The sequence below is a fragment of the Oncorhynchus nerka genome, linkage group LG10 (assembly GCF_034236695.1).
Source record: "Oncorhynchus nerka isolate Pitt River linkage group LG10, Oner_Uvic_2.0, whole genome shotgun sequence".
Lineage (NCBI taxonomy): Eukaryota > Metazoa > Chordata > Actinopteri > Salmoniformes > Salmonidae > Oncorhynchus > Oncorhynchus nerka.
Genome location: NC_088405.1, coordinates 53665849 through 53737937, shown reverse-complemented (window position 1 = coordinate 53737937; position 72089 = coordinate 53665849). Strand labels below are relative to the sequence as shown.

Genomic DNA, 72089 nt, shown 5'->3' with positions numbered 1-72089 from the left:
TGGCCTTACTGTGACATCGGGTGGTGTAGGTGTCCTGGAGGGCAGGTAGTTTGCCCCGGTGATGCGTTGTGCAGACCTCACTACCCTCTGGAGAGCCTTACGGTTGTGGCCGGAGCAGTTGCCGTACCAGGCGATGATACAGCCTGACAGGATGCTCTCGATTGTGCATCTGTAAAAGTTTGTGTGTTTTTGGTGACAAGCCAAATTTCTTCAACCTCCTTCAATTCCTCTTGTCCAGATGGGTTAGGGCAGGAATCTGCACTACATGGAAAGTGACCTCACTTTTCTCACAGTGCTGCCCAGAGCTCTCAGTCCAACAGGGGCCATGGACTGGGCTGTTGATATCTTTGGCTGGGGATTACAATGTGTTTACCACCAATAAACCAGTCTGACCTGAGGCTCTGGACTGAGCTGAAACCACAATGAAATACCAGCCTATCTGCCTCAGAACCTTTCCCAAGCAACAGGCATACATAGATCTGAACAACATCCCTCTTTTATAGGTCATACATACAGGCTCACTCAACCCATGCACATTATTGGGAAAAATACTAAAAGAAAGAGTGAGAGCACAAGAGAGACAGCATAGAAAGCAGGCGAGAAGCTGCCTGTCAGGAAGGCAGAATGCTTTCTGATCCTTGTGAAGTTGTCTCCCCCCTGTGTTCATTTAGGCAAACAACCCGTGTGTTGTCCCCATGGTTGCAGACTTATTAACAACATTACCGTGGTCAAGTTGGCTTCAAGTTCGATATTCGTTTGACATTCGCGTCTAATAATGTTCATAATAAACAAACTCCTGGATGTGAAATGATCATGTCATCTATTTGGAGCACGACATTTTGTGAATTTATTTGTTACATATATTCATTTTTTTGTGAAAATCCAAAAGTATGTATTTGGCTATAAAAACACATGTTATTTACATAAATCAACACAAAAAACGAATGAAACCACACAAATCTAAAATTGGACTATCTTCTGAATTTTGTAAATAAAGGAATTAGTAGAGATTGTTTGCATTGTAAAGATGCCTATTTACAAAACTGTATGACGGGAAACACTATGCTTTGTAAGCCAAGTTCTCTTATCTTAATGCAAAGAAAATCTAAGGTAGAAGTGGGATGGCACTACAGAAGGAGGTTTCTGGGTTCAAATCCCATTTGGACTAGCCCTTAATTAAATTAGCTACACTGGTGTCACAGGTGGGATGACACTACTGTGATACCATCAAAGGCATGCCAGGGCAAATGAAGGATTTGAGATGAGGTGTGGGGGCGCTACTGGACTCACAGTTACAGATTTGTGGGTACGGAAACCAATTTGGGCTACCCCGTGAATTCACTACATTCAGGCACGTGCACAGATGGGGTTCTACCAGTGACGAGCACATGCCCCTTTTCCCTCCCACTCGCCAAGTGCCATTTTGGGTGGTTGTATAAACAAAATTCTATACAGTTTTTGGAGTTGTTGTCCTGAACCCACTGGCCAAAAGTCGGCGTGACATCGTCAACTTCATCACCCGCCACCCCGTCCTTTGGTTGCGCCTGTTGGTCTGCCATGTACGGAGCTCACGCCTGTTTCCCAGTCTGACCTGTACAGAGATTGCACATGCCCGGTATCCAAACACACATGGTTTGAGATGCGGTCACCAGTCGAGTATGTGCAGCCTGCTTCCTATTTTAAACATCAACAGTACTGCCACAGCAGAATAACATTTGAATAACACTTGATAACACTTGATTTACATCGTCATCAGCATTCGGTCTGGTTGGCTGAAAGCTTATGCGCATCAGAAAGACACAGTAGAGAAGAGAGGCTGCATCTACGACCCTCCGACCCAACTCCATCCCTTCCTCAGTCGGGAGTTACACGTGTGTGTCAGGGCAGCAGCAACACAGGTAGTTTGGACTCTTCCTAACCACCATATACTAAAATATCCACACAAGCCACTAGCCAGCCGTATATTGGGAGTTAGAAGATTATGACTTTTATATAACTAAGTCATTCTCTAAGAATTTAAGAGCATTGAAGATAAATCAAAATCAGTAAGAACAGAAAATCAAGCTAGCCTATTAGCAGATTTACATCGATCAACATCAGTGATCACCTGATAGCCCACCCTCTTTTCCAGATGTCAATCATGTCTTTAGGAGGCACAGAGTTTGCTGTTGCAGAAATAAGTAGGCCTAGAAAATGTACATTTTCCCCTTTTTATTTTGAGCACATGCCCTCTGAAAAGTCTGTTCACCACCGCAACTACACTGATGTCACAAGTAGGATTTCTGTCTGTCTGGCTGCTCTGAATAGACTCTAAATATATCATAGAAGCTCTTACAGACTCCAAAACAATCTCTATACAATGTTTACACCTTAAGGAAGCCGTATCAAGACAATTTAGCATTGTGAATGCAATTACATTTTGTGTGATCATTTATTATTCATCGATAGGCTTCTCAGAGTAGGCTGTAGATATACCATACCAGCTCTCACAGACTACAAAGCCACTTCCACACAATGGACACAACTCTAAATGAAAGACAATTTAGAGTTGTGAATGTAATGGTATTTAAAAACAACATACATTTTTCTTATATCTAGGTTGCATACAACCTCTCACAGACTTCTAGCTTATGTCTGTTTAAAATGTAGGCTACACATTTTAGAAGCCTAAATCAAGTCAGTTTAGAGTTGTGAATTCAATTGTATTTTTTTGTTCAAATGTAATATTTCTCTCTAAAACATTTTCCTGTCTGGGTACTGTGATTATGTTGTATATAACCTTTTATAAACTGGGTGGTTCGAGCCCTGAATGCTGATTGGCTGACAGCCACGGTATATTAGACCGTATACCACTGGTATGACAAAACATGTATTTTTACTGCTCTAATTACGTTGGTAATACGTTTCTAATAGCAATAAGGCACCTCGGGGGTTTGTGGTATATGGTCAATATACCACGGCTAAGGGCTGTATCCAGACACTCTGCATTTCGTCATACGTGGAACAATTAATGAAATGGCCACCCCCACTATTTGCATTGACACCCCCCTTTGTTTTTACACAGACTATTTACTTAAGCAAATAAGGCCGGAGGGGGTGTGGTATATGGCCAATGTACCACGGCTACGGTCTGTATCCAGGCACTCTGCGTTGCGTTGTGGTAAGAACAGCTCTTAGCCGTGGTATATTGCCCATATACCACACCCCCTCGGGCCTTATTGCCTCAGTATATCTGTTGTATATAACCAATCTTAGGCCTAGCTAGGCATAGCCAACAACACAGAAAACCAGACAATGGTCCCTGCGGTGAAGCTAATATAAAACTGTTAGTCTGTTACATGAATAATCAGCCGCAGTCTCTTGATATGACTTGTATTCACACTGTTCTTCAATCACAATAATTATATTCCCAGGTCGAGTGCACAAGCTAACAGCTAGCCAGAAGGATACCTACAACACTTGAACTTGTAATTACAACACTTGAACTTGTAACTTGAACTTGTTTTCTACTATACATTTCCTGTCTTAACCCATTAGCTATCTCTTTCCACTAGGTGGCAGTATTTACTCTTACAGATCATTCCCCTCTCCCATGAAGACGTTTACTAATTTCAACATACCTTAAAGGTGCACAATCGCAATGCCGAAGTGGCTCCGCCATTTCCTGGTTGCTAAAATTCTAATAGTTCGCCTAATTTCAGTTTATGTGACAAAACAAGCAAGTATAGTGTGGAGCATCATTGTGACATCTAAACGGCAGTGAAATATATTTTCCATAACCAAAAATATAGAATTTTCAGCTGTTTGAAGCTGGCGTCAAATCAAATCAAATTGTATTTGTCACATGCGCCGAATACAACAGGTGTAGTAGACCTTACCTTGAAATGCTTATTTACAAACCCTTAACCCACAACGCAGTTCAAGAAATAGAGTTAAGAATAGATTTACTTAATAAATTAAAGTAAAAAAATGTAATAAAAAGTAACACAATAAAATAACGAGGCTATATATGTACTGGTACCGAGTCAATGTGTGGTGGGTACAGGTTAGTCGAGGTAATTTGTACATGTAGGTAGGGGTCTTATGGCTTGGGGGTAGAAGCTAAGGAGCCTTTTGTGCTCCGGTACCAAGTGTACAAAACCGAAAGTAAAATATGCAAAAATGTAACTTAATAACGGGAAGCATATAAATAGCAAACATAGAACAGGTCTACCACTTCTTAGACTTGCTTTCAATGCAAATTACAGATCTATAACCCACATATTTCTATGTGAATTTGGTGGTTGCCAAAAAAAGTTCCATATTGCAGCTTTAACTAAAACAGGTGAATTTCCCCAAACATCAAACGGGCGTAACAGACACCCAGAATTTTAACTTCAGTTGATCTTCTTCAAAACTTAACACCACATTTACATTTACATTTATGTCATTTAGCAGACGCTCTTATCCAGAGCGACTTACAAATTGGTGCATTCACCTTATGACATCCAGTGGAACAGTAGTGGGAGGGATTACTTTATCCTATCCTAGGTATTCCTTAAAGAGGTTGACCACTCCAGTTATTACTCCTTTTAATGGCGCCCTGCTTGTCCCCAAAATCGTGTGTTAGAGCGCACACTCCCTCTGGATGGCAGAAACGCAAAGAAATCAACACCATTCAACTTCGAGTCACTTTCACCGACCCAACATTCCCCAACCTCTTCTCCACCCAATCTGACACCACATATGGATCTGCCCGAAGGCAAGGATGAATTCTCTCCAACAATCTCACTCCCACTGGGCCAGAATCATCTTTGTCATCATAAGGACAAGGCTAAAACTCGGTGGTCTTCACCGCACCTCCCACCGCAGTTAATTCATCCTCACTCTCATCAGGTTTAATTTCCTTCTGCAGCTCTTCCAAAAGTGCTGTGTGATCCACCACTCCATATTCACTCAAAACATGTTCCACTTTTCTCCATTTTCCCTGTCCACCATCTTTTCCTTCATCAGATGTTACAGAAGGCTTGTGCATTCCCCCATTCCATATTTGATTATAATATGTTCCACTTTTCTCCTTTTTTCCCCTTCTTCCTGTCAGCCATCTTTACCCCCACCTAATGGCCACTAGACATTGCCATTGAGGGCATGCACCATTTTAAAATATTTGACTTGCTGGGGATTCCTATGAGTTAAGAGCAATCAGCCAATGAAGAAGAAAATTAGGTGGTGGGCCGAAGCCGAAAAGAGTGAAGTTGATCGATCCCAGTCGAGGGAGGAACTGATTTTTTAAAATATGAAAGTAAAACATTTTTATGATGACTATTCATTTTGTTGACACCTTCAACTCATGCACATTTTCTTATAAAAAAGTATATTTAAACACTTGTCTGCTCAGGCAAATTTGCCCCTACTGATAAACATGGACAATCAGTACTTCTGTACATACCCATCGTGATGAAGGCAGCCAATGGCCTGCTTCTATCTACGATGTGTAAGGAAGTGTTATTTCTTATGCAAATGACCAGCTTACTGCTATCACATTGCTATAACTGAGACAACGTATTTTCACAGTAAAACATGTTAGGTCCCATACAGGATAGCTCCCACACCCACACACACAGCACACACACTAACTGCCGAGGACACACAGATAAGACATACACCCACACATTGGGAGGAAGAGACACAGCCTTGACTTGCAGACACAAGCACACACACACAATCTCCTTCCTAGCCGAACATTGTGTGACTGAGAACGACACGACGAGACCCGGAGGAACGATGGACGGCTCAACAGGACCAATCCAAGAAGACAACACCTCAACTGTGGCCAACCAAAAGACCGGGACTTCCAGACTCAACCTACTTTCTTTGCTGTACATAACATGCTTGCAATCTGTTATCGGGGCTTCTTTCTGCTGGTTCCTTGTGAGCCAAATGAATGGGCCCGTATACGTTGTACCAGATATCTTTACTCTGAATAAACTGTCGCTTGTCATACAATTTACCACCTTGTCTGAATCGATCCTTGACCGACTCACCCTATCTACATATCCCATTATCAACAGATGTAAACACAGCCTCTTGTGAAAACGTGAGCTGCTGTCTGATGAAGAGGAACAGATATAGCTAGCTAGCTCCGAAAGACTGAAATAAGATAAATATCTGTTTTTTAGTGCACTTAAAATATGTAGCATGCTAATATATTAATATACAACAATACGAATTGTCTTGATCATATGAAGCATTAACGCCACTGACTATTTAGCCAATTTATTGACAGCGAGGCCAATATTCCAGTTTGACTAGCCTAGCCAGCTACTGCGTAAATGTCAATTGTCTTTCATTAGCTAGCTATCTCTCATCGTCTGTGAATTCCATTTTTTATAGTTTTATGGCATATATCTCTCATTTCAGGTAACAAGCTGCAGGCTTAATAAAGAAACATTAAATCATATACTATGCACAGAAACCCAAATAAAAGCAAGCATATAGATGTATGTGTGTGTGTGTGTGTGTGTGTGTGTGTGTGTGTGTGTGTGTGTTTGTCATGGGAGGAAAATTACCAACCTATAAGCATTCTTCCAGTCCTATCAAAGGTAGCTGAAAGATGAGTGGCTGATCACCTGCCCCTGAACAAGGCAGTTAACCCACTGTTCCTAGGCCATCATTGAAAATAAGAATTTGTTCTTAACTGACTTGCCGAGTTAAATAAAGGTCAAATAAATAAAATGTTTTAAAAATCTAATTGACCTCATTCATGGCAACTCTATACACCAAATGCAATTTGGATTCAAAACTAACCATTCTACCGAAACAGACAATTGCTATTTTCTGGAGTGCATTAAATTTACATTTACATTTAAGTCATTTAGCAGACGCTCTTATCCAGAGCGACTTACAAATTGGTGCGTTCACCTTAAGACATCCAGTGGAACAGCCACTTTACAATAGTGCATCTAAATCTTTTAAGGGGGGTGAGAAGGATTACTTTATCCTATCCTAGGTATTCCTGAAAGAGGTGGGGTTTCAGGTGTCTCCGGAAGGTGGTGATTGACTCCGCTGTCCTGGCGTCGTGAGGGAGTTTGTTCCACCATTGGGGGGCCAGAGCAGCGAACAGTTTTGACTGGGCTGCGCGGGAACTGTACTTCCTCAGTGGTAGGGAGGCGAGCAGGCCAGAGGTGGATGAACGCAGTGCCCTTGTTTGGGTGTAGGGCCTGATCAGAGCCTGGAGGTACTGAGGTGCCGTTCCCCTCACAGCTCCGTAGGCAAGCACCATGGTCTTGTAGCGGATGCGAGCTTCAACTGGAAGCCAGTGGAGAGAGCGGAGGAGCGGGGTGACGATTAAATCTAAACTGGACATAGGTGGTGATGTCGGCACAGTCTTTTTGGATCATGAGGTCCTCCTATCTAAACTATCCTTCCTTAATGTGTCCACTGAAGTCATTAGTTGGATGTACAGTATATCACAAACGTGAGTACACCTCTCACATTTTTGTAAATATTTGAGTATATATTTTCATGTGATAACACTGAAGAAATGACACTTTGCTACAATGTAAAGTAGTGAGTGTACAGCTTGTATACCAGTGTACATTTGCTGTCCCCTCAAAATAACTCAACACACAGCCATTAATGTCTAAACCGCTGGCAACAAAAGTGAGTACACCCCTAAGTGAAAATGTCCAAATTGGGCCCAAAGTGTCAATATTTTGTGTGGCCACCATCATTTTCCAGCACTGCCTTAACCCTCTTGGGCATGGAGTTCACCAGAGCTTCACAGGTTGCCACTGGAGTCCTCTTCCACTCCTCCATGACCACATCACGGAGCTGGTGGATGTTAGAGATCTTGCACTCATCCACCTTCCGTTTGAGGATGCCCCACAGATGCTCAATAGGGTTTAGTTCTGGAGACATGCTTGGCCAGTCCATCACCTTTACCCTCAGCTTCTTTAGCAAGACAGTGGTCGTCTTGGAGGTGCATTTGGGGTCGTAATCATGTTGGAATACTGCCCTGCGGCCCAGTCTCCGAAGGGAGGGGATCATGCTCTGCTTCAGTATGTCACAGTACATGTTGGCATTCATGGTTCCCTCTATGAACTGTAGCTCCCCAGTGCCAGCAGCACTCATGCAGCCCCAGACCATGACACTCCCACCACCATGCTTGACTGCAGGCAAGACACACTTGTCTTTGTACTCCTCACCTTGTTGCCGCCACACACGCTTGACACCATCTTAACCAAATAAGTTTATCTTGGTCTCATCAGACCACAGGACATGGTTCCAGTAATCCATGTCCTTAGTCTGCTTGTCTTCAGCAAACTGTTTGCGGGCTTTCTTGTGCATCATCTTTAGAAGAGGCTTCCTTCTGGGACGATAGCCATGCAGACCAATTTGATGAGGTGTACGGCGTATGGTCTGAGCACTGACAGGCTGACCCCCCACCCCTTCAACCTCTGCAGCAATGCTGGCAGCACTCATACTTCTATTTCCCAAAGACAACCTCTGGATATGACGCTGAGCACGTGCACTCAACTTCTTTGGTTGACCATGGCGAGGCCTGTTCTGAGTGGAACCTGTCCAGTTAAACCGCTGTATGGTCTTGGCCACCGTGCTGCAGCTCAGTTTCAGGGTCTTGGCAATCTTCTTATAGCCCAGGCCATCTTTATGTAGAGCAACAATTCGTTTTTTCAGATCCTCAAATAATGATTTGCCATGAGGTGCCATGTTGAACTTCCAGTGACCAATCAGTATGAGGGTGTGTGAGAGAGATGACACCAAATTTAACACACCTGCTCCCCATTCACACCTTAGACCTTGTAACACTAATGAGTCACATGACACCGGGGACCGGAAAATGGCTAATTGGGCCCAATTTGGACATTTTCACTTAGGGGTGTACACACTTTTGTTGCCAGCGGTTTAGACATTAATGGCTGTGTGTTGAGTTATTTTGAGGGGACAGCAAATGTACACTGTTATACAAGCTGTACACTCACTACTTTACATTGTAGCAAAGTGTCATTTCTTCAGTGTTGTCACATGAAAAGATATACTCAAATATTTACAAAAATGTGAGGGGTGTACTCACTTTTGTGATATACTGTATTCCTATCTGACAAACAGAAGTCAAAGTGTTTGTTTGGGGGACACTCAGTCGTACTCTCTTTACTATAACACTGGGGTCCCATAAGGGTCAATATTAGGCCCCCTTCTGTTTACCATCTATATAAATGATCTCCCACTTGCTTGACCACAAGTTAACATGCGGATGTATGCAGACAATACAGTTCTGTATGTGCACTCCAAAAATAGCCAATTAGTTGTTAACAAGTTAACTGAAGCTATGGTACATGTTTCTAAATGGATGAGTAATTATTGCCTGCATTTAAATATTGACAAAACTGTTTTTCTGTACTTCTCTAGAAATCCATTGATTCTTCCCAACCAGCTGTTCTTGTTAATTGGGAGAATCTGAAAGGTGTGTCTAACTTGAGGTATCTTGGCGTCATTTTGGACTCCAACTCGACATTTAAGAAACATGTGAAGAAGGTGGTTAACACGGTCAAGTTTGGATTATCCAATTTTAGGTTTATAAGACCTTTCCTTCCTCCGGAGGCCGCCAAACTATATATGCATGCTATGATCTTCTCACAGCTGAGATATTGCCTCACATGCTGGCCACAAGCAGGAGCTACTCTACAAACAAACACTTAAGATGTTTTTAAACAAACCTAACAGTTACCACCATTGTCATATAATTTACAAACATAATTGCTTTAAGCAGTATGTAGATGCAAGCTTTGTCTTTAGGATCCTGCATGGTCTTGCCCCTCCACCCTTATGCCGGCGTATCATGCTTAAGGAAAGTACCTCCAGGATAGCAAGGGCAGTAACTAGAGGGGATTGAGTTGTTCCTTTTCGACACAGTCAAATCGATCAATTGGCCTTCTCTGCTAGAGCTACAATACGCTGGAATGCAATGCCCATGGACTTTTGAGGCTGCACATGTAGCCGATGTGAAATGGCTAGCTAGTTAGCGGTGGTGCACGCTAGTGGCATTTCAATCAGTGACATCACTTGCTCTGAGACCTTGAAGTAGTGGTTCCCCTTGCTCTGCAAGGGCCGCGGCTTTTGAGGAGCGATGGGTAACGATGCTTCGAGGGTGACTGTTGACGTGTGCAGAGCATCCCTGGTTCGCGCCCAGGTCAGGGCGAGGGGACGGACGTAAAGTCTATACTGTTACACACAGATTATTCTATATATTTTTTTAAAATTGAAAGCATGGCTCAAATCTATCCAAACCTGTACACAATAGTTATCTGTGGTTCCTCATATGTAAGACGACAGTTGATGATAGTGTTGTTGACATATTATTGGATGTAATGTATTTGTATTTTGTATTGCTCCCGAGTGGCACAGCAGTCTAAGCCACTGCATCTCAGTGATAGAGGTGTCACTACAGACCCTGGTTCAATTCCATGATGTATCACAACCGGCCGTGATTGGAAGTCCCATAGGGTGGCGCACAATTGTCCCAGTGTCGTCCGGGTTAGGCCGTCATTGTAAATGAGAATTTGTTTTTAACTGATTTGCCTAGTTAAATCAAATGTGTGAGTATTTGTACTGTGGCTGTGTAAACTTACCTGCCCAGGGGCTACATATGCAAATTAGTTTTTGGCTAACCCTGGCACATTTACATGGATGTTGTATTATTGTAATACTGATGTTGATTAATGTGCATTGTCCCCTATAAATAAATAAAGAATGGAGGTTTAAAAACGGCAGCTGCGTATGCATATTAGCCAGTACATGTAGCATAGCCTACACATATAGAATACCTTGCAATACAAACTTCCCTGAAAACAGTTGTACAATGTGCTCTGCAGTAAGATAACCGGTTTGATTTCTAAACCAGATGAGTTCTCAAATAGCAGCTGCCCAATACAGTGGACGGCATGCATAATGTTGGACGCACTGGAAGAGAAGGTATGGAGAATGATAAAGAGCCTGTAGGATTATTGGAAAAAGCAGTTGGGAAATGAATGTTTGGGTTTAAAACACTACATTTTGGTGGTTTACATGATTAACTTTCCAAATAACCTTCTAAAAGTTGACCGTGCCAACATTTTGCAAATCCATTCATCGTTCTACTAACTATGACTGAGTGCGAGACATTTTTCAATAATGTACGTTTAATGCATGTACAGTTGAAGTCAGAAGTTTACATACACCTTAGCCAACTACATTTAAACTCCGTTTTTCACAATTCCTGACATTTAATCCTAGTAAAAATTCCCTGCCTTAGGTCAGTTAGGATCACCACAAAAATAGAAGAGAGAATGATTTATTTCAGCTTTTATTTCTTTCATCACATTCCCAGGGGGTTTTGTTGTCCTTAAGCCATTTTGCCACAACTTTAGAAGTATGCTTGGGGTCATTGTCCATTTGGAGACACATTTACGACCAAGCTTCAACTTTCTGACTGATGTCTTGAGATGTTGCTTCAATATATCCTCATAATTTTCCTACCACATGATGCCATCTATTTTGTAAAGTGCACCAGTCCCTTCTGCAGCAAAGCACCCCCACAACATGATGCTGCCACCCCTGTGCTTCACGGTTGGGATGGTGTTCTTCGGCTTGCAAGCCTCCCCTTTTTCCTCCAAACATAACAATGGTCATTATGGTACAAACAGTTCTATTTTTGTTTATTCAGACCAGAGGACATTTCTCCAAAAAGTACGATCTTTGTCCCCCTGTGCAGTTGCAAATCGTAGTCTGGCTTTTTTATGGTGGTTTTGGAGCAGTGGCTTCTTCCTTGCTGAGCGGCCTTTCAGGTTATGTCGATACGGGATTAGATTTACTGTGAAAATAGATACTTTTGAACCTGTTTCCTCCAGCATCTTCAGGTCCTTTGCTGTTGTTCTGGGATTGATTTGCACTTTTCGCACCAAAGTACGTTCATTTCTAGGAGACAGACCGCGTCTCCTTCATGAGAGGTATGACAGCTTGTGGTCCCATGGTGTTTAAGCTTGTGTACTATTGTTTGTACAGATGAACGCGGTACCTTCAGATGTTTGTAAATAGCACCCAAGGATGAACCTGACTTGTGGAGGTCTACAATCGTTTTTCTTAGGTCTTGGCTGATTTCTTTTGATTTTCCCATGATGTCAAGCAAAGAGGCACTGCATTTGAAGGTAGGCCTTGAAATACATCCACAGGTACACCTCCAATTGAATCAAATGATGTCAATTAGCCTATCAGAAGCTTCTAAAGCCATGACATCATTTTCTGGCATTTTCCAAGCTGTTTAAAATGCACAGTCAACTTAGTGTATGTAAACTTCTGACCCACTGGAATTGTGACACAGTGAATTATAAGTGAAATAATCTGTCTGTAAACAATTGTTGGAAAAGGACTTGTGTCATGCACAAAGTAGATGTCCTAACCCACTTTCCAAAACTATTTGTGAGTGGTTGAAAAACAAGTTTTAATGACTCCAACCTAAGTGTATGTAAACTTCCGACTTCAACTGTACATTCGAACAAACAACAGCATCATAAATAGTGTTTCAGCATTTATAGAGTACAGAGACAGTTAGCAAAGTTGTCTCAGGTAGTATGTTACGTATACTAGATGTTAAGTATACTAGATGTTAAGTATCAAATCAAATGTATTTATATAGCCCTTCTTAGATCAGCTGACATCTCAAAGTGCTGTACAGAAACCCAGCCTAAAACCCCAAACAGCAAGCAATGCAGGTGTAGAAGCACGGTGGCTAGGAAAAACTCCCTAGAAAGGCCAAAACCTAGGAAGAAACATAGAGAGAAACCAGGCTATGAGGGGTGGGCAGTCCTCTCCTGGCTGTGTCAGGTGGAGATTATAACAGAACATGGCCAAGATGTTCAAATGTTCATAAATGACCAGCATGGTCAAATAATAATAATCACAGTAGTTGTCGAGGGTGCAACAGGTCAGCACCTCAGGAGTAAATGTCAGTTGGCTTTTCATAGCCTATCATTGAGAGTATCTCTACCGCTCCTGCTGTCTCTAGAGAGTTGAAAACAGCAGGTCTGGGACAGGTCTCACGTCCGGTGAACAGGTCAGGGTTCCATAGCCGCAGGCAGAACAGTTGAAACTGGAGCAGCAGCACGGCCAGGTGGACTGGAGACAGCAAGGAGTCATCATGCCAGGTAGTCCTGAGGCATGGTCCTAGGGCTCAGGTCCTCCGAGTGAGAGACAGAAAGAGAGAATTAGAGAGAACATACTTAGATTCACACAGGACACTGGATAAGACAGGAGAAATACTCCAGATATAACAGACAGACCCTAGCCCCCGACACATAAAATACTGCAGCATAAATACTGGGGGCTGTGACAGGAGGATTCAGGAGACACTGTGGCCCCATCCGATGATACCCCCTGACAGGGCCAAACAGGCAGGATATAATTATAACACCACCCACTTTGCCAAAGCACAGCCCCACACCACTAGAGGGATATCTTCAACCACCAACTTACCATCCTGAGACAAGACCGAGTATAGCCCACAAAGATCTCCGCCATGGCACAACCCAAGGGGGGGGTGCCAACCCAGTATCTAAATATGGTCTAACCTACTGTGAAGAGGACAATCTTACAATCCAGAAATCTTACAGTCCAGAAAGGCCTGTTTCTCCGATGGAGACTGTAGAACTGCCATCAAAGCATGCTTCAGTATTCCCCTTTCTCTCTAGAAGCACTGATCACCAATGTAGCTGACTGATGTAGAAGGAGACAAGGGCCTTAGCAGAATGCAATCTAATGCTTGTGTGGTCCAGAGATGAGAACTCAAAAGCTATGGCTCCTGACGGGGACAATAGAACTCTACCATCTACGGCAAAAGCTATGGCTCCTGACTGGGACAATAGAACTCTACTATCTACGACAAAAGCTCCTGACGGGGACAATAGAACTCTCCCCACTACATGTTACAATAGTAAAACGATCTGTATGTAACCCAATGAACTGATTCTACATTGAATTTAGTCTTTGAGATGCTGAAACAAGCACGTGTATCTGTAGTTGGTGCTCTTCAACTCTAAAATACATTACACTACACACACCCACAAAGAAAAGACAACAGGCAAATGCATGTCTAAATATTGACGGCAGGGCTAGTTCAAACTGCATTAGGATGGTTCTCCTCACAGGTGAGTGAATCAACCCATGCATGGTGACTTGCACTTGGTTGATCTCTGATTATATAAATAAATAATCACAGCAAAGATATGTAGTTTATTCATCCTGACAGTCTGAGCTGCTCTGCAATCATCCTCCAACAGTGATAATGTGACGTTTCTTATTTGTCAGTATGAATGAAATTAGTTAGTCCTGCCTTGATTACTGTATTAGATTTACACAACTTAGGGGCATCTGCTCCTGGTAGCTAGCAACAGATCTTGTTGTAACTACCTAGCTACATTGCTAAGGTTGCTGTGTTCAGCTAACTAAATGGTTAGATTACAAAAAACATGTATATTTTTTTTCTTTTGGAAAAGTTTTATTGTCACATTTCCTTTAAAACAGCTCATATATATTTTTGTACATCATTTTATACACATAAAAACGTAATGAAAGCATAAAAACAGCATTTGGTATTACCTTTGAATTTGTTCAAAAGTACACATTGTTAAAAACAATGGAAACAACCAAGAATAAAAGTACTTTTCATTGTAAAAACATAAAAATCTGTAAAAGCTATTTCAAATATATACAAATGATTTAACAAAAGTAAAACATTTTAAGACATGAAAACATGTATTTAAAAAAAGTCACTTTGTTAAAAAGCTGTCTTTGGTCCTTTGTACAGGAGCAGGGTGAGTCCTTATCAAACTCGCCTCCTCCTGCTCTTCCGAATCAATCACCGGCCTGTTCTTCGGGTCCCAGAGGAGATCCCTCCCCTAGGTGCATCGCCCACTGTCAGGCCGTGGCCGCCGGGACCTTTAGCGTTGTGGGGGACCCTTCGCTTTGGGTAGAGGCACCCTTTCTTCTGTACCATGCCAGGGCTTCCGTGGCTACCATGACCACTGCCAGGGGGGTGGTCTCTACTCGTTTCGCTACCAGCAAGTTGTGGGAGGACCACAGTGCTTCCTTCAAACCCGTGAGGGTGGGCCAGAGCTTGGTGAAGGCCTTCGGGTATCCCATACAGCACGAGCTGGGGCGTTAGGTCCTCCCCTGCTGGCAGACACGCGGAGATCAGGGGGCCTGCTTCCTTCCACATGTTCCTGGCAGCTCTGCACTCCCAGAGCAAGTGCCTCACCGACTCCTCTTGGCAGCAGCCTGGTCGGGGGCACGCGGATATCCTCGCCATTCCCCGAGACTGCATAACAGCCTTGACCAAGAGGATCTCGTAGGTGACTATCCAGGACAGGTCCCTGGGGGCCGATTCAGAAGAGGATGGGCCACGTTACACCAAACCGTTATGGGCTCACCTATAGCAAGCCAGCGCACTGGACACACTGGTTCCCTCTCCTGCACAAGAGAGAGAAGAGAGCTGTGCCCTGTCAAAACCGTGACTGCTTCCCTTTCCAGTTTAAAATGTCTTAAAAACGTCTGGAGCTGCGCGTAGTGTGTGGGGAGCAGGAAAGAGACTGGGGTTCGCAGGTCGACCGGGATCTGCCTCAGGGTTCTGATGTAAGATCCCAGCCAGAACCGTGCAAGGGCCTGGGTCTTGTTGTTGACCGGGGAGGTGGCAAGAGTGAGATGTAACGCTGTATAGCGACTGCCCAGGAACAAGTAGAGGTCAGGCAAGCCTTTCCCCCCATTGGACCTGGGCCTCTTGACCACCTCTGTCCTCAGCCTCTCCCACTTGCTTCCCCACAGGAAGTAAAACAGCATCCGTTCCAGAGCTAAAAGAGTTGTTTGTGGGGGGATAAAAACAGAACTGATTAATAAAAGCACAGGTAAAATCACAGCTTTAATGATTAAAACCTTGCCCTCAAAAGTCAGCTGTCGAGTCCCCAAAAACCCGATCTCTGTCGTTCTGTTCAGGGGCAGAACGACAGATTTGTACCTTGTCAGCTCTAACCACTAGGCTACCCTGCCGCATTATTGTGTGATAGGAGCGTCTGCTAAATTCATTAAATGTAAATGCATATGTAAAAATGAAAAATTGCAAAGCAAGCTGAGTATTACTCAAACGAGCTCTGCCCCAAAACAAGGCCAATAAAAATACCCAGTGTGCTTTGCAGTTGTTCATTTTCACATATACAGTACATTTACATGTTGGTCATTTAGCAGACACCCTTGTCCAGAGTGACAGTGCATTCAAAACTAAGGTATATAAACAACAGCATATCAGAGTCATAGCAAGTAAGACGTTTCTGTAACTGTTACTGAGAATGTTGTTGCTCTTCAGCCGGCTACTTGCAAATGTATTTTTCTATTTTAAAATACAATACTTTGCAAAAGTACATTATATTTTATTTTAAAACATTCATTTTAGGGCATTATGTAGTTATATTTTGTCATTTATGTCCACCCCTGCCCACGTGGGCCAGCCCACTAGCAATTTGAGTTCCAGCTAATGAGATTCAGCACCACCACATCTGAGTAACAGCTAGCAAGAATTACACACAGTAGAGTGAGAGAGCAATGACATGGGGCACATATCTGCACTTATGCGATGTAGAAAGCAACTCTCCGGGGCCAATTTTGGCTCGTGGCCACTACCTACAGAGATTTTGTATTTATGTGAATAAAGGAGAATTTAATACATTCATAACGAACCACCAGCAACAAGTATACAAAGGTACCGGAGACCCCTTAACTTGGCAATACTATCTTCCTTCTCAATTCAAGGTTGGTCGTAAATACCATAAAGCTCAGTGTATCAAAAATAAACTACAAAATACATGCATTTTCTATTTTATAACACATAAATACATTTGCAAGTATTCAGCCCAATCAGAAACAGAAACATTTTACTTGCTATAACTGTAATAGGTTTGTTTTTTTATTCTACAATTGAAGTTTACAGTTGAGGTTTACATACACGTAGGTTGGAGCCATTAAAAGTTGTTTTTCAACCACTCCACAAATTTCTATAGTTTTGGCAAGTCGGTTAGGACATCTACTTTGTTCATAACACAAGTAATTTTTACCACAATTGTTTACAGATTATTTATCTTATAATTCACTGTATTACAATTTCAGTGGGTCAGAAATTTACAAACACTAAGTTGACTGTGCCTTTAAACGGCTTGGAAAATTCCAGAAAATGTCATGGCTTTAGAAGCTTCTGATAGGCTAATTGACATCATTTGAGTCAATTGGAGGTGTACCTGTGGATGTATTTCAAGGCCTACCTTGAAACTCAGTGCCTCTTTGCTTGACATCATGGGAAAATCAAAAGAAATCAGCCAAAACCTAAGAAAAAAAAAAATTGTAGACCTCCACAAGTCTGGTTCATCCTTGGGAACTATTTTCAAACGCCTGAATGTACCACATTCATCTGTACAAACAACAGTACGCAAGTTTAAACACCATGGGACCACACTGCCATCATACCGCTCAGGAAGGAGACACATTCTGTCTCCTAGAGATGAACGTACTTTGCTGCGAAAATAAATGCACTGACTAAATATGCTCTTATCACACCATAGTGCCATCAGACTTCTGATACCAATGCAGGGTGAAAGGGGGCCACAAAATGGTGAACCAGTATAAAAATTTAAAAAATGGTATAGAAAAGTATTTTGTAAATACAAAGAGTTCTCGATTTGATCTGGTTACAAAATACATTGAAGTCTTGTTCAGCCCCATGTAATACAAAACTCAGAAGTAATTGAAATACATTTTTCAAATACATGTAACAGAAATACTGCCCATCTCGTACTACAAGTTATACATAGTACATGTTGTAATCATCTAATCAAATGTATTTATAAAGACCTTTTTACATCAGCAGATGTAGTGATGGCAAAGTCGAAGTAATTGTGCAATAATTACAGATATATTCTGCTATGCGGTATAGCTACAATACGGTCAGATCACTGCAAATCTATGGAGTCCATGAGTTCAGTGTTCACAACACTACATAAATGAATGACTCCGTAGCAGTCTCAGCAGCAACGGATGTGGCAGTTGTTTACAGTTCAATATCCTGTGGTAGATCAGAGCCACGGCCTCCACACAGACTGGCTGGCTGAGAGGTTCTGAGATTGGGCTTCTTTGGCAGCGTGTCTGTGGTGCTGCTGGGGAGCGTTGCTCCATGTCGGAGCGGAGCTCTGTGAGGATGATTTATCCTGACTGCACAAAGCTGCTGTCTGTATCGGGATTCCTGTATCTTCATGATGGGTAAGGACTGGTGGCGTGTTGTGCCGGGCAGCGAGTTGAGCTTAAGCCGCGACCTCGATGCTCCTCACCTTTAGCTTTCTTCCTGACCCCAATGCCAGCATTCCGGAGAAAGAGAACACTGTGTTCCAGGATCTCAGCTTTCTCCACCCAACGCTGAGTCATAGATAGATAGATAGAGAGAGAGCAGGTTAATGCACAGTCATGCTACACTTCAGAGGAGCTGACACCTGTACACTGTAAGCCCCAATGTGATGTTACTACTCAAAACTTGAGGAAACCTGATGTACTTAATATATTTGAGTACAGTTACTTAAAGTGATTTTGTAGTCATGACTCTAATTATTGACTCTTGCCTTACAGGGTCAAAGTGACTAACTCATTCCACGGAGGGCCGAGTGTCTGCGGGTTTTCGCTCCTCCCTTGTACTGGTTGATGAATTAAGGTCATTAATAAGTAAGGAACTCCACTCACCTGGTTGTGTACTTGAAAGGAAACAACAAAAACCAGCAAACACTAGGCCCTGGAATAAATGGAATAAGTTTGACACCCCTGCAGATTTGAGTTGTATCAGCTTGAACACTGAGTAACACCCCCTTAGTGAGCCAGGGCTCCAATGTAATTTCCCAGTGTGCCTTGCCTTTGAGTGAATTGTAGAGTTACCATCCATGACTGCATTTGTTAGTGACAGAGACATGGTTGTTAATTTTTTTTTTTTTTTATTCAGTCCTGTGTCATTTATCGAGTGAGTTCCTAGATGAATATGATCATTTATAATAAAACTATTTGAGAATACATTACAAAAGGTCTTATTTTGAAGCCTAGCGTTGCCCTAATACAGTGGCCCGAAACACATGGTTTTACAGGCCACATCAGGCCTGCAAGTAGGGTAGCAAAATTCCCAGTTGAAAAACAAAACTCTGGTTGGAGAATTTCCAGAAATATTCCAATCGGGATTTCTGGGAAACCTGGGAAATTTACCAGGATTTTGCAACCCGCAAATCACATTATAGTTGCAAAGTGATTCCTATTGGAATCCAGCCAGAGTTAGGATATTCAACAGTTGGAATTTTATTCACCAGCAATCTGCATTCAAAATGGAGATAATTGGTGGAAGGACAGACCATGTTAGACCGGTGGGAGGTCAGACCATTGCCTCTAGTAAACCAGGGTTAGGAACAGTGTGGGGAGACTACCTATCCCAATTAAACTGGAACTACCATTTCAGTAACCGGTGCAAAAAAATTTAGCTAAAGGATTAGAAAAATGTATGTTATTTATCTTTGTGTAGTATATCAAATCACTCATTGTACATGCAAAAACACAGATATTAAAACACGTTTTTATCTACCTGCAGTAGAGCATGCTGAGTAAAGTGCATTTGTTATCATAACTTCACAAAAAAATTGAGTCTCATTTAGTTTGTCAGTACCACAAAAGTAATCATTACTATTCAGTGACTGAGTTCAACTTACTATAAGTATTGGAGTTAAAAATGCCTTGAGTTTACAGTGATATAAGTTGCATTTAGAGCAGTCAAGTGAACTTCATACCTGATGTTGTGGCCACTGCAGCAGCATTGTTCTCAGCCTCTCCAGACTGGTCCATTCTCTCTCTCTCTCTCTCTATCTCTCCACTTGAGGCTTCAGGAGTTACAAGTGAAAGATGAAAGGGAATCATGAGTGAGAGTTCAGATCAATGTCTCTGGGAAACCACGCAGCATAGAACAGCTCTTAATAACCCCTTTCGTCATATGTATCGTCATTATATATTTTTTTATAAATTATTTCATCATATTTCAATTGAATTCAACAAGTGAAGAATTTTGTAAACATCAAATGAATTTAGACTGACGTGAAATGTATGGTTAAATTAAGGCCGTTCATCAAATGAAATTATATCTCGCAGGCACGGAATACAATCACTTGAAAGTGGTACATTCATTTGGTATTACCTTCTCGACAATTTTCACGTTCTCTGTTCCCCCAACTAGTTTAGTATTTGTATTAATCCACGCGTTTCTGCTGTGCGTAAAAAGCCTACACGGAGGAAACTCAGAGATTATCCAGATGTAAATAATAATCAGGAAGAACAATGCTGTTTCTCTACTATCTTGTCACTGAGGAAGGATATTTTCTCGATGTGACAATTTAGTCTCTCCACGACTTTTAAATCCGTAGGTGGTAGACTTGACTTTGGACTCCTCCCATCCCCATCGGGTAGCCAATCCGCACCACATGCCACACGCGTCTAGTAGGCAACGGCTGAAATACTTGATACACGATTCAGAAGATTCAGATCCCTGATAAATGAAAAACATCTATATTTTACAAAATGATCTAATTAAATAAATGCAGTTAATGTATTGCTTTGGTAAGGGTCACAATCATAGGATGGGTATAAAAAGGATCATGAAAGTTGTTGGTTGAATCATTTCTTTTTTTAAACAGGTTTCTTAACCTTGTTTGATCATGTGCTTAGGCACAAGCCATCACAGCCACAATAACACCCGTGGGCACGTGTATGAAAGCTCTAACAAATGGCACTGGGATTGTAATTACAAGAGAGGTGCTGGCAAGAGTCGACCCGGATTTACATATGAATAAAGTGACACCTCCACCTCTCAAACAGACAGGCACACTTTCAGTCCCAATGGTTTTGCGCATTCCAATTGTCACAACACTTTATGCACAGACCCAACAAGCTTTTCTGACTAATTTATCCAAACAAGCTGAGGATATTGCCTTCGTATACATAGCTACCTATGTGATGAATAATTGTATTCGGATGTAATTATATTTGACCTTGTGTTCATTTACATTTAGAGGGAAACGTGTGATGTGGGAACCATCATCGCACCTCCAGTGGCGACACATCTTCGCTAAATGATGTACAAATTCTAACAGGTAATAAAGCATACATACATTGTCGATCCTAAACCTTTCCCGAGGGAAAGGGCTGAACGAAAATTTCCCAGACTGTCAAATCAGGGAAGAGCGAATTGGGGCGGCAGGGTAGCCTAGTGGTTAGAGTGTTGGACTAGTAACCGAAAGGTTGCAAGTTCGAATCCCCGAGCTGACAAGGTACAAATCTGTCCTTCTGCCCCTGAACAGGCAATTAACCCACTGTTCCTAGGCCGTCATTGAAAATAAGAATTTGTTATTAACTGACTTGCCTAGTAAAATAAAGATAAATAAATAAAAATTGGTCAACGTATTATAGGCCTAACATAGCAATTGAATGCATTGAACCACCATAGGAAGTGTTTTTTGGGGGGGACCAATTCCATAGTGGCCAATCCCTACAATGCGCAAAACATTCAGTGAACGCGTTGACCAACATACTTGATAATCTGGAACAAAAATAAATAAATCCAAGAGTTAGCCTATAATATTGAGGAATATTGCGAATATTCACAGAAATCACCATTGATTTATCTCAAGACACTGCGTGTCGCTAATTCAGACTAGCCTACAATAATATGTGTAGCCGCGGGTATATTTGAGAAAAGTCTGGCAAGTGTAAAAACAAAGTTCTCTGTAGGCACGCGCCGTCATACCCTGGCACTTGTGCGTGAAAGACAAATGGCATGTCTATTACCGAAGAGCTGTTGGTGAAAGTTGACACGTGAGGTGTCTCCACATTCTACGCACATTTCGTGGTATCCAATTGTTTGTAATTACTATCTTGTCTCATCGCTGCAACTCCCGTACGTGCTCGGGAGAGACACTACCCAAGCCGCACTTCTTTAAGACAGCTCGCATCCAACCCGGAAGCCAGCTGCACCAATGTGTCGGAGGAAACACCGTGCACCTTGGTTGGCGCGCACTGCGCCCGGCCAACGATAAGGCAAAGATTTCCCTACCCGCCAAGCCATCCCTTACCCGGACGACGCTAGGCCAATAGTGCGTCGCCCCACGGACCTCCGTGTCGCGGCCGGCTGAGACAGAGCCTGGGCGCGAACCCAGAGTCTAGGGTGGCACAGCTAGCGATGCAGACCACTGCGCAATCTCATGGTTTTCGATTTTGGTGCTGTGGGAACCATCGCACCTCAGGAAGTGGCGACACTTGTCTTTTAAATTATGTAGCCTACACAATCTAACAGGTAGGCTCATAAACAAATGTGTAAATCCTTGTCTTTCCCAGGGGAAAGGGGCTAAGGGAAATTTTCCCGGTCTGTCACGTCGGGGAACAGGAAAGTGAATTTAGCCAATTGTCCATAAAAAGTATAGGCCTTTCTCATTGCATTGTACCACATGTTGTAATCAGTATAACTACTGATACATTCCATAAACTAAATTGCGCAAATGCTAACATGGTTAAAATATAATATTTGTTAGCCATTTAGAAATTTAAGAGTATTGCAGAAATCTAATTTGTGTGCGCATTATTCAGATAAGTTGTTACACTGAAAAAGTAAGGAACGAATTCATGAAAATCCAAGAAAAATACTTACGATATTTTATCAGCATTTAGGTTTCTCTCTGCAGTTCACACTGCCCTCTCCTTCTTTGGCCAATTAGCCTTCAGATCAAAGGAATATCATGTCTCTCAGACACGCGCTACCATAACCACAACAACCCAGGCACACAACCCAGAAGTTGTGTGTGAAGCACAACTTGAACTTTTGAGTTTGAATGAAATGTGACCCTCAGACCTAAGACTGACATACTAGGCAAAGCGGACAGAAAGATTATGGCGTTTTGCGCAAAACTCAATATGTTATTCCAGCTATATGCTGAATGGATGTTCATTGAAAGGATTGTGTGATTTTTGTCAAGACATTTGATTCAAGGCTCAATATTGGAGTCGGTGTTTGGGAACAAACACACCGTTACAGGCTATTAAACTCCTAAATGTATACATTCTAACATAATAAACCACAACTCCTGCATTATCTCATGAGCGAGAGATTGGTGACATTTTCCAAGTGAGTCACTTCAAGAATGGATGGTCATTTAGTGCGAAATGTTCCCAGCATCGACACAAACAATTAACACTTAACATGATGTCACATAATATCACCACGAAGGTATTTGACATTGCATCTTAGAACTTGACCTATCCTCTCTGGTCAGATTTGATGATCATTTCCTTTTAATAATTTGGATTCATTTAATGCATTTTTTTTTTTACATGTACTGTTCTGTCAAAGTTATTGTGTTTTACTTTTGTTTATAGCCTTTGCACAGAGTATACAATATGCCCGTGGCAAATTTGCACCTCTGTCCAGACTTCCCACTTATGCATTTGTCATTTCTCCATTCACTGCTGCTTTTTACGCGCGGCCTCCAAAGACCACATTCTCGCTCCAATTTCTCACTGCAATTTCTCTCTTTCTCCCTCTCTCACTCCCCATGCATAGGTTAAAAGCTATATTGCCTATTTTTACGCATGGCCTTACCATAATAGATAAAACCGCAATCCTCGATTCGCGTGCATGTCAAATTTGGATTTCGGCTCAATTTCCCACGGCTCATTTGTGTACTTCGTGTTGATTAATAGCGCAATCTAACTTGCCCATGTGGAGCAGATGGTAGGCTACTGCACGCTCACACAAGGTGCGACTGTTGCCACGCATGCGTAAATTGTCACTTACATGGAATGTTTACATCATAAAGACGAGTGTGTTCGAGTTGGTGTGATTGTGTTCATTCTGACACTTTTTCAGCAACAGTAGTTTTCTGTTCCCACGAGAAAACCAACGTTCCCAAGGTACACTTGTCTAAGAAGCCAATTTGGCGCATACATATGAAGTACTGTTATGGATAGTCAAAAGGCCTTCTTAGATGCATTGAGTCTGGAGACACACCCACCAAGCCCCAAAGACACATTTCGTGCCAAATTGGTCCTATAATTACATAAAGCGATAACTGCTTTACTGGTCAATTGCGCCAATAATGGTATAAACGCATTCATTCCTATGCCAAATTAAGGTCAGAGAAGGCTAAGCCGGGCATTTACAGCTCATTACGTTAATACTGTAAGCATATGGCTGAAAAATAATGCACAGAATCACACAGCCTACGTCGTCAGCCATAATAGCTACATGTTAGGATTAAGATAAATTGCTATATTATGGACTTTACGTTCATTCTAAATGTTTATGCTATATTGTAAATAACACATTCCAGATCATTCCAAAGATGCACATTGATTTCCTGAAATGAAGCTACTGTATCTTTGAACATAAAATCCATTTGGTGAGTATCAAGAAGGCATGCAACGAAGTGAGAACGGTCGAGAACGTAATTGTCACCTTTCAACCAATGACAGTCGGTCTGCTTGACCTTATAAGTAGCTTTGCGGCCTCATTTAAAAAATGAACCAGCTTTGTTGGTTAGTGTGGAGACTTCCTTTTCAGCTTCCTTGACCGGATTGGATGAATACATCATTTTCTTTTTGGAAAAGTAGTCTTTATTCATAGAGGCCTACTTAATCGAGGAAAGTTGGAAGGATCAAACATGAATAATCGTAATTCCTTAAAGAGGGTAAATCCAGATCGTGCGTAAAACTGATGTTTAAAAAATATAATCTATATTTTGGTGGCAGTGAATTTGTTTTTGGATTTGGTGTTGTTGCAATAACTGATGATGATGATTATTTTCTAGGTTCTTAAACCGGTAATTGAAAAGAAGAGGCGTGATAGGATAAACCAACGGTTGAATGAGCTAAGGACTATACTGCTAAGCAACACTTCTGACATGGTGAGTTGAGTTGACCACTGCTTTTCTAACAGCTTTCTGAAATCAGTTCATTGTGTGCAATGTTATTATCGAAAATATAGATCCGTTGTATTTCAATAATACACATTGTCAAGCTATTAATTACATTTCAAACAGCCCATACAACCACACGGAAAGCGGACCCGTGTGAAAACTACGAAGAAATGCTGTTGCGCGAAACTTCCGAGTTTTTACCAACGTATCCATCCAAGACCTTAATTTAATGAAATTGAAAACGTAACTTGGTGTCTGTTAGGAACTTGATAGACACGTCCAAAATATAATTTAGCAATTTATATTTGTATTAAAAGTATTGTATTTAACCATAAAATCATCACTTCCATACCAAAAAATCATTCATAATTAATTAATTCGAAATATTGTTCGTAATGGTTGATCGTAATGCAATATATTCAGTAGGATTATTCTTCTCTCTCATAGCGGCTGAAAAATCCAAAATTGGAAAAAGCTGAAATATTAGAGTTGACTGTCGATTACATACGAAGAAAAGCAAATGGGAACGACAGAAAAGGTATCTATCAATCCTAAATGTTTATAGTTTGCCCGTGTGTTTTTCATGTAGTTTATTTCATAAATAGAAAGCGAAATATGCCCCAAACTGTTGATATAGAATATGAAATATTAATGTGAGTGCTAATAATTATTTATTTTTCTCTCCCCAAAACCTCCTTATCTTCCCTTTGTATAACTTATCTACAAACACCTACACATACACATTGGCTCTTGCAAATTCTGTTGACAATTCTCCCACAAATGTGCATCCTGCTTCTTCACACTGTCCTCTCTCTGCCCATGTGTGTATTCTCTCCAAATTCGTCATCCATTCTATCATGATATTTTCTCATACTCTCATCTTCACATCACATGGATCCATCTCTCGATTTGTCTCTTTCTGTCCTCTCTTCTCTTCCTAAATGTTCTCCCTATACTGCTGGAATCACTATTGACCAACACTAGCCCTTTCAGAAAATCATGTGAAAGAGTCCTCTGCTCCAGTGACTAGTACTGTGAGTTCCAAAAGGACAGGCCTCATACATGAGCACACACAGCCCCCACCCAACCCCATCTACAGTGCAGGTTTCAGAGAATGCATCTCCCGCCTGGGCAACTACATTGACAGCGTGGACCCCTCCCAGAGAGAGAGCTTTGTCCAGGAACTGAGGGACCACCTGGATGCCCACAGTGCCTGCCCTCTGAGGAGGGTGCATAGCCAGACCTTTCCCCTGGACCTCCAGCCCTGGGGCTCTGGAGCAGAAGGACAATGTTTACTGGGCAGAGTTCAGAACAGGAAGGAAAGTACAGGGATGGGTCATCAACGAGCCAGCAGGGAGGCCACCTTCCCCTACATCAACACCTCTCTTCCAATCTATCCCAACACCTTTGTACTCCACCACCCCCACCCTACCCAACACCTCTCACACCCATACCCATCTCCTCCTTACTCCCTCTCCCCCCCACCCTCCCCTTCTTACTCCAGCTCCTCGACACCTATCACCATTACCTCTCCATACCTCACCATGCCCTGCCACTTCCCCTTCTCTCCTTCTCCCTCTGAACATCGATCAGATTCCTTGTCATCCTCATCTCACTCTACATCTCTACTTGTGGCGCCTCTGGTACCAGACCATACTCCCCTGGGTTCCAGTATCCCCACCCCTCTATGTCCCTCTGGCCCTGTGCCCGACGGCCCAACAAGGACTCTGAGGCAGTCACTGTTTCAAATCCAGCCCCAGGCAATATGGAGGCCCTGGCCCTGATATCCAATGGAGGGTAAGTGAAATCCACCAGGACACATAAAGGTCTCCACAATCTGTGTTCTGAGAGCATCTGGCCATCCAGATCATCACCGGACGCGTTCAGGACAACATTCATCTTTCCTATTAAGCAGCACGTGGTGAGGGCCGACTAAGATAGAAAAATGTCAAGAGGTCAAGGACAATCAAAAGTTTTCTGACAACCTGTCACTGTCACTTTAAAAGGCCTTTTAACAGACAGAAGAGTTCTCTGCTGTGTTGTGTTTTCTACAGAGCTTACTGTGTAGACTGCCTGGAGCTTCTCGTTGTTTTCTTTGTCATGGACAATGGATTTTCTTCTTTTACATTCCTAAACAGTTTTTCCCTGTCTTGGATTATTCCCTAAATTATAAATCATGTAAAACATTGTATATATATTTATATTTGATCATGTACAAAGTCTTGTAATTAAACTCAGGGGAATAAAGTTCTTATTTTGCTAACTCACTTCATTTCCATCTTGACTCACTGTATGTCAGTGCTAATGTGACATTTCAAATCATCTCTACTGATTGATCTAAACTGAATGAATGGTTTAGAAATGTAATCACTGCTAGAGCCTATTTATCAAAATCGTGATCATAACACTATCATGGTTTAAGTGTTAGTTATAACTGATAGTTAGGCTATCAGTGTGGTTGAGATATTTGTCATGATTTAAGATTTTGGCTCTATTGTAGTTGGCATTCAAAGCCCATTATCTATTATGATTCCAATTAACAACCCTGGCCTATTGATTTTGGTTGTCAGTCCAGCTAAAGATATTAACTTCTTTAAATAAATCCTCCCAAAAAGGGTAAGGAGACAATATTATGAGTCAAGAGCAAAGGAATACAATGCTCACTCAGAGGCAACGACAACATGCGTCTAACGCCAACTGCGATTTAAATGTAGGGTAGTCTAAATAAATTAACCTGAGATTATAATTTTATCAAAACAGTTTCTCTGGGCAATATGGTTAGAGGTAACAAAGCAACTTTCCTGAAATGTATAGTCCACAATAAACCCTTTTACAAGGGATACAGGAGAAATCCTGGACATGGTTGGATAGAATTTATAGATAATATACTTTTTTTAACCAGGGGTACAGGACGACATTGTTGCATAAAAAACTACAAATCACGATTTTACAATTCTCGCCAGCGAAAGGGGGAGTTCGATTAAGAAGAACCTCGGTGGGGCATGGCCCATGACGTGAACGGGCAAAAGCCGTGAAGGAGGAACGCTCTTCTCAAATGGAACAGCAATCTGCTCCGTTTGGTCATGTTGTCAAAAGGCAGAATGGTGCACCGTTCAGAAACGTCAAACCTCTCTTTTCCATAAAAAAATGTTCGAATTTTTTAACTAGTTTTCATTTGGAATGAAGATAAATAGTTTTTTTTCTCCAGTTTTGCACTTGGAAAAACAGAATAATACTCATTAATCCATGTGTTTAACCTTATGTCACTTGTTTTGAGCTACATCACTTTTGTTTTGAGCTGACTTCGCCGTCGGCCGGAGCAGGCCACTTAGGTCTTCACTAGTTACCACAGCCACAATTATGGCTAAACCCTGACTATTTCAAAAATGTATCTTATTAAATCTGATTTGACCCTCCTTTTATTAATTTAGCAGACACTCTCACCCAGAGCGATTTACAGGAGCAATTGGGGTTAAGTGCCCTGCTCAAGGGTACATCAACAAAAAACATACAGATTTCCACTGCTCCATCAGTAGGATATTCTAACATCCCGTTCACTGTGTGGCCCTGTAGTCCTGTACACAGCAATCGGAAGGCTATTATTATTTTACTTCACACACTGTCCTGCTAACCTAAAAAGTACGTAGTGTCACTGAGTTGGCGCTGAAGCGTGTGTCTCTCACTCTCAAGCACCGGGATCTGAGGGATGTGATGTGCTTTAACCACTCAGAGGCACACATGGATGTAACCCTAAAGCTGCTACATCCATTTTTGATTTTGTTTAAATTTAACGAGGCAAGTCAGTTAAAAACAAACTCTTACTTACAATGACGGCCTACCTGGGAACAGTGGGGTAACTGCCTTGTTCAGGGGAAGAACGACAGATTTTTACCTTGCCAGTTTGGGGAATCGATTCAGCAACCTTTTGGTCACTGGCCCAACGCTCTAACCACTAGGTTACCTGCTTGATTCTTGAAGAATGTTACTTACAAATGCCTCCTGAGAACCCCAAATATAAGCTTGTTTTACTCCAATGTTTTAAATTATGACCAAATTATGACCAAAAAGTATATTTTTATTTTTATGGTAGAGACCTTTTTTACTTTGTGGCTGCGGTAACTAGTGACAACTGGGCACCCAGCTCACGCCTGGGACGCATCCCGGTTCCAAAACGAATCCAATACCTTTACCTCCCATCAATCTTCTTATATAAATTATTTAAATATATTTTAAAACCTAACCTAACCTAAACCCCAATCACACTGCGAACATTATGCCTAACCCTAACCTTAAATTTAGACCAAAAAGCAAATGTTTGTTTTCATGAATTTTTACGACCTAGCCCATTTTGACTTGGTGGCTGTGGTAACTAGTGGAAATCATGAGAGGGGTTGGGAGCGTTTGTAAATCTGTTGTTTAGTCTTGCCTCTACAACATTCCGTTGATGAAAAAAATGTGAACTAAATGGCGCTTATTGACCGTATACAGGTTTACAATACATTTTAATAGGGAATTTCTCCAAATGGCGGGGAATAACACATTTAATTTCAGACAGGCAAATTATGGGACACCTATTTGTGTGTAAAACTAGGTCGACGTGAATTGGCCAACCCCCGCACGTCTGTAATTGGTCAATTTTAGGAAGTCTGCCTAAAAATCGTAACCTTATTGGTTTTGAGGCCTGTCTACGAGTGTAGCCCCTTAGCAAACGCTAAAACAACCCTTTGAACCTTTCAACCTGCGTGAGATTGAGCTGTTGAGCTAGAAGTTAAACGGAGTTTGTTGTGTACAGCGAGTTTACAATCTTAGTGAAATTCACCCAGGACTGGTTGTTTTATGAATTCTGAAGAGGCTTTTCTCCCAAACATAATGTATTGATTTCAACAGTGAAAAAGAATATTAGCGAACAACCAAGCTATCAACGAAGCAGATGCTGCGGGGAACGCCAGTAACTCGGGAGGGAGTGTGACAGTTCAGCTTCACGGGAAGGCGGGGGAACGGTGAGCTGAGACTTGTTGTTGATAAACATACAGTTGCCTCATCCTGTAGCTAGACGACAAGTTTGCAGTTGACTTCGTCGCATTTATTCATGAACACAAAGAGGAGGATTCGTGGAAAATATCGCCATTCATTAACAGGATTTAGAAAGCGTGTTCACGCGCAGAAGTAGGCATTGAGGAGATGGTTTACATTTCTTCATTGTAGACGTACACTCAACGTTTGCCTCCAATAACCTCTACTAGCCTATATCCAGTGACATGTATGCATTTTGGGGACTTCTTATAGAATATCATGCAGGCACAAATCAGGATGGCAAGTTTTACAAGTTGTCATATTTTGAATGAGTGCTTGAAATAGCCAGGAAAGCAGAAACTGAGAACAATTGTCCAATTGAATGAATTGATAAATATTATGATTTATCCATTTCAGAGATCATTGTAATAATCCATTTTGTGTGTGTTTTCAGTATGGTGGTCCCATGTCAGCACCAAAAATATTGAGTGGAAGATGATAAAGATGTCTGTTGAAAAAGAGGCTGTTCCAACCAGAAGTACGAAAGTGGACCCAGCACCACCTCTGCCACCCCAAAAACTCTCAGAATGCGTTGGAAGCTGCAACAATACCACCAAAGTCCCAGAGATCACCCTGGCCAACCCAGATAGCACTGATGGTGCTTCTACCTGCCCCATGCCAGACAGTGGGGCCCAAACCAAGCACAGCAGGTCTGCTGACCCCAACGACCAGACAGAGAGTGTTGGAAAGGAGACCATGGTGACTGAGCAGCACCTTAACCCAAAAAATGGCTTGCAGCAGCCCAAACAGCAACAGCAGAAACTCTCAAAGCGTCGCAGCACAATGAATGCAGGGTTCAAGCATCCAGCAGGTAAGAGACGACGACGGGCCAACTCTGAGAGTGACTCGGTTCTGCCCACCAACTTCCTGCTGGGAGGAAACATATTTGACCCGCTGAACCTCAACAGTCTGTTGGATGAGGACGTGAACCGGGCCCTGAACGCTGAGACACCCAGGTCCTCCCCGCTGCCTGCCAAGAACCGCGACCCTGTAGAGATCCTCATTCCCAGGGATATCACTGACCCTCTCAACCTTAACTGTGGGATGGGAGGTAGGGGCCTCCTTGTGTCGCCCTTTAAGAGTGGCGGCAGGAGGAGACACCGCCACAGACACCATGGAGGAGGTGGTGGGGGGTCCTCAGTCTCCGGGTTGGACCTGTCAGATTCAGAGAGAAGTGGTGAAGTGACCACCACTGCTTCTTCTCTATCTAACCTGGCATCTGCTAGTGCTGCGTCTGCCTCAGTTTTCAAAGCAGCCAGTGTCCCAGCCATCTTGGACCCCCAGGGTGGTGATGGTAACGACATCAACCCCTCCAACTGCAGGGATGAGGCCACGCTCACTGTATCAGCCCCCCAGGCCCAGCCTCGAGCCCCGGAAGACTCCTCGGCAGCCACATCCGGAGGCCCGAACCAGCTCACTAGCCGGCCACGCAAACGCAGACGCAACTCTAGTAAAACAGACCCTTTTATGGCCCAATCTACTCCTATGTCCAGGTCAGGGACGGAGGAGAAGGGCCGTGGAGCTGGGCCCGGGAGAAACGCACAGTCCTCCTTCCAAACCCCAGTGGTAGGTCCCAGGGGGTCCTCCCAGCAACAGCAGCCCCATAACCAGCACAAACGACAGCAGCACCAAGGCAACAAAAAGAAGTTCCAGTATGGGAACTACAACAAGTACTATGGTTACCGCAACCCAGGCTGTTCTGAGGACCCGCGGTTCCGTTGTCTGCGTCCAGAGTGGTTCCAGGGTAAAGCAGTGCTGGACCTGGGCTGCAACACGGGTCACCTGACACTGTGTATTGCTAAGAAGTTGCGGCCCTCACGCATATTGGGGTTGGACATTGACGGGGGTCTGGTGCACGCGGCCCGCCAGAACATCAGACACTACCTGTCAGAGCTGCAGGCCCAGGAGGCCCGGCGAACTGCAGGGGAGGAGGAGAAGACCAATGGGCCGGAAGAGGAAAGGAAGGAAGAGAAGGCAAACAGGCAGGAGGAGAGGAAGAAAGGCGCGTCACACTCAGGCGAACAAACACTCAAACAAAATGAAAGAGAGCACAGCAGGGCTGAGAATGGAAATGTCGAAAAGCAGGTGAGAAGCGACTGTGTCTCAGTGGAGGCAGCGGATGGTGTGTCGTTGTCGCGTTGCGCAGAGAGAAGAGATCAGGAGAGTGGGGCTCAGGAGAAGGACTCTGGAGCGCCTGCTGTTGAACTGGGGACTAGCTCCTTCCCGGTCTCCTTGCATATCTCCAGGGGGCCCATAGCAGCACCCCCACTCCCCAAAACACCCACCATGCCTCCCGGTGACTTCCCCTCCAATGTCTCTTTTATCAAGGTAAGCGTGCGTGCACTTCAGCCTTTGTTTCTTTCCATTTAGTAATCGTTATTCATTATATTAAGAATGAAATGAACAATACTGTGTTGCCTCTACGTCTGCGTGACCCTTCAGAGAGAAATATCACACTTTGTTCAGAACTCTTGCCCTCCCTCTCCTCCTCAGGGGAACTATGTCTTGGAGAGTGATGCTCTGTTGCTGACCCAGCGACCAGAGTATGACGTCATCCTGTGCTTCAGCGTTACCAAGTGGGTCCACCTGAACTGGGGAGACGGTGGCCTGAAGCGCCTCTTCCACAGAGTGTTCAGACACTTGCGTCCTGGAGGCCTGTTCGTCCTGGAGCCACAGCCCTGGATCACCTACGGCAAGAGGAAGAAACTCACGGTGAGAGAGTGGGCAGTGTTGTAAGGAGCACCAATCGTGTGATCTGTTACACTGGCCAAATGCACATACAGAATTAGCCATATTGATGATAGCCAAAACAAGAACTCAAACCATTTAACAAGTAGCATGTTTCTTTGCAAAATTCCCTATGAGGATGCGCAGCTGTGCTCAGCTTTGGGGCAGTTCAGGACTCAAGATGACATAATAATATCTCCCTATTTCTTACTGTTACAGGATAGCATCTTTAGGAATTACCACAGCATCCGCCTCAAACCAGAACAGTTCTCCACATATCTGACATCTGAGGTGGGATTCTCCAGCTACGAGTTGATCGGGACACCTAACAGTTCGTCAAGAGGTAAGTCATTGGTCGATAGGTTACAATATCCATCAGATTTTTTTTATTTTGTCCTTTTTTCATTTTTTTTTTCAGTCTAGTACATTTTGTTTCTAAAACAAATGGATGTTTATGTTGTTTTTCCACAGGTTTTCAAAGGCCAATCTACTTGTTTCATAAAGGAACATAATCTGCCTGGAAGTCCATTGAGCAGTATAAACCCAAACCACCATGAGACACCTTAATCTCCAGCCTGTAAGCATATATATCTCAACCCCAAACAGACTCCGTCAGCTTTCTACATGCCTGTACATTGATGCTGTGTTGTTTTGAAGGTAAGGAGTCCAAAACATGACGCTAGATTCTATAAAACGACAATCTGATGGCTTCTCCACTCACCGAACTCCACTCCAGATGATGAGAAGCTTTGGGAAACTCAATCATGACTTTGGACTTTTTGCTCCCAATGCACAGGCCGTGTTCCCTATTTTTTTACTACTGTTTGTACTCTTGTTCAGTCAAGGAATATATTTGTTTCAGTTGGTTCATCAACATATCCAGCATTTTATTCAGAATGGACTGGCGAAACCCAACTTGAATCCTTTACATAAAGGTTATTTCCATGTTATGTCCAAATGGAACTCATTGTAGGGACATTTCTATTTTATTTTTTAATAGGGTCAGTCTTTATTTTAACACTGTCCTTGAGTTCCTCTGTGTCCTAACTGACTGACTAGGAAAAGCAGTTTGTTCTCAATGTGACTTTGTGGATGAGTGTGTCCTGTCTTCAGTCTGCTCCTGGACCGGATTGCATTCTTCCAGATGTCCTACTTTGCGTCCAGGGAATGTTCCTGCCTCTTCCTATTGGTAGTTGATTCAAGAACAACTGTCAGTCAGGTGGAGTTGGCAATGCTGAGAGGATGATCAATGTTTTTACTTTGGCTATAATAAGAAGGATCAGTGTTTTGTTTGGTTTTACTCCTGTTCTGTCTATTGCTTTTGGTACTTTTTCTTTCTTTTCAATGGATTCGTGTCGTGTGTTCAATATGATTTAGTTGCTGCCAACTAATCATATGTAGTCTATTCATGGCCTCCGATTGGACTTTAATTGTCAATCCATCTCACTTTAACCCAGTCAATTCATAATGTAATGTTGTTTACGCTTTACTCAATTCTTACGCCTAATACTTTGTTTACTATCACCAGCAGATGGGCAAATGCTGGTCTAGTTCTGATTTTGTTGAAATGTTTTAATAAACAAATCATTTGAAATGCAGTCTGTGGAATGACTAAATGAGCACAGAGGACTTCATCCACAGGCCCTGAACGAGAGTGATTCTCAGTTTGGGCTGACCTGTGACCCACAAGCACCTCCCCTGGTAAGAGGGGAGTGAGGTGACCTCAGAGTTACACACAAGGGAACTTTTTTTGCCATAGACACACACACACAACAGACAGAATAGATGTGGGAAGGATGTGGTTCTGTAGTACAGGAGATGAACAGTAATGAATAGGCTATTTACAATTGGCATGAATACAATAGCACAGCAGGAGCACTAGTAATGACTGTATAGGCGAGATATGGAAACAATTATCATGAACTACTAGCAACAGTAAATGGTAAACACAAGTTACAACAAGTCACTTCTGTATGCACTCCATCCCACAAGTCCTTCGACTGGCCTGCACAGTCGAAGAGCTGTCAGGTGTCCTGCCCCCTAACAGCATGCCCCTTCGCAACCAATCCGGGCCCACGTCAGAGAGTGTTTGAGAAGCTGGTGTATTGTACCCCTAGACCCCTCGAACTCAACTCTGGACCTCAAAGCCAGTACCACAGATTTTTTTTTTTCATTGTTCCTCTCTAATCAGGGACTGATTTAGAGCTGGGACACCAGGTGTGTGCAATTCCTTATCAGGTAGAACAGAACCAGCAGCTGTTTTCTGGAAGTTTGGGCTTATAACTGCCAGGGAGTTTCTCATTTCAATAAGGTTGTCTGAATCATGCTATAACATTATTTTGGGAGCTTGCTATACTCATAGGAGAACCCGTTTTGCTTCCAGGGAGAACCCTCTATGGAAAGAGTCCTACATGGAACTCAAATGTGTTCTACCTGGAACTTTTAAGGGTTATTCAAAGGGTTCTCCTATGGGCACAGCTGAAGAACCCTTTATGTTCTAGATAGCACACTTTTTACTGAGTGTATGCATGTTCAAAGGGGGAATTAAATGATTAATTTTCAATTATTTACAGTAAATGTCTTCGGAAACACTGCTACAAAGTTTTTTGCGTCACAAGGCATTTGCGTTGCAAATATGCCATAATAATCTCTAGGTTCTTAGTTGTCTTTCAGTTTAGCTGTCCTTCAGAAAGTACACTGAACAAAAATATAAATGCAACATGTAAAGTGTTGAATCATGAATCATGAGCTGAAATAAAAGATCCTAGACATTTTTTTTCATACACACAAGAAGCTTATTTCTCTCAAATTGTATGCACAAATTTGTTTACATCCCTGTTAGTGAGCATTTATCCTTTGCCACAATAATATTTTGTTACACACACAATGCCACAGATGTCCCACGTTTTCAGGGAGTGTGCAATTGGCATGCTGACTGCATCCATCACCAGAGCTGTTGCCAAATAATTGAATGTTCATTTCTCTACCATAAGCCGCCTCCCACGTTGTTTTAGAGTATTTGTCAGTGCGTCCAACCGGCCTCAAAACCACAGACCACACGTAACCACGCCAGCCCAGGACCTACACATCCAGCTTCTTCACATGCGGGATGGTCTGAGACCAGCCACCCGGACAGCTGATGAAACTGTGGGTTTGCACAACCAAAGAATTTCTGCACAAACTGTCAAAAACCGTCTCAGGGAAGCTTATCGGCGTCCTCGTCATCCTCACCAGGGTCTGACTGCAGTTCAGCTCCGTAACTGACTTCAGTGGGCAAATGTTCACCATTGATAGCCACTGGCACGCTGGGGAAGTGTGCTCTTCACGGATTAATCCCGGTTTCAACTGTACTGGGCAGATGCCAGACAGCATGTATGGTGTCCTGTGGGTTTACTGATGTCAACGTTGTGAACACGTTGTGAACAGAGTGCCCCATCGTGGTGGTACAGTTATGGTATGGGCAGGTGAAGCTATGAAGCTACACAATTGCATTTTATCGATGGCAATTTGAATGCGCAGAGATAGCGTGATGAGATGAGATCCTGAGGCCCATTGTGCCATTCTTCCGCCGCCATCACCTCATGTTTCAGAATGATAATGCACGGCTCCATGTCACAAGTATCTGTACAGAATTCTTGTAAGCTGAAAATGTTCCAGTTCTTCCATGGCCTGCATAGTCACCAGACATGTCACCCATTGAGCATGTTTGGGATGCTCTGGATCGATGTGTACGACAGAAATGGTGGTCAGACCAGATAGTGACAGGGTTTCTGATCCACGCCCCTACCTTTTTTTGAAGGTATCTGTGGCCAACAGACACATATCTGTATTCCCAGTCATGTGAAATCCATAGATTAGGGCCTAATTAATTCATTTCAATGGACTGATTTCCATATATGAACTGTAACTCAGTAAAATCTTTGAAATTGTTGCATGTTGCCTTCATATTTCTGTTCATTGTAACTCATATTTGTACTCTACAGATTTTAATACAGTTAGTATTGGTATTTTATTAGGATCCCCATTAGTGAAAGCAGCAGCTACTGTTCCTGGGGTCCACCCAAAACATGAAACATGAACAGCTCAAGGAGAGGACTACATAATAAAAATAAGAAAATGGCACACATAGCCTATAAATCAATACATACACACAAAATATCTAGGTCAAATAGGGGAGAGGCGTTGTGCCGTAAGATGTTGCTTTCTCTGTTTTTTTAAAAACCAGTTTTTCTAGTCATTTGAGAAATATGAGAGGGAAAGGAGTTCCATGCAATAATGGCTCTATATCAAGGGGGGGGGGGGCTATACCACTTCCCGCAGGGCACTTCAATCCGGCTCGCGACACATTTACAAAAAAATATATATATATATATTTTTTTTACCTTTTTTCTCCCCAATTTCATGGTATCCAATTGGTAGTTATAGTCTTGTCCCATCGCTGCATCTCCCGTACGGATTCGGGACTGTGGACTGTGAAAATATTGTTGGTGGCATGTCTGGCGGGGTAAGTGTGATTGTCAGAGCTGTGTGTAAGTTGACTATGCAAACAATTAGGAATTTTCAACACATTGTTTTTTTAATAAAAAACTGATGCAGTCAGTCACTCCTCAACTCTTAGCCAAGAGACACTGGCATGCACAGTATTTATATTAGCCCTCTGATTACAATGCAGAGAAAGATGTTCCGCTCTGTTCTGGGCCAGCTGCAGTTTAACTAGGTCTTTTTTGCGGCACTCAACCACATGACTGAACAATAATCAAGATAAGACTAAACTAGAGGCTGCAGGACTTGCTTTTGAAGTGTGGTGGCAAAAAAGCAGAGCGTCTCTTTATTATGGACAGACCTCTCCCCATCTTCACAACTGTTGAATCTATATGTTTTGACCATGACAGTTTACAATCTAAGGTAACACCAAGTAATTTAGTTTACTCAACTTTTTCAACAGCCATACCATTCATTACCTGATCCTGCTGAGGTCTAGAACTTACAGAATGATTTGTACCAAATATAATGCTCTTAGTTATAGAGATATACAGGACCAGTTTACTGGCCACCTTTTCCAAAATGGACTGCAACTCTTTGTTAAGGGTTTCAGTGACTTTGTTAGCTGTGGTTGTTGAAGTGCATATATGATTGAATCATCAGCATACCAAGACACACATGCTTTGTCGTTGGCAAAAATAGAAAATAATAAAGGGCATAGAAAGCTGCCCTGTGGTACACCACACCCTACATGTTTGACATTAGAGTGGCTTCCATTAAAGAAAACTCTGAGTTCTATTAGATACATTGCTTTGGGTGCCGTGGGGTCGAGCATAGGGAGATTATCATGGAGGAACTGGTGGCTCAGTTTATCCGCAGCCAGCAGAAGCAACAGGTTCTCCAGGAGCAAGCGCTGGAGGAGCAGCACCAACAAAAACTCAGACTGGTAGCGGAGGTAGCCCAGTTGAAGGGAGATATGGCTCAGGAGTCAAGCCCGAATCAGTTCCTGGTCAAGCTAATGGAGAAAGATAACGTGAAGACATATTTGTGCACCTTCGAGAGGACGGCGCAGAGGGAAGGATGGCCCAAGGGGGCCAGCCTTTTGGCACCCTACCTCTCCGGGAAGGCCCAGAAGGCTTACTTCGACTTGAACGCCTACCAGGCAGCGAATTATGAAGGACTGAAACGTGAGATCTTGCTCTCGTGCGCGAGGTACCCTAAGCATTGACTGGGTTCTCCCCCTTTGTGCTCCTGTATGGCCATCGGCCCTGCGGACTGCTGGACCTAGCCAAGGAAGTCAGGGGGGATAAACCGAACCCCCTTTGCAGCGTGGTGGAACACGTGGAGGAGATGAGAGAGAGGATGAAGGCGATTTGGCCAGTTGTGAAGGAGCACATGGCCCATGCGCAATGCGCCCAGGAGCGCTTATACCCAACCTGGAGAGTTCCACCCGGGTGAGAACGTCCTGGTCCTGAACCCCACAACGGAAAGCAAATTCCTGGCTACGTGGCATGGGACCTACGACATCGTCGAGCGGGTAGGTGACGTCAATTATATATGTGGTATAGCCCCTATACCACTACCGGGTTCTTCCTTTCGGGCTCCACGGGCCCCAGCAACCTTTCAGCAACTCATGGACCGCATCCTGCGCCCGCACCGTGAGTACGCTGCTGCTTATTTGGATGATATAATCATGCACAGTGACAGTTGGGAGTCTCTGTAGGTTACAGGTAGTGGTGGATGCGCTAAGTGATGCGGGGATGATTGCAAACCTCCACAAGTGCAAGCTGAGCTATGCTGAGGTGGAGTACCTGGGCTATCGTATCAGGCGGTGCAATGTGAAGCCCCAAGAAAATAAATTGGATGCCATTAGGGAATGGCTGGTCCCACGAACCAAGAAGCAGGTGAAGTCGTTCCTGGCGTTAGCAGGCTAATATAGTCGATTTGTACCTAACTTTGCCACAATACCTTCTCCTCTCACTGACATAATGAAGGCATGCCTACCCCAGACGGTGCGATGGACGGAGGACACAGAGGCAACGTTCCAGGCCCTGAAGGATGCGCGATGTTCGCACCCGGTACTCATCACCCCGGACTTCTCAAAAAACCTCCTGGTCCACACAGACGCGTCCGACTCTTGTCTCAAGAGCAGGAAGGCGGGCAGCACCCCATCAGCAGGAAGCTCCTCCTGAGGGAGTAGAAGTACTCGATTGTCGAGAAGGAGTGCCTCGCCGTGAAGTGGGCGCTGGACACCGTCAAGTAGTACCTCCTAGGGAGAAAGATCATCCTGATCACTGACCATGCCCCACTTGTGTGGATGGCAAGAGGTAAGGACACAAATGACCGCGTCACCTGCTGGTTCCTGTCATTACAGCGATTCTCTTTCTCTGTCATCCATAGGTCGAGTGTCCAGCATGGCAATGCGGACACCCTCTCCAGGAGGGATGTAAACCTAGCCCTGAGCACGCCTCCTTCCCGGTCAGGGCTAAGAGGCCAAGGGGGTGGTATCCTGGGATGTCTACCCCGGGGGATAGTGATAGAGGGGAGGTATGTGCCACGACGTTGAGTCCCTCTGCTGGGAGTACATGGCCCCAAGTAAAGGTAATTAGATGAGAGTGCCTACCAGCCATGCAGGCCACATAAAGGGAGTACCATGGCACACCGTGAGGAGGACAAAGAGAGAGGCAAGGAGTGAGCCTCCAGAGGGGAACGAAGCTACCAGAGGCATGGAGCCGAACAGGTGAAGAAGGACAGAGCCAACCCTGAGTTATTTTGGTGTTGTGTTTATTTTTGTTGCCTAGTAAAGTTGTGTTTTCTGACTAGAACCACCCTGTCTCTGTGTCCATCTCTGCACACTCAACCCAACACCCCACGGTTTAACACAATATATTTTCTCAACAACAGGTTATGGTCAATAATATCAAAGGCTGCACTGAAATCTAACAGTACATCACCCACAATCTTCTTCTTATAAATTTCCTTTAACCAATCATCAGTAAGTTGTGTCCGTGCAGTACATGTTGAGTGCCCTTCTTCATACGCATGCTGAAAGTCTGTTGTCCTTTTGTTTTCAGATGAAATAGCTTTGTATTTGGTCAAACGCCATTTTTTTGTGTTTGACCAGCAAGCTGATAGGTCTGCTGTTAGAACAGTCCGCTTTACCAGCCTTAGGTTGTGCAATGACTTCGGGCTTCCCTTTCAGGCCTGAGGACAAACACTTTCCTCTAAACTCAGATTAAAGACATGACAGAAAGGAGTGGCCATAGTCAGCTACCATCTTCAGTATCTTTCCATCTAAGTTGTCAATGCCGGGAGTTGTGTCACAGTTGATAACAACACTAGCAACACTCCCTTAAAATGATATTTCCAGATTTAAGAAAATAATGTCAGCCTAAACTGTAATAACATGGACTGCTTCAGTGTATTTGATCTTGAACTCAGTCACCTCTCCCACTTGGATAAAACAATAGGGAACCTATGAACCATATGGAGGAGTGCATGTGCTTTGCAGATATACCTGTACCTGGGTTCTAGACTGGTTGGGGCAAGCATTTTAGGAAGCCCTGGTTTTAAGTCCTGGTGAAAGCAGAGATTGTATGTAAAAAGAGGCTTTAAGTGGCACAGTACAGTATGTGTCTGGTGATGTCATGGTGCCCTCCTACTTTGCCGAAAATAGGACAATTCAAATTTTCTAGGAAAAAAACAGACATATTTGTGGAAAGGTGGGCTGCAAAGTTTTTATGGGTGGCACTGTCAGCCCTGACAACTCCTATGGGGTTTCTGGTTTTAGTAAGGGTTTGTTGACTGATTTACACTCATCAAAAAGGGTGACAGGGCGACACTGTTTCGAATCATGTTGGTGACCTTGATGCCCTGATAAGGAAATACCAGAGCAGCCACAATATTAGTGAAGCTGGTTCCTCCTGCACGCTAACACCTAAGAGCATCCAAAATATTAGTGAAGCTGGTTCCTCCTGCACGCTAACACCTATGATCATCCAAAATATTAGTGAAGCTGGTTCCTCCTGCACGCTAACACCTAAGATCATCCAAAATATTAGTGAAGCTGGTTCCTCCTGCACGCTAACACCTAAGATCATCCAAAATATTAGTGAAGCTGGTTCCTCCTGCACGCTAACACCTAAGAGCATCCAAAATATTAGTGAAGCTGGTTCCTCCTGCACGCTAACACCTATGATCATCCAAAATATTAGTGAAGCTGGTTCCTCCTGCAACACCTAAGATCATCCAAAATATTAGTGAAGCACCTAAGATCATCAAAATATTAGTGAAGCTGGTTCCTCCTGCACACCTAACACCTATGATCATCCAAAATATTAGTGAAGCTGGGTCCTCCTGCACGCTAACACCTATGATCATCCAAAATATTAGTGAAGCTGGTTCCTCCTGCACGCTAACACCTAAGATCATCCAAAATATTAGTGAAGCTGGTTCCTCCTGCACGCTAACACCTAAGAGCATCCAAAATATTAGTGAAGCTGGTTCCTCCTGCACGCTAACACCTATGATCATCCAAAATATTAGTGAAGCTGGTTCCTCCTGCACGCTAACACCTAAGATCATCCAAAATATTAGTGAAGCTGGTTCCTCCTGCACGCTAACACCTATGATCATCCAAAATATTAGTGAAGTTGGTTCCTCCTGCACGCTAACACCTATGATCATCCAAAATATTAGTGAAGCTGGTTCCTCCTGCACGCTAACACCTATGATCATCCAAAATATTAGTGAAGCTGGTCCCTCCTGCACGCGAACACCTATGATCATCCAAAAACTCCCCTGCCAGGAGTTTCAAACATCAGCAATGCAAGTAGTGAGTGAAGTTCTTGCCAAAAAAGTCAGTGGTTTGAGCTTTCCAAATGCAGTTGTTCAGTCCGAGTTAACTGTATCAAGTCAAACAATGTCTGACGTTGTAAAGACAATCTAAGTGCCCCAGAGACGACTAATAGTATTAGACACACTTCCCGCCTGTTCCGCAGGAGGCACAGAAGGACCAATGTGCGGAGGTGCAGGAGAGGGGGTAGAAAGAGACATTATAGCGCGCCATTCCCCATGCAGCAGGCTAGAGTTTTTCTCTTCCCCTGTATGTTGTCACTTTGTTGTAGTTCATTATAGTACCACTGGGTGGCATAATATTCCATGAAATGTGATTACTGAAATGTTCTGCAATTTTCTTCTCAGGCTCCAACCCAAACCAGAAGACAAGAAATGGGGTTAAGTAGTGAGACATGGTCAGATCATCAACACCTTAAAGACAACAAGTAGCCTAATCTAATACTGTCAATTACAAATGACCTTATTTAGAATTCCACAGTTGAAGTTTGAGTATTTGCACTTCTGCAAAGTTTTGCCGATATGAAGTGTTGCATTGTGAAGAAGAAAAGTCCTGTCATCCCTGGTTGTGATGTCTTTTTGTAACCTAGTCCAAGTCACAGCTGTGAGATTGACCAACTATCTGAAATAAATGTGATCCCCCCTGCAGCATCCTCGTGGTCCACATGTTCCTCCTGGGTGCCATTCAGCTGACCAGAGCCTGTCCTTGGCCTACTTTGAGTCAGACTGAGGCAGCTGTAGGGCCAGCAGAGCACTCTTGTCTTCAGGAAGGAGGGACAGGAGGATGAAGACTGCATACTTCTTGGTGAGTGTTTTTCTCCGGTCTTCGGTTCTGTACACAGCATTGGGAAGTGGTTTTGCTCCCGCAATGCATGTCTGTCAGTGTGTCTCCTTTGTTCTCCCCGTGTTTCCGTCTGTTATTCCATTTAGAGTAAATCTTCTGTCTCTGTTGATTGTTGGTGTGTGTCTCCCGCTGCGTGTTGTTAAAAAGAGCAGGAGATGAGTAGGTAGAGACTAGTAATTTGGTAGTTGGACTAACTACGTCCACAAATGTGTGCGAGAGAGAGAGGGAGGGAGGGAGAGAGATAAATGGCATCCAAAGCTTGTGTTTGTATCTGTTTTCTGTGTGAGGAGGATATAACATTTTGTGATTATTCACACACACTAGTTCTGCACACGGTACTTTCTCTCGGTCGTGCTTTGTAAAGTCTTGTCGCAATCAGGATTTTATATGTGGTTTGTTGAGGAGGCATAAGTACTGTAGTTTAGAACATGAACGTTCACAAAGTTGTGTTGAGCCAGTAGTGTTGTGTTGTGTGTGTGTGTGTGTGTGTGTGTGTGTGTGTGTGTGTGTGTGTGTGTGTGTGTGTGTGTGTGTGTGTGTCGGTCTGTAAACCCTCAGTGCCACAATAGGGTGGGGTTATGCAATGTGGTAAACAGGTCAGCTTTTTCAGGTCACCTCCTGGCTGGAATACTGTTGTTAATTAACACAGGTTGAAGTTCCAGATCAGTTGTTGTCCATGCTGTTCTACTGAGTCTCTTCCGTGGGCTCTGGAACCCTCTGGAACCCTCTGGAACTCTCTGCCTCTCCCTCAGGGGAGCCATGAGTCCAGAACAGTACCGGTAGCTTGGTTCAGGTTCTGTAGGTGGATGGTTGCCCGGATGGGGGATTTTGTATGACACAGGGATTTGAGCCTTCCTATGCACACTGTTCCGGTATGCTGCTTGGTGCTTTTTAACGTATTCATGTCTGTGTGTGTGTGTGTGTGTGTATAAATACACGTATGCCTGCACGTACATGCATAGCTATGGGTGTGGGTGTGTGTTGTATTTGTTGTAGATTGGATCTATGCCTCTCTCCACCCCAGGGAATAAGTGTGTGTTCATCATTTAGAATTGCTTTATTACTGCACCATTGGTCCTGCTTTGTGGGGAGCTGGCAGGGGGAGGGGGGGTTATGTTGCTTTTGTACAATTACCGAGCTGATGATGCAAAGACAAGGATGCACACATTCCCCCCGTAAACCAGACTGTAGTGGTGCAGTCCATGCTCTTAAAGGCAAAGTGTTCCCCTAAAATGCACAAATGATAGTTTCATTTTACTGCAATGCATTAACAAGGGTTCCAGGCCCAATTCACTGCATTGGAATCAATCAGTCACAGAAAATACACCACATTTTGCACACCACCAGTTAACTGTAGAAACATATAGCCTCAGAGAGTGAAATATGAGAATGGATATGGCTTTATACCAAAAGAAACCTCCGTGTATGATTATTTCTTATTTAAAATCCTTATCCCGCTCCTCCTCTCACTGTCTCTCGTGTGTCATATGCACACCCACACGCACGCATGCACACGCACGCACACACACACATAGATACAATCATTCACATAGACCTCAGCACCACAGCAATGGCCACCTGACAACAACAACCCTTCCTATTGCCACGGCAACAACTGCACCATTGCTAAGGCAACAGCTGCAGAGCACCACAACAACCAGAAAACATTTTCTCCTTCTCTCTTCCTTCAGAATGTGTGATCTTGTTTTTGGGGTTGGGTTGTTTGTGTCAGTCTGATTGTCGTATGTGTTTCCGTTTTCTGTGATGCATATGTAATTCGCACTCTCTCCCCCACTACACATTTTATTTCGGTCTAATTCCTTCTGTCTTCACACACTCACTCTCTCTCCTTCACTGTCCCCTCCCTCGGCTCTCCCTCTCCATCCTCTGCTGTTTCACTGTCTAATCTCTATTTCTCTCTCTCTCTCTTTCTCTCGCAGAGCGAATCTCCCCTTTTTCCCATATCGCCTCTCCTTTCTACCTCCTTCCCCCCTCTGTCCATCTCCTTTCATATTCATCCCTTCTTCTCCTCTTTCCTTCCTCTCTCCCTCCTTTCCTCTTTGCCTCTTGCTTAAAAATATAGACGCGTTCCCCCTCTCCCTCTCTCTCATACAGATTCTGAGCCCACCCTCTCTCGCTCTCTCTCTCTCTCTCGCTCTCTTTCTTTTTCTCTCTCTTTCCCTCTGTCCCTCCCCCTCCCTCTTTACGTTTCCCCCTCCCTCCATCCTGTCTTTCCCTCGCCGGTTCAGTTAGTCAGAAAAGAGATCCACGGAAGAAAAGAAAAGGGGGGGAAAGGCAGGACGAGAGAGAGCAGGAGTGGGGCAGGCTGGGGCGAGGGGTGTGGGGTCTCAGCCCTCTGTTGTGGGGGGGTGGGGTGTGGGGGGTTGAGATACACCCCACCTGTTTGTTCTCACTACCATGGACTGCCTCTGCATTGTGACTACAAAGGTAAGCTGGCCTGTCGTTTCTTTCACTTAGAGTGAGTGAGAGAGAGAGGTGAACATGTGTGTGAGAGGGGGGAGAGAGAGAGAGGGGGGGGGTTAATCACCTCCTCGTGCTATTTGCTTTGTCTCATCCTGTGTCTGTGTCTGGGGTAAAACGGTCAATGTAACAGGACAGCATGTCTTTGCAAAGATAGGATATTTGATCATTGTTTCTCTCTTGTTAGCACAATCCCATTCTCTCTTTGTGGTCTTTTTGGCCCCTTATGTATTTGATTTGAGAGTGCACTGACCGAGAGGCTTGTGTTAGAAGGCAATGTCCCTGTCTTTCTCTATAAATTCTCTGTTTCTCCCACTCTTTTTTCTATCTCCCTCTCTGTTCGCGTGTGCTAGCTAGCCATGATCTGGTTAACCTGCGTGGCTGATTACTGTAGGAGTGAGTTAGTGAATAGACCTGTGGTTGTTGTGGTAGTTGGAAAGGGCATGGTAGGAGATGGGTCCGGGCTGGGCTCCCAGCATGCCTCAACCTCATTTAGACCCACTCTCACCACTAACCACTGCCAAGGAGCTAGCGCACACATCTTTAGTCTGCACACACACACAAACACACACATACACACTCACAGCGTGTGTTATATCACACGCACGAGACAAGTGACAGGCTGGGGCCGATAGGCTGGGGCAGACCCTGTCGTGAAACTGGCTCCCATAGAGAGACCGTTTATGTAATGCCGTCCAAGGCGTCTCTCACGGGCTGGTGTCTGTTCCTCAACCATACAGCCTGCTTCCAGTCCCAGGCTCTCTCCCTACTCTCTTCAGGAATTCTGGTGGGTTTTCACGCACACTCACAGTGTCCAGGGCGTAGGAGCGTAGTAAAATGCCCCCCCCATATAAGAAATTATTGTAATAATTCAGCAAAGCTTTTATTTAGAAAAATGAGTCACCACATTTTGTTGAGGGACTGCTATTTGAAAAGGCCTGCCGGAACGTGAGTCACTTGCCCCGCCCCCACTGACTGCTTCATTCTCACTCTCGGTCGTTACAAGCAGTGTGGCAGTGCATGACACAGGAGGCTGCTGAGAGGAGGACGGCTCATAGTAATGGCCGGAAAGGAGCAATTGGAATGGCATCATACACCTGCAAACCATGTGTTTGATGTACTTGATACCATTCCACTCATTCCACTCCAGTCAAAACCACGAGCCCGTTCTCCCCAATTAAGGTGCCACCAACCTCTGTGTGAGTGAAAGAAAAAGCACTGTATAGCACCACCATCATGACTCACTGCACCGGGTGACTGTTGTTGGCAACGACAAAGTAAGTTTAAGTAGATCAACTGTGATATGTTAGAATGAAACTTGAGCTACTATAAGCTTTTTCTCCTGGCTATTTTATTTATATTTAACCCTTATTTTACCAGGTAAGTTGACTGAGAAACAATTGTCATATACAGCAACGACCTGGGGAATAGTTACAGGGGAGAGGAGAGGAATGTGCCAATTGGAAGCTGGGGATAATTAGGTGGCCACGATGGTATGAGGGCCCGATTGGGAATTTAGCCAGGACACCAGGTTTAACACCCCTACTCTTACGATAAGTGCCATGTGATCTTTAGTGACCACAGGGAGTCAGGACACATGTTTAACGTCCCATCGGAAAGACAGCACCCTACACAGGGCAATGTCCCCAATCACTGCCCTGGGGCTTCTTCTTTTTTTAGGAAAAATGCCTTTTCCTGGCCCTCCAACACCACTTCCAGCAGCATCTGGTCTCCCACCCAGGGACCGACCCTGCTTAGCTTCAGAGGCAAGCCAGCTGTGGGATGCAGGGTGCTAGTTAACTAGTTAGCTTTACATTTACAGTTGAGTCATTTTTAGCTGTGAGGTTTTATCTAACCAGCTATCGCTGGGTAGTTCTGGCCGTGTGATAAAAACTGATAGTGAATGTTTTGAACTCAAGAATACTTGCTAGCTGCAGAATTGCTTGCACAATCACTGTCTTAGTCTTCATCACAGGGTCAGCGAGTTAGGAATGGATGTTCCACCTGTCGAGAAGATAGTGCAACGGACTGTAAGTAAGGTTCTTGGCAACTGCCTGCACACCACCCCTCGCAAACTAGCTGGCAAATTAGAGTGCTTTAAACTGTAACTTCATCACAGGGATTATGGGTCATGAAGGTGTCTTCCATGTGTTAAGACTTTGGTGCTGTCATGATCATGGCAGGAGAGTGACAGCCAGGAACAGACAAACAACCGGAGAGAAAGAGAGAGAGAGAGAGAGGCAACAAACAAACAGGTAAGATAGTGACAAGTGTCTCTCCAAGCCCATAGAGTTCATAGACTGATGAGCTGTCATAATGTGAATCAATCTGAATGATCATGTATGATCTCTGATTAAATGATAGCAGCTTAAAGGCCCAGTACAGTCAAAAATAGGATTTCCTGTGTTTTATACAGTAGAAGTCAGAAGTTTATATACACTTAGGTTGGAGTCATTAAAACCCGTTTTTCAACCACCCCACAAAATTCTTGTTAACAAACTATAGTTTTGGCAAGTCGGTTAGGACATCTACTTTGTGCATGACACAAGTAATGTTTCCAACAATTGTTTACAGACAGATTATTTCACTTATAATTCACTGTATCACAATTCCAGTGGGTCAGAAGTTTACATACACGAAGTTGACTGTGCCTTGAAACAGCTTGGAAAATTCCAGAAAATGATGTCATGGCTTTAGAAGCTTCTGATAGGCTAATTGACATAATTTGAGTCAATTGGAGGTGTACCTGTGGATGTATTTCAAGGCCTACCTTCAAACTCAGTGCCTCTTTGCTTGACATCATGGGAAAATCAAAAGAAATCAGCCAAGACCTCAGAAAAAATTGTAGACCTACCTTCAAGCAATTTCCAAATGCCTGAAGGTACCACGTTCATCTGTACAAACAATAGTACGCAAGTATAAACACCACGGGACCATGCAGCCGTCATACCGCTCAGAAAGGAGATGCGTTCTGTCTCCTAGAAATTAACGTACTTTGGTGCGAAAAGTGCAAATCAATCCCAGAACAACAACAAAGGACACTGTGAAGATGCTGGAGGAAACAGGAACAAAAGTATCAATATCCACAGTAAAAACGAGTCCTATATCGACATAAACTGAAAGGCCGCTCATCAAGGAAGAAGCCACTGCTCCAGAATACGGTTTGCAACTGCACATGGGGACAAAGATCGTACTTTTTGGAGAAATGTCCTCTGGTCTGATGAAACAAAAATAGAACTGTTTGGCCATAATGGCCATCGTTATGTTTGGAGGAGAAAGTGGGAGGCTTGCAAGCCGAAGGACACCATCCCAACCGTAAAGCACGGGGGTTTGCTTTGCTGCAGGAGGGACTGGTGCACTTCACAAAATAGATGGCATCATGAGGTAGGAAAATTATATGGATATATTGAAGCAACATCTCAAGACATCAGTCAGGAAGTTAAAGCTTGCTCGCAAATGGGTCTTCCAAATGGACAATGACCCCAAGAATACTTCCAAAGTTGTGGCAAAATGGCTTAAGCACAACAAAGTCAAGGTATCACAAAGCCCTGACCTCAATCCTATAGAAAATTTGTAGGCAGAACTTGAAAAGCATGTGCGAGCAAGGAGGCCTACAAACCTAACTCAGTTACACCAACTCTGTCAGGAGGAATGGGCCAAAATTCAGCTTATTGTGGGAAGTGTGTGGAAGGCTACCCGAAACGTTTGACCCAAGTTCAACAATGTAAAGGCAATGCTAACAAATACTAATTGAGTGTATGTAAACTTCTGATCCACTGGGAATGTGATGAAATAAAAGCTCAAATAAATTATTCTCTCCACTATTATTCTGACATTTCACATTCTTAAAATAAAGTGGTGATCCTAACTGACCTAAAACAGGGAATTCTTACTAGGATTAAATGTCGGGAATTGTGAAAAACTGAGTTTAAATGTATCTGGCTAAGTTGTATTCTTCCGACTTCAACTGTATATATTTATGAGGTTGGAATAATACTGTGAAAGTATGATAATGCCCTTTTAGTGTAACAGCTGTTTGAAAAGTCTGCCTGTTTGGTGGGTTGAATTTCGGCCTGCCTGGTGACATCACCAGGCGATAGATGAGTTAATAGACCAATAAGAAAGAGAGTTCCTAATCTCTTTGCCAATAACTGCCCGTTTTCAGTTTTCTCCTCACCACTCAGACCATTCCCAGGCAGTCCGAGCAAAATTCTTGGTTGAGAAATTTGCTACGTTTATTTTTGACCATTTTAATTGAAAACAATCACAGGAAGGTACTTAGTTATTTTTGATATCGAAACAAAAACAGCTCCATTGGACCTTTAATTAAACGAGAGCGGGGATGGGCAACTGGCGGCTCACGCTATTTTGAAGTCCCTCGGATCAATTTCCAAAATTGGAACTCAGTTAAAAATGAGTTCAACTTACTGTTGAGAAATACTGCTGATGCACAATCAGATTTCGAAATTGCACCTTGTGTACTCTACCATTCTGTGTCAGTCACTTACAGTTAGTCAATTAGTCCATGCCAGCTAACATTATTTAGATGTCTAAATTAGTTTAGCGACCAGCTATCTAAACTTGTTATCATGGCCCCATTGATTTTGTTAGTCAGTCTCACTTAGATATCATATTAAAAACTGCAAAACATTTCTCACCACCCGATGGCTATATGTGTAGAATTGAAGGAACTTAGCGATGAAACAGTACATTTTCCTCTCTGCCCCCTGGCAAATTGAGTAGAATTGCATGAAACTTAGTGTCCCCCGACTGTGGATGAAGGTACGCAGACCCGCGAGCAACTCCACCCCTCATGATGAGTTCAGTTTTTCTGGTGCCCCCCACCCCAGGTCAAAGTTGCCCATCCCTGATCTAGAGGGTGGATTTCATGTGTTAACTTCATGCAGGCGAGAGGCAGCCATGATGATATTTTATTTTGGATAATATTGTGTAGGTTGATTCATTTCAGTTTGACCTTTCATCCCTGCCTACTTAAAAAAAAAAATGTTTTTAACTGTTTATGTTGCTGGTTATTATTACAGTATAATAACTGTATTATACGTTGAAAACATTACGCTAAGTTTCCAACCATACAGTATGTAGAGCAGCAATAGTAGCAACCTGACAGGGGAAGTGAGAGAAATACTAGGAAATGAATCGTACGGTAGCAGAGAATGAGTACAAAATGGTTGTTTCATTGAATATATATCCACATTAACAGTCACACTGGTATTCAGGACAGTATCAATGGCCATGGCCTTAAGACTGATTGGACTGCACCAGAGGAAGTGCCTCTCTATAAGGCCCCCCTTAGCATTGTAAATTCTCCCATTTATAATTTAAGATTTGTCTGTTTCCTTTTCTCACAAGTCACTAGAAATGAGCATTTACAATCTGTTCTTCCACACACACACACACACACACACACACACACACACACACACACACACACACACACACACACACACACACACACACACAGACACACACTCACAAACACACAAACAACATGGCGGCTGCTCCTGCATAATGGCTATGGGATGCTGGCTGTGGGGTGCTGGCTGTGGGATGCTGGCTGTGGGAGTGTGTGGGAACCATGCCAGTAGGAGGAGCGTGGGACAGATGAAAACGAGGCATCTTGGGCAGACTCTTGTCGTTTTTGATGGGAAATGTGGTCCAGTATTTGCTCAGTGTGTGGGAACTTTCACCACAAGCCCAGAGTTTTTTTATAGAGGGGGGAAGAAAGATTAATTTTTTTCAAATTAGGTAAATCATTGCTTACTTAGCCATGGAGATTCAGATGAATTTGCTTATCAATCAGTTCAAGTGTATTTGATGTAAGTTAGTTCCCTTGACAACAGAGCTCCTTATGGCCAGCTGACAGAGATAGCAGTGATAGGGAAGATGGATGTGGGGGTTAGGGAAAATAGGATTTTGAATGGGAATCTATTTTTTTGAGCAGAGACAATTAATGGTGTGCTGTAAATATGACTATATGGCTAACAGGCTTCTCTTGGCTCCCTGGTGAGCTTTAATGTGTATTAATGCAGGCTGAGATGTATTTAAACTGCAGGGCAACGACAAGCTTAACTAGCTCAATTAAAGAGCAGAGAGAGGGAGGGCGGGAGGGAAGGAGGGAGGGAGAGGGAGAGGGAGAGAGGGAGAGGGAGAGAGAGAGAGAGACAGAGAGAGAGAGAGAGAGAGAGAGAGAGAGAGAGAGAGAGAGAGACTCCATCAGGCCTTAATTTAATTTATAATACAGGAACACCTAAGGTAAAAATCTAACTCCTCACTCTCCCTCTATCTATCCCTGTGTAGGATAACAACATACCGTAGCTATATTGTTATCATAGTCATAGTTTTGTCCTTTGATAGCCTTTCGTGTTTTGTACCTGACTTCAAGGAAAAGCGTTGATTCAACTCGAATCCAAAATGGCTGTGTCTTCTGCCCATCAAGCTGTGTTCTAGCTCAGTGTTTGGTGCAATGGAGCAGTATCTCTCTCGCTATCTCTCTGGACCAGTAGAGAGAGAGGAGGTCCATGCCTGCTTCCATAGGCAGAGTCATACTCTTTCATCCTCCTCTTTCTGCTGTTTCACCCATGATGTTTCCCCTGTCCTCTTTGCTCACTATCACTCGTTCCATTTACTCCCCCATACTATTACAGATTTCATTGACAGAATAAAATGAAGGCTGAAACATCAATCCCTGTTTGAATATAATTATGCCGGCTAACGGACCTCGGGAGTTTCTTTAGACGGGCCATGAACACTGATCGAAGAATCGACTATGAAAGAGCACGGTCGGTATCCATGGATATCTGACAACCTTGTTCCAGGATCACACATCTCTTCTCTCGCAGAGCGAGAAAAAGCTCGGAGCTGGCAGAGGGAGGAAGGCCCACTTTTGCCAAACGTTCTGAGGAAGATGGTGGTCAATTTGAAAAGGGAAGCTAAATTAGTGCACGGAGAAGCAAGTCTCTTTAATGGTGTGTGGTAAAGCATTAATGGTGGCTGGCGGTAGTGCAGGTGAGGAGTGTGACAGCTCGTGTAGCCGTCAGGTAGCAGGTCAGCTGTGTGATTTGACCTGTGACGCCCACGCTCAGGAGGTCATTTGAGGGGTAATTGGTTTCCTGCAGCACTCAGGGGCTTTACATGTGTGGGAGACTTTGGACCTAGCGATGTGAGCTAGCATTTACTGCAACAGCAGATTGTCTATGAGCATGATGTAAGGACCCTCTTAGTTAAATGGATAATAACAGATGATTGGCATTGAGCGTCACAGGCCACAACCCCACTGTATCAAGGGTTTTGAATGAGACTGTTATTAACCTTTAACCCTTAACTCTAAAGAACACAAGTCAGCTAGAAGTAAAAGACGTGTCAGTCAGCTGCTAGGTCTGAGTTACAGTAGGTCACTTCCTACATTCTCACAGAGTGACTGACCCCTAACCCCTGACCCTTAACCCTGTGGATGGCTCTCTGTGTTCACTGTGTACAGTCGGTGAAAGACACAGGGGAAGGGAGCAAGGTGGAGGGGGAGGTCAAAATCAATTCTGTAAGCCTTTTTCAATCCCACTTTACACTGATGACAAAACATGTATTTACAGTAATAGGTATTAATTATGGTAGGCAGGTAGAGTATAATTGCTATGAAGGTACAGCTTCTGCAAAGCAGCTGTGATTGTATATTCAGGTTTTTGCGATTGCATCGTGAAGTTTATTTTTTTTGACATGCATTAGATTTGCAAACAAACGCAAATTGATTGTGATAAACCCCCTTCCCTCACTCTAAAACGATGACTTTTTATTATCACAGTTTACAGCTTTGCAAATATCTGAGATTGTGTCATTTCATCCACCAGCAGCCAATCGAGCACGTGGACAAGGTTAGAAATTATGCAAGCCACAAGCCACAAGCCACAAGCCACAAGCCACAAGCCACAAGCCACAAGCCACAAGCCACAAGCCACAAGCCACAAGCCACAAGCGAACAAGCCACAAGCCACAAGCCACAAGCCACAAGCGAACAAGCCACAAACAGGTCAATACATAACAGACTATTCTATGACCATATACAGTGGCTGCCTGTCATTCAGGGCAGGTGAGGCTGGTTATTTTGGTGTTCATTTTTTGCAAACAATGTAAAAAAAAAAATATACATATCATTGAGTTAATAAAGCCGCATACAAACATGGTCTCTTTTTTGTTTTCTTGAGTAAGACAGCTCCAAAATGCAGGTGTTTCAGCCAAGCTCAGTGCTTTCTGTGGTGGTGGGGCAAGTCAGCAGAAAATACAGAGCGTTGCGCCGTGATTGGCTCAGTGTTCTGTCACCCATGGGGACACTACGTCTAAGGGTAGAATCTACTGGCAAATCCTTCTTAATCCTTGTCATATGAAGAGAAATTACGGAGAAAACGTATCGGTGCTCATCGGCCATTGGACATAAACATTACACAACAAGTTGGAAATCACAAATTCAACAATGAGTGGTTTGTAAGGAATCAGTGGCTAACTGCAAGCATTGCAAAGCAATCATTAGCCTGCTATTCAGTGGCTGTGGCTGTGTGGTCCCAAGTCTAAGATTAAGGGCCTCTTTTCCTAGTTTAAAATGATAAACATTCAACATTGGCCATATTGTCAATGAAGCATGATTTGTGCTACGCTCAAAACAACTGTTAACTCGGGAACTGCAAAATCTGACTTTAGTGAGTTCAAGACATCTGGAAACTCGGGAAAAATGAGCTATGCATGGGAAAAAAGTTTTGAACATTCATCCAACTCGGAATTATAAATCGGGAACTCGCCTCTTTCTAGAGCTACAACCTGAAGATTGCTGACGTCCTCATGATTCAAGGTTGTTGTTTTTTTTAGTTCCCAGTTGTCTTGAAAGCACCATAAGGGAGATATGTATACTGTAGCTAAGAAAGTAATACTAAGTGTATGTTGTGTAGTGAGCTGTTAGTCGCCCATGTGCCTCACCCTAATAAGTTGGTTGATTTTCACCTCTTCATTTCGCTTACTGTTCTGACTTGGTGGTGCACATGTAGCCTATAACCTGTTTTTGAGAAATGTAATCATGGAATATTGTAAGAGCTTTCATTGTCTGCTTATATGCCCCCTTTATTTATCATACCGTTCTGACGTGGTGTACAGGGAGAACACTGTAAGAACGGCCCATGTTCTGAATTCTGTCGCTGTACATTTCAAAAGTGCAGAACAAATAGTTATATTGACTTCGTCCGTCGTCGCTCGCTCATTAATGTCTTGATCGAAATTACGGATTGCCTCTTATCTGCTTGTCCCCTCACCCCTTATGCCATAATTTGTACATCTCAATTGTCAGTAGAAATCACATTTGTTTAAGCAAGTCAGCCATCAGCAATGGTTTTTTTAGGCAGTAAATGAGGCTGAATGAACTGTTTTGCTGCCAGACTCCGCTGACAGCCAGGTGTAGCAGTGGTATAGTGCAGTTCATGTATTGTTTAGTGTTGTGTTGTGTAGTGGCTTTGCTGGCATGCATCCAATTATACTTTTTTTGGCTCACCAAGATTTGCATGCTAAAATCTCCTCTGACCGTATCTATCCATACTGTAGATAGTCGTTTAATTACCATGTAAATACAATGTTTTTGGGGACATGCAGGACTTTCATGTCAAGGTGAGACATCCTATTAACTAAGATAAATAACATGATGACTGTAACTGGGGGCTGTTGTGTAGGGTTCTGAGATGTGAAGAATGCTGGCCAGGGATTGTAAAGTTCACCCTCATGGTCACTGTGATATGAGTTTATATGAACCAGCTGGTCAGGTCTTAAAATCTCAACCCTCTTTGAGAGGACACAGAGTTCTTTTCCCATTCTCCTTTCCTGTCGCTCTCTCTTCCTCCTCTCCTCTCTTGTCACACTCCCTTTGTCTCTCTCCTCCTTTGTCACATTCCCTAACCTCCACATCTCCTCTCACACCCCCTCTTTTCCTATTCAGCCTTTCCTCTCTCCTCCGTGTTCATTCTTCCTGCCTCTTCCACCCGTATAATCTCCTGGATTTGCCTCTTTCCTCTTTTCCCACTCTCCCCTCTTCTTATCTCCCTTCTCCCCTCTCCTAGCTCACCTCCCCTCTCCTAGCTCACCTCCCCTCTCTCCACTCCACCTCCCCTCTCTCCACTCCACCTCCCCTCTCTCCACTCCTCCTCCCCTCTTTCCCCTGTTCCCCTGTCTCATCTCCCCTCTCTAGGCTTTCCTCATTAGTGTTTCTGAATTATACATTTGACTAGATGCACTCAGCAGATATGGTCTATGCGGGCATTGCTGGTGTTCTTGTATGTACTATATATGTGTCTGCGGCTGGCTGCTATGCTTTAGCTCCAGTGCGAACATCTCTCCACCAGCTGCAGCCAGCTTTAGCCTCCATGTTTGTATTACTGTAACACTTGACGCTGTGTTGCCAGCTCTTCTTGGTATTTTAAAGAACATGAATATTCTTACTGAAAGTCTGAAGCTGTGCTGTGTGTGTGTGTGACTGCTGCTGCCTGCATGTCGGCCTATTCCTGAGAGTCTGTAAGATGGAGTTTAGCGGTCATATCTGAGCCCCCGTCACCCCTCACCCGCAATCAAACAGACCCAGCCACTTCATTATTCATTCAGCTGGTGCTGCTGCGCAAAACTCTGCTCACCTTAACTTCCCGGACAAGACTGTGTCTCCTGAGTCCCTGTGTTCACAGTGTGTCCCGGTGTGTGTTTGAATCAGGTCTGTGTTCACAGTGTGTCCAGGTGTGTGTTTGAATCAGGTCTGTGTTCACAGTGTGTCCAGGTCTGTGTTTGAATCAGGTCTGTGTTCACAGTGTGTCCAGGTGTGTGTTTGAATCAGGTCTGTGTTCACATTGTGTCCAGGCGTGTGTTTGAATCAGGTCTGTGTTCACAGTGTGTCCAGGTGTGTGTTTGAATCAGGTCTGTGTTTACAGTGTGTCCAGGCGTGTGTTTGAATCAGGTCTGTGTTCACAGTGTGTCCAGGCGTGTGTTTGAATCAGGTCTGTGTTCACAGTGTGTCCCGGTGTGTGTTTGAATCAGGTCTGTGTTCACAGTGTGTCCCGGTGTGTGTTTGAATCAGGTCCGTGTTCACAGTGTGTCCAGGTGTGTGTTTGAATCAGGTCTGTGTTCACATTGTGTCCAGGTGTGTGTTTGAATCAGGTCTGTGTTCACAGTGTGTCCCGGTCTGTGTTTGAATCAGGTCTGTGTTCACAGTGTGTCCAGGTGTGTGTTTGAATCAGGTCTGTGTTCACAGTGTGTCCCGGTGTGTGTTTGAATCAGGTCTGTGTTCACAGTGTGTCCCAGTGTGTGTTTGAATCAGGTCTGTGTTCACAGTGTGTCCAGGTGTGTGTTTGAATCATGAGTGTGTTTACAGTGTGTGTTCACAGTGTGTCCCGGAGTGTGTTTGAGTCATGTGTGTGTTTACAGTGTGTCCCGGAGTGTGTTTGAGTCATGTGTGTTTATATTCCAGAGTAGGTGTGTTTCTGGTGGAGTGAGTCTCTATTTGTAATATGTATTGTGTGGTGGAACTTTGTAGCTCATGAGTTTTCAGAGTATGGTATGTGAATTCATAATGTGAACTCATAATACAGGTATGAGTATCAAGCGTGCATTTGAAAGGTGCATTTTCAGTGATAGTACAATTCAACTTCAACTTTCGTGTGCAGGGTGTGTAGGGGGTGTAGGGGGTGTAGGGTGTGTAGGGTGTAGGGTGTAGTGTGTGTATGGTGTGTAGAGTGTGTAGGGTGTAGTGTGTGTATGGCGTGTAGGGTGTAGTGTGTGTGAGTGGTGTAGTGTGTGTAGTGTGTGTAGGGTGTGTAGGGTGTAGTGTTTGTAGTGTGTGTGTGGTGTAGTGTGTGTGTGTGGTGTAGTGTGTGTAGTGTGTGTGTAGTGTGTGTGTGGTGTAGTGTGTGTAGTGTGTGTGTGTGTGTTGTGTTGTGTGTGTAGGGTGTGTATGGTGTAGTGTGTGTAGTGTGTGTGGTGTAGTATGTGTATGGTGTGGTGTAAGGTGTGTAGGGTAGAAGTGTATGTAGGGTGTGTATGATGTAGTGTTTTTAGGGTGTGGTGTGTGTATGGTGTAGTGTGTGTAGAGTGTAGGGTGTGTAGGGTGTGTATGGTGTAGTGTGTGTAGGGTGTGTATGGTGTAGTGTGTGTAGGGTGTGTAGGCTGTAGTGTGTGTAGGGTGTGCATGGTGTAGTATGTGTAGGGTGTGTATGGTGTAGTGTGTGTAGGGTGTGTATGGTGTAGTGTGTGTAGGGTGTGTATGGTGTAGTGTGTGTAGGGTGTGCATGGTGTAGTGTGTGTAGAGTGTGCATAGTGTAGTGTGTGTAGGGTGTGTATGGTGTAGTGTGTGTAGGGTGTGTATGATGTAGTGTGTGTAGGGTTTGCATGGTGTAGTGTGTGTAGGGTGTGTATGATGTAGTGTGTGTAGGGTGTGCATGGTGTAGTGTGTGTAGGGTGTGCATAGTGTAGTGTGTGTAGGGTGTGTATGGTGTAGTGTGTGTAGGGTGTGTATGATGTAGTGTGTGTAGGGTTTGCATGGTGTAGTGTGTGTAGGGTGTACATGGTGTAGTGTGTGTAGGGTGTGTATGGTGTAGTGTGTGTAGGGTGTGTATGGTGTAGTGTGTGTAGGGTGTGTATGGTGTAGTGTGTGTAGGGTGTGTATGGTGTAGTGTGTGTAGGGTGTGTATGGTGTAGTGTGTGTATGGTGTAGTTTGTGTAGGGTGTGTATGGTGTAGTGTGTGTAGTAGGGTGTGTATGGTGTAGGGTGTGTATGGTGTAGTAGGGTGTGTTTGGTGTAGGGTGTGTAGGGTGTAGAGTGTGTAGGGTGTGTATGGTGTAGGGTGTGTATGGTGTAGTGTGTGTAGGGTGTGTATGGTGTAGGGTGTGTAGGGTGTGTATGGTGTAGGGTGTGTATGGTGTAGTGTGTGTAGTAGGGTGTGTTTGGTGTAGGGTGTGTAGGGTGTAGAGTGTGTAGGGTGTGTATGGTGTAGGGTGTGTATGGTGTAGTGTGTGTAGGGTGTGTATGGTGTAGTGTGTGTAGGGTGTAGTGTGTGTAGGGTGTGTATGGTGTAGGGTGTGTAGTAGGGTGTGTATGGTGTAGTGTGTGTAGTAGGGTGTGTATGGTGTAGGGTGTGTGATTTGTCGTGGGGTCTGTGTTGAATTGATAGAGCGGATGGCAGTGTAGTGTGTATGGTGTAGTATGTGTATGATGTGGTGTAAGGTGTGTAGGGTAGAAGTGTATGTAGGGTGTGTATGATGTAGTGTGTTTAGGGTGTGGTGTGTGTATGGTGTAGTGTGTGTAGGGTGTGTATGGTGTAGTGTGTTTAGGGTGTGGTGTGTGTATGGTGTAGTGTGTGTAGAGTGTAGGGTGTGTAGGGTGTGTTTGGTGTAGTGTGTGTAGGGTGTGCATGGTGTAGTATGTGTAGGGTGTGTATGGTGTAGTGTGTGTAGGGTGTAGTGTGTGTAGGGTGTGTATGGTGTAGTGTGTGTAGGGTGTGCATAGTGTAGTGTGTGTAGGGTGTGCATAGTGTAGTGTGTGTAGGGTGTGTATGGTGTAGTGTGTGTAAGGTGTGTATGGTGTAGTGTGTGTAGGGTGTGTATGGTGTAGTGTGTGTATGGTGTAGTGTGTGTAGGGTGTGTATGGTGTAGGGTGTGCATGGTGTAGTGTGTGTAGGGTGTGTATGGTGTAGTGTGTGTAGGGTGTGCATGGTGTAGTGTGTGTAGGGTGTGCATGGTGTAGGGTGTGTATGGTGTAGTGTGTGTAGGGTGTGTATGGTGTAGTGTGTGTAAGGTGTGTATGGTGTAGTGTGTGTAGGGTGTGTATGGTGTAGTGTGTGTATGGTGTAGTGTGTGTAGGGTGTGTATGGGTGTAGGGTGTGCATGGTGTAGTGTGTGTAGGGTGTGTATGGTGTAGTGTGTGTAGGGTGTGCATGGTGTAGTGTGTGTCGGTGTGCATGGTGTAGGGTGTGTATGGTGTAGTGGGTGTAGGGTGTGTATGGTGTAGGGTGTGTATGGTGTAGTGTGTGTAGTAGGTGTGTATGGTGTAGGGTGTGTAGGGTGTGTATGGTGTAGGGTGTGTATGGTGTAGTGTGTGTAGTAGGGTGTGTAGGGTGTAGAGTGTGTAGGGTGTGTATGGTGTAGGGTGTGTATGGTGTAGTGTGTGTGTAGGGTGTGTATGGTGTAGTGTGTGTAGGGTGTAGTGTGTGTAGGGTGTATATGGTGTAGGGTGTGTAGTAGGGTGTGTATGGTGTAGTGTGTGTAGTAGGGTGTGTATGGTGTAGTGTGTGTAGTAGGGTGTGTAGGGTGTAGAGTGTGTATGGTGTGTATGGTGTAGGGTGTGTAGTAGGGTGTGTAGGGTGTAGAGTGTGTAGGGTGTGTATGGTGTAGGGTGTGTATGGTGTAGTGTGTGTAGGGTGTGTATGGTGTAGTGTGTGTAGGGTGTAGTGTGTGTAGGGTGTGTATGGTGTAGGGTGTGTAGTAGGGTGTGTATGGTGTAGTGTGTGTAGTAGGGTGTGTATGGTGTAGGGTGTGTGATTTGTCGTGGGGTCTGTGTTGAATTGATAGAGCGGATGGCTCATATTTGATCTCCACTCAAGGACACAGCCTCTGTCTCCTCTATGCTTCCACCAGGCGTGTGTGTCTGTGTGTGTGTCTGTGTGTGTGTGTGTGTGTGTGTGTTCAGCCAAAGGGCCAGAGGAGCAGAGCAACTGATCCTGCCAAAGTGTTCCCAGGGCGCTGTTAGTGGAGCGGGGAGGGCCTGCCCCGGTGCCAGCCTGCTGCCACCACACTGCCATATTGAGCTGTTCCGTCTGAGACGGGGCCGAGGATTACAGTGGAGACTCATGAAGAGTTTCAAAATGCTACATACACCCATTTCTCCCACTTGTGTTTTTTCATCAGAAATGATTGCTTGTGGGTACCTTCATGTGTGTGTAAAATATAACTAACTGTTCTTACATTTTTTTATTTCTAGATGTTTTTATCTGTATTACAATGGGTTGTAAAATGCTGAAATTGGTGCCAAATGCTATACACTAAGTGTATTACACATGAAGAACTTCCTAATATTGATTTACACCCCCTTTTGGCCCGAGGACAGTCTAAATTCGTCAGGGCCTGGACTCTACAAGGTGTTGAAAGTGTTCCACAGGGATGCTGGCCCATGTTGAGTCCAATGCTTCCCACAGTTGTGTCAAGTTGGCTGGACGTCCTTTGGGTGGTGGACCACTATTCAGATCACACAGGAAACTGTTGAGTGTGAAAAACCCAGCAGTGTTGCAGTTCTTGACCCACTCAAGCCGATGCGCCTGGAACATACCCCGATCAAAGGTACTTCAATCTTTTGTCCTACCCCTTCATCCTCTGAATGGCACACAGACACACACACCATGTCTCAATTGTCTCAAGGCTTAAAAATCCTTCTTTAACCCGTCTCCTCCCCGCCATCTACACCGATTTGAAGTGGATTTAATAAGTGGCATCAATAAGGAGTCGTAGCTTTCACCTGGACTCACCTGGTCAGTCAATGTCATGGAAAGAGCAGGTGTTCCTAATGTTTTGTCCACTCTGTATATATATATCCATTGTTTAGCTGGAATGGAATGTTGGTATCCTGTATATTTGACTGTGATAGGGGGTTGTCTCACCTAGCAATCTTAAGATGAATGGACCAACTAAGGCGCTCTCTGGATAAGACCTGTTAAATAACGCATGTCCAAAGGTAAATATTTCTCATACAGATGTCATATTACTTGTATTGATTGATTCATTTAAATATATATATTATATTGACGTCACAGATGTATCATTTGTACAGTTCTTTTAAAAATATTTTGCAACAAAATATGATTGTTTGCCTCTCTGAAATGAAACTGTCACGCATAGGTGTAATAGGTGGCAGGGAAGTCAGGCGCAGGAGAGTCAAAATGGAGTTTAAATATGGAGTCTTTTATTAAAGTTCCACGAGTATGCTCCATAACAATAAATGTACAAACAAACAAAACATGGGTACGAAGACCCGACGCGCACCTATACAAACAAGCACACTACACAGACAACAAATCAATCTCTGACTGTCACGCCCTGGTCTAAGTATTTTGTGTTTTCTTCATGTATTGGGTCAGGCCAGGGTGTGGCATAGAGTTTTTGTATTGTGGTGTGTTTTGTCTTGGGATTTTGGTATGTGTGTATAGTGGGATTGTAGCTTAGTGGGGTGTTCTAGGAGAGTCTATGGCTGTCTGAAGTGGTTCTCAATCAGAGGCAGGTGTTTACCGTTGTCTCTGATTGGGAACCATATTTAGGCAGCCATATTCTTTGGTTGTATTGTGGGTGATTGTCCTGTGTGTCTTGATGTCCTGGTTAGAGGTTAGTAGACACTTGTATAGGCTGTTTTCGGTTTTCGTTTTGTAGTGTTAGTGTTTTGTTGTGTGTTACGTTTTTTTTTATTAAAGATGAATCGCAATAGACACGCTGCAGTTTGGTCCGACTCTCCTTCACCATTAGAAAGCCGTTACAGAATCACCCACCACAGGACCAAGCAGCGTGTCAACAGGCAGGAGCCACAGGAGAAGCAACAGAGGCAGCAGCAGCAGGAGCAGCAGCAGCTACAGTGGGAGAGATTGCACTACCTGGAGAAATGGACATGGGAGGAGGTACTGGACGGTAAAGGACCCTGGGATCAGCCTGGAGATTATTGTCGCCCAAAGCCGAGCTGGAGGCAGCAAAAGCAGAGAGGCGGCATTATGAGGAGCTAGCACGGCAGAGCGGATGGAAGCCTGAGAGTCAGCCCCAAAAATTTCTTGGGGGCTCAGAGGGAGTATGGCTACGCTAGGTAGGAGACCTACGCTAACTTCCTGTGGTTACCGGGGGCTAGAGAGACCGGGCAGGCACCTTGTTATGCAGTGGTGCGCACGGTGTCCCCAGTGCGGGTGCATAGCCCGGTGCGGTATATTCCAGCTCCTCGTATCGGCCGGGCTAGAGTGGGCATCGAGCCAGGTAAGGTTGGGCAGGCTCGGTGCTCAAGAGCTCCAGTGCGCCTGCACGGTCCGGTCTATCCAGTACCACCTCCACACCCCAGCCCTCCGGTAGCAGCTCCCCGCACCAGGCTTCCTGTGCGTGTCCTCGGTTCATTACCACCAGTGCCAGCACCACGCATCAGGCCTACAGTGTGTCCCGCCTGTCCGGCGCCGCTGCCGGAGCCTCCCGCCTGTCCGGCGCCGCTGCCGGAGCCTCCCGCCTGTCCGGCGCCGCTGCCGGAGCCTCCCGCCTGTCCGGCGCCGCTGCCGAGGCCTCCCGCCTGTCCGGCGCCGCTGCCGGAGCCTCCCGCCTGTCCGGCGCCGCTGCCGGAGCTACCCGTCTGCCCAGTGCCGCCAGTCTGCCCAGCGCCGCCTGAGCTACCAGTCTGCCCAGCGCCGCCAGTCTGCCCAGCGCCGCCAGTGCCGCCAGTCTGCCCAGCGCCGCCTGAGCTACCAGTCTGCCCAGCACCGCCAGTCTGCCCAGCATCGCCAGTCTGCCCAGCGCCGCCAGTGCTCCCAGTCTGCCCAGCGCCGCCAGTGCTCCCAGTCTGCCCAGCGCCACCAGTCTGCCCAGCGCCGCCAGTCTGCCCAGCGCCGCCAGTGCTCCCAGTCTGCCCAGCGTCGCCAGTCTGCCCAGCGTCGCCAGTCTGCCCAGCGCCGCCAGTCTGCCCAGCGCCGTCTGAGCCACCCGTCTGCCCAGCGCCGCCAGTGCCGCCAGTCTGCCCAGCGCCGCCTGAGCTACTAGTCAGCCAGGATCCGCCAGTCAGCCAGGATCTGCCAGATCCGCTAGTCAGCCAGGATCCGCCAGTCAGCCAGGATCTGCCAGATCCGCTAGTCAGCCAGGATCCGCCAGTCGGCCAGGATCTGCCAGAACCGCCAGTCGGCCAGGATCTGCCAGAACCGCCAGTCGGCCAGGATCTGCCAGAACCGCCAGTCAGCCAGGATCTGCCAGATCCGCTTGTCAGCCAGGATACGTCAGTCAGCCAGGATCTGCCAGATCCGCTAGTCAGCCAGGATCCGCCAGTCAGCCAGGATCTGCCAGATCCGCTAGTCAGCCAGGATCCGCCAGTCGGCCAGGATCTGCCAGAACCGCCAGTCAGCCAGGATCTGCCAGATCCGCTTGTCAGCCAGGATACGTCAGTCAGCCAGGATCCGCCAGTCAGCCAGGATCTGCCAGATCCGCTAGTCAGCCAGGATCCGCCAGTCAGCCAGGATCTGCCAGATCCGCCAGTCAGCCAGGATCTGCCAGATCCGCTAGTCAGCCAGGATCCGCCAGTCAGCCAGGATCCGCCAGTCAGCCAGGATCTGCCAGAACCGCCAGTCAGCCAGGATCTGCCAGTCAGCCAGGATCTGCCAGTCAGCCAGGATCTGTCAGAACCACCAGCCAGCCAGGATCTGGTAGATCCATCAACCTGCCTGAGCTTCCTCTCACTCCTGAGCTTCCTCTCACTCCTGAGCTTCCTCTCACTCCTGAACTTCCTCTCACTCCCGAGCTTTCTCTCACTCCCGAGCTTTCTCTCACTCCCGAGCTTCCTCTCACTCCCGAGCTTCCTCTCACTCCCGAGCTTCCTCTCACTCCCGAGCTTCCTCTCACTCCCGAGCTTCCTCTCACTCCCGAGCTTCCTCTCACTCCCGAGCTTCCCCTCAGTCCCGAGCTGCCTCAGTCCCGAGCTGCCCCTCAGTCCCGATCTGCTCCTCAATCCAGTGGGTTTCTGGGTGAGGACTACTAGGCCATGGTCGGCGGCGAGGGTGGACTATCCAGGGACGCGAGGAGAGGGGACTAAGACATTAATGAGTGGGGTCCACGTCCCCGCGCCGGAACCGCCACCATGGACAGACGCCCACCCGGACCCTCCCTATTTGTTTTGAGGTGCGTTCGGAGTCCGCACCTTGGGGGTTCTGTCACGCCCTGGTCTAAGTATTTTGTGTTTTCTTCATGTATTGGGTCAGGCCAGGGTGTGGCATAGAGTTTTTGTATTGTGGTGTGTTTTGTCTTGGGATTTTGGTATGTGTGTATAGTGGGATTGTAGCTTAGTGGGGTGTTCTAGGAGAGTCTATGGCTGTCTGAAGTGGTTCTCAATCAGAGGCAGGTGTTTACCGTTGTCTCTGATTGGGAACCATATTTAGGCAGCCATATTCTTTGGTTGTATTGTGGGTGATTGTCCTGTGTGTCTTGATGTCCTGGTTAGAGGTTAGTAGACACTTGTATAGGCTGTTTTCGGTTTTCGTTTTGTAGTGTTAGTGTTTTGTTGTGTGTTACGTTTTTTTAATTAAAGATGAATCGCAATAGACACGCTGCAGTTTGGTCCGACTCTCCTTCACCATTAGAAAGCCGTTACACTGACAAAGACATGAGGGGAAACAGAGGGTTAAATACACAACAGGTAATGAATGGGATTGAAAACAGGTGTGTGGGAAGACAAGACAAAACCAATGGAAAATGAAAAAAGGATCAATGATGGCTAGAAGACCGGTGACGTCGAACGCCGAGCACCGCCCGAACAAGGAGAGGCAACGACTTCGGCAGAAGTCGTGACAGAAACCATCAAGTGATAGATTTCAAACAAATACACGTCTGTCACTGAACAACCACATAGAGCCACGATTAATGTTCTGTAAACGAAAAACAGCAGATTTACCAACATTTATGAAAATAGATATTTAGTGTTTTGGAATGAAACTCGTCACATACGGTCAGATACACTTGATACTTCACAGTCAGCGTTTTCTCTCTGTGCGTGTGCGTGTGTGTGTGTGTGTGTGTTCGTGCTCATTCTCCTGCCAGTGCGTTTTAGTGTTAGCACAGTTTACTTGTGTTTCATTTGCCAGATTTTCTCCTCATGTTTCTTCATCTCCTCTTCTCACCCTGACCTCTGTCTTTTCAAAGATCTGTTGAATGTGTCTGTGTTCAACCCCATGAATGCTCAGAATAAGTAATAACATTCAATTATACCATAGATTTGCTTTACAGTATGACTTAGTAGAATTAACACACCTGAACACGATCTTTCACAGACTGCAACCCACACGTCACAACAACCCACACGTCACAACAACCCACATCACCACACTCAAATCTACATCTGTACAAAGCCCCAGATCTACACACGCAGACACCCCACACACTGTGCCCTCGATCCACACACTCCAACCTATCCACACACAAAGCCACACACCTAAAGTTGCACCCACTACACGCATTGTACAGTCAGAAAAATACACCAACCCACACTCAAACCACTTCAACAACCAAGTGCACTGACTCGAAATAGGAACGAGGAAGAAACAGTCTCAACCTTTGTCTCAAATCCTAATGGAATTTGAGATGTTGCGTTACACACAGAATCCACACACAGACCCTGGTTCCTGACTCTTTATCTCAGTGCTTGTTGGTGTCTGTGTCACTGTCTGGGAATCATCCCTGACGACAGACGACAGGTTGGATCTGTTATGGGGTGTTTGGGCTTCGTCCCTTCACATTGGGTTTGAAGAGTAATGCTGCAACGTGACCCGTCCCTAGTGTATGGACTTCTGAGTCTGACGGGCTGGTTTACACTGCTGAATGCCTGACTCTGGCTAACTGGCTGGCTGTTTGTCTGACTGAATAGCTGGCAGGCTGGATAAATGGATTGATGAATGGATGAATGGGTGAATGGATTCTGGCTGACTGGCTTGGAGGAATGGATGGATGAATGAATGGATGAATGGATGCTGGCTGGTTGACTGACTGAATAGCTGGCTGGCTGGATAAATGGATGGATGAATGGGTGAATGGATGCTGGCTGGCTAGGTGTATGAATGGATGGATGGATCGATGGATGCTGGCTTGCTGAGAGTGGTGTTCCTCCACTATAAAATTCCCACTGCTGTCTCAGACCTGAGTCATATAGGAGGAATCTAAATGAGGAAGGAAAAGGGGAGGTGTGTGTGTGTCAGTGTGAGAGAGAGAGAGAGAGAGAGAGAGAGAGAGAGAGAGAGAGAGAGAGAGAGAGGAAGAGAGCGAGAGAGAGAGAGAGAGAGAGAGAGAGAGATGTCCTTTGGCGTCAAGGGAGGAGGAGATCCATACAAGACATCCCTTTGATCCCACACTGTATAAAGATGATGATAATGGTGATGATGTCAGAGGTATTGGCCTTTCAAGTGGATCAGATACTTTTAGTGGTCAACATACTCTTCAACAGGCTGACACCTTGTGGCGTATTGTTAAACTGCAGTGTATGAGTGCATAGAAATGTACATACATTTCACGTCATTCAATTCCTTATATTCCTGTACATTACCCTAGATCCTAATTCACATAGCGTCTGTCGTTTAGCCTAGCTTTTAGAGTGGTTGCTAGTTCAAATCCCCGAGCCAATGGTGACCCTGGCTGTGACCCCACTCTCAGGGGGAGAAGGGATATGCAAAAAAAATACATGTACTATATGAAATGATTGTTATACGAGACCACTTTAAAACAAAGAATCAGTTGAGAGAATGAGTATGAATGTCTCCAGAACGAGCCTAGTGGTTTGGGAACAATGGCAGTTTTCCCTGATCTGTTCATTTGAAATGGTCAAATGTGAAATTCTAGTCAGGAAGAACAGGGGGACTTAAACATGCTGCGTTGCAAAGAACAGGCTCCTCTGAAGTCTTTTGTGTGGGATAAACTGCAACCTCTGCATCTGTCTCAGGCAACACTGAATAGAGATACACATATTACAGATTAATGAAGATTAATGAACTGATTATATGAAGTCATAAACATACATACATGTGCTCACGTGCACACACACACACACACACACACAGTACACACACACACACACACACACACACACACACACACACACACACACACAGTACACACACACACACAGTACACACACACACACACACACACAGTACACACACACACAGTACACACACACACACACACGCACGCAGTACACACACACACACACAGTACACACACACACGCAGTACACACACGCAGTACACACACGTAGTACACACATGCAGTACACACACATGCAGTACACACACACAGTAGACACACACACAGTGCACACACACGCAGTACACACACACAGTACACACACACACACGCAGTACACACACACACACGCAGCACACACGCAGCACACACACAGTACACACACGCAGTACACACACGCAGTACACACACACAGTACACACACACAGTACACACAGTACACACACACAGCACACGCACAGTACACACACACATTTGACTGGTTTGTTTGTTTCTGACTCTGTATCTTCATGTTCCTCTTATGGGTGATGTCAGTTGCCTAGCAACCAAGCTATCAGGGCTTGATTGTTGCCATGACAACATGGCAGGGTATCATGAAGAGAGTAGAGATGAAAGGAGAGGGAAGGGGAAATGAGAGAGGGGCTGAGAGACCAAGAGATTGAAAGGGGAGGGGCGTGAGAGGGAGAGAGGAAGAGAAAGTGTGATAGACAGAGAGTGTGTGAGACATTGGTGAGTGTTGATGGTATGAAATCCGGAGTGTGCAGGTAGGAGGGTGACCTCTGCGTAGGCGGCAGCAGAGAATGCCTGTGAATGCAGAGAATAGGAAATGGTCCCTTTTTGACACGGTAGTGTTCACGCGTTGAATGCGATGCAGATGTTCTGTACGATTTGCTGAGTTCCGTGTCGATGAAAATGACTAGGGGGCTCTCAGCCCAGCCACAGCTATTGTCAAAACACATCCAGCAACCCAGTCCAATGGAGCCTAGTCCAGTGGGGTCAGCGCTATTTTCACTCTGTTTACCTGCTGGTAAAATGACATCATGTTACGTAGCTTTGGGATGAATGTAGTTGGATCTGGACCAGCACACAGACCTTGACCCTGTTTACACATGGTATTGGTGCTACACTCTCAAAATGTCCTCCTGAGGCAAATGAGGCCAAGTGTCGACACATCAGGTAGAATGTGCTCCAAACGGCCCGCAACACTGCGCCCGACTATCACGTTTCTATTGGGCACGAGACAGGGAACCTGTCGAATAAGGTTCATGAAATGTCAACGCCGAGACATGATATAATTCTGGACCCTTTTTGAAGGCCGGGTGTGGTTGTGGTCACCAGGTGTAAATGGGGCTATGCTAATGTAGGTTAGGTATGACGGTGGAAGATAGTCATATTTCTATTTTTATACTCGTGAAATCATCGTCAACAAATCATCTGTTTGGATGTCATCGGCAGATAGCTCATATTGTGACATTCATAACTCACTGCATTTAAACTCTCTTTCAGTTGATTTGATTTTGATTTATTAGGACCCCCACCCCACTGACCGACGCCAATTGCGACAGCTAGTCTTTACTGGGGTCCGATACATAACGAAAAAGACGTTACAGACAAAAGACTATACAATGTGCATACATTTAAAATCATTAACATGTAGTGTGTGTGTGCGCCTATCAGTTGCACTTACATGTCAGTACTCACACACACAACCAGTAGGTCACATGGTGGAGAGGCGTTGTGCTGTGAGCGGTTTCTTTATTTGTTTTTTTGAAACCAGGTTTGCTGTTCGCTTGCGCTATATAAGATGGCAGGGAGTTCCATGCACTCATGGCTCTGTTTCCTTGAAATTGTTCTGGACCTGGGGACTGTGAAAAGACCCCTGGTGGCATGTCTGGTGGGGTAAGTGTGTGTGTCTCAGTGCTTTGTGTAAGTTGACTGTTTGCACATCTGGTTTGAGGATTGTGAATACATTTGGCAAATAGCAATTTCACGTTCTAGGTTACGATACTAAAGCTACAGATTATTCCAAAGGCCAAGAAAAACATTTTTGTTCTGTGGCTATAGGTTGTTTTGGAATTGGACCAGCCAATAGCTCATTTGAGTTGCAGATGATTTGGCCTACTAATACTTCTACTGTTGCTTAGGTAGCTCCACATCATGTTGATTATAATGTGTACTCCAGAATGTGTGCTGCCAGAACACAGTTAGCTATAATTGACCCTGCACAGTGCTTTCTCAAATGACAAATATTTTGGTTGGATTCCATGTGTCCTCATTTGAAAAAGCTGCAACAATATCACAGTCCAATACAATATTTCCTCCACTCTCAATTCCCACCGCTGTCTCAGACCTGAGTCATATAGAAGGAATCTAAATGAGGAAGGAAAGGGGGAGGTGTGTGTGTGTGTGTCAGAGAGAGAGAGAGAGAGAGAGAGAGAGAGAGAGAGAGAGAAAGAAAGAGAGAGAGAGAGAGAGAGAGAGAGAGAGAGTGAGAGCGAGAGAGACAGAGAGTGAGAGAGAGAGAGAGAGAGAGAGAGAGAGAGAGAGAGAGAGAGAGAGAGAGAGAGAGAGAGAGAGAGAGAGAGAGAGAGAGAGAGAGAGAGAGAGAGAGAGTGAGAGAGTGAGAGAGAGAGAGAGAGAGAGAGAGAGAGAGAGAGAGAGAGAGCGAGAGAGAGAGAGAACAGTACTGCATGTTTGACTGGAAGAGCAGAAAATACATGCGAAAAGCGTAGGTGAGGTCTACACTCTCTTTCTCCTTCTCTCCCTCTCGCTCAATTCTCTCTCTCTCTCCCCTCACTGGCTGTGACAAAGATATTTTGTGAGTCACGGCTGGATCAGTCCGCCAGCTCTCTCTGTTCAGACCCTAGCCTTAACACTGAGACATACCCTACACCAACTCTGTCTTCCAGGAAAAACTCTCTCTCCTTATCTGCTACGACAACCCCCCTCCCCCTCCGTCTCTTCCCCTCCCCATTTCTCTTTTTTATTTCACCCCTACCCATCCACAGTCTCCCATCTCTCTCTCCCCCCGTCCCTCCATCCCTCCTTTACTGCGGGTGTCTGAGAGGCTGTTTTTCTGTGTCTCTCGCTCATGAAGGGCCGCACTAAGCTCCCTTCCCTCTGCTCGTGTGTGGTAGGTACATTTACCTCTCTCTGTGTCTGTTGTTCTTTCCTCTCATTCACTCTCTCCGTCTGTGTCTGGCATGTCAGGTCGAAGTGTTGTTGATGAGTGGGTAGTTGCTGTGGGAGACGGGGGTCAATCTGTCGGTCTGTCTGGTCATCTATAGCTTAGCACTGCTTTTGTCGTATGTCGTGCATGCTGTATTTGGGTGTGTTCCTTAGATTTATAGTTATGCAGGCATACGTATGTGTGTGTAAGGCAGGGTGGGGACTTGTGTGAGAGCGTATGAACGTGCCCTGGCACATGTGGGTCTGTGTCAGAGTAAGTGCATATTGAGAGTGGTTTTAGTAGACTTGTTGAACACAGGAGTACATGGATGTATGTGCCTTTGATATACTCCCTCTGTTAGATAATATTTGTTTGTGTGTGTTAGTCTGTAGTGTGTGTGTGTGTGTCTATTGTTTCTATTTACAGTGTGTGTGTGTGTGTGTGTGTGTGTGTGTGCGTGTGTGCGTGTGCGTGTGCGTGCGCGTGCGTGTGCGTGTGTGTGTGTGTGTGTGTGTGTAAATGCATTAATGGGAACATGAGAGCATTGATTAGTTACTGAGAGCCAAGGTCTCCTCCAGGCTTAATAAGCTGAGTGGACATAAACAGTGCCTGAGCTGTCTGGCCATTACTGAACTGAGAGATGACTTAATGTAGCCAGGCGCACAGAGCTGTGTGGTGTGTGTTTGTTTGTGTGTGTGTATTGCTGCGTGCGTGTCAGTCTCACTGTGTTTGTTGTGTCTCAGGGTGGCGGGTGTCTCGTCTGGAGTGGTGTGACAAGGTGACGTGTGTCAGGTCATTGTATGTCCAGAGATGATGCAGGTCTCAGTGGTCATAGAGAGGTATTGGGGGAGACAGACCGGGGCTAAGGGAGGAACATCAGACCCTGTAACTATTCACTCCACTACAATTGGCCCCTGATGAAACCCTATATCCCTAATGCAGGTAGGTGCATTTAGCATGTCTAGAAAACAGCAGAAGCCTACAGACAGGATTCTATGAATGTCTTTGGTCATGTGTGTGTGTGTGTGTGTGTGTGCGTGCGTGCGTGCGTGCGTGCGTGTGTGTGTGTGTGTGTGTGTGTGTGCGTGCGTGCGTGCGTGCGTGTGTGCATGTGTCAGGGTGAAAGGGACATATTGTTTTGTCATATGGGTCACAGGGGCCTTGGTCACATTGGCTGTAATCTGTGGTCTGAAAGCAGAAGTAATTCGTTTGCACCAACACATTATGCTATATATAGCTGTCATCTGCATGCATTGACAGCATTGGCATAACACATCGTTATGGTAAATTATGCACTGTGGATGTAGTTCTTGTGGAGAACCTACATTAGTACATGTTCTATAGAAATACAGGACATGAGGTTTTAAAAAGGGTTGGGCATAGATGACGCCCGTGTTAAAGTGACCAAACGTCTGTTGACTGCGCCTTTAAAGAGGCAACAGGTCTCTGGCCTTCCCACTGGGAGAGGACGAAAGGATGTCTTCCTGCAATGTTAGTGTTTACCGATCTGTTCACAGAGACCCCCAGGATTGGACGTTATTCCTCCAGCCCAGCGCTAGAGCACGCCAGATCCAACTAGTCAAATGACCAAGCCTTTGGTCAGTATTGAACCAGGCGTGTTAGT

At 44.7% G+C, this 72089-nt stretch overlaps 2 protein-coding genes and 1 long non-coding RNA gene across 4 annotated transcripts; 2 read left to right on the top strand and 1 right to left on the bottom strand.

The window, feature by feature from the left end:
* Positions 1 to 16684: 16684 nt before the first annotated feature.
* LOC115136418 (uncharacterized) lies at positions 16685 to 20469 on the bottom strand. Its single transcript, XR_003864617.2, has 3 exons — positions 20276 to 20469; positions 19875 to 19964; positions 16685 to 18477 (listed from the first exon to the last, which is right to left on the bottom strand). It is a non-coding gene; the product is annotated as an uncharacterized LOC115136418 (long non-coding RNA).
* Positions 20470 to 24541: 4072 nt separating this feature from the next.
* Positions 24542 to 26824, top strand: LOC135573713 (transcription factor HES-7-like). Its single transcript, XM_065023354.1, has 5 exons — positions 24542 to 24551; positions 24736 to 24812; positions 24933 to 25028; positions 25488 to 25578; positions 26025 to 26824. The coding sequence occupies exons 1-5, from the start codon at positions 24542 to 24544 to the stop codon at positions 26822 to 26824; spliced, it is 1074 nt and encodes a 357-aa protein (XP_064879426.1).
* Positions 26825 to 29740: 2916 nt separating this feature from the next.
* Positions 29741 to 34434, top strand: LOC115135589 (7SK snRNA methylphosphate capping enzyme-like). 2 transcript variants are annotated; one of them, XR_003864511.2, is made up of 6 exons: positions 29741 to 30040; positions 30508 to 32441; positions 32607 to 32825; positions 33060 to 33183; positions 33312 to 33417; positions 33498 to 34434. XR_003864511.2 is itself a non-coding variant. In XM_029670434.2 (5 exons), the coding sequence occupies exons 2-5, from the start codon at positions 30549 to 30551 to the stop codon at positions 33350 to 33352; spliced, it is 2277 nt and encodes a 758-aa protein (XP_029526294.2). In that variant the 5' UTR covers positions 29741 to 30040; positions 30508 to 30548; the 3' UTR covers positions 33353 to 34434. The 2 variants fall into 2 exon arrangements, 1 of the variants encoding a protein (XP_029526294.2); XM_029670434.2 differs by having other exon boundaries at positions 33312 to 34434.
* Positions 34435 to 72089: the final 37655 nt, after the last annotated feature.

What these genes read in the sequence shown, in the direction of transcription:
- LOC135573713 (XM_065023354.1), top strand. An exon ending in ATCGTAATTCCTTAAAGAGG is followed by an intron (nt 24,813 to 24,932) that starts GTAAATCCAGAT and finishes ATTATTTTCTAG; the next exon opens with GTTCTTAAACCGGTAATTGA. An exon ending in AAATGGGAACGACAGAAAAG is followed by an intron (nt 25,579 to 26,024) that starts GTATCTATCAAT and finishes GACCAACACTAG; the next exon opens with CCCTTTCAGAAAATCATGTG.
- LOC115135589 (XM_029670434.2), top strand. Translation starts at nt 30,549, where the DNA reads ATGATAAAGATGTCTGTTGAAAAAGAGGCTGTTCCAACCAGAAGTACG. An exon ending in GCAAGAGGAAGAAACTCACG is followed by an intron (nt 32,826 to 33,059) that starts GTGAGAGAGTGG and finishes TTACTGTTACAG; the next exon opens with GATAGCATCTTTAGGAATTA. An exon ending in ACCTAACAGTTCGTCAAGAG is followed by an intron (nt 33,184 to 33,311) that starts GTAAGTCATTGG and finishes GTTTTTCCACAG; the next exon opens with GTTTTCAAAGGCCAATCTAC.